At 37.8% G+C, this 58,973-nt stretch overlaps 2 protein-coding genes across 8 annotated transcripts; both read left to right on the top strand.

The window, feature by feature from the left end:
• The first annotated feature begins 2,092 nt into the window (after positions 1 to 2,092).
• On the top strand, positions 2,093 to 34,932 carry nr1h4 (nuclear receptor subfamily 1, group H, member 4). Of its 6 annotated transcripts, XM_042335620.1 has the most exons (12): positions 5,029 to 5,209; positions 5,439 to 5,547; positions 6,740 to 6,834; positions 8,679 to 8,755; positions 9,952 to 10,302; positions 17,718 to 17,858; positions 21,721 to 21,851; positions 23,234 to 23,332; positions 24,131 to 24,230; positions 25,514 to 25,675; positions 33,165 to 33,278; positions 34,112 to 34,932. In XM_042335620.1, the coding sequence occupies exons 5-12, from the start codon at positions 9,957 to 9,959 to the stop codon at positions 34,348 to 34,350; spliced, it is 1,332 nt and encodes a 443-aa protein (XP_042191554.1). In that variant the 5' UTR covers positions 5,029 to 5,209; positions 5,439 to 5,547; positions 6,740 to 6,834; positions 8,679 to 8,755; positions 9,952 to 9,956; the 3' UTR covers positions 34,351 to 34,932. The 6 variants fall into 6 exon arrangements, with proteins under 6 accessions (XP_042191552.1, XP_042191555.1, XP_042191553.1 ...); XM_042335618.1 differs by lacking the exons at positions 5,029 to 5,209; positions 8,679 to 8,755 and adding an exon at positions 2,093 to 2,276; XM_042335619.1 differs by lacking the exon at positions 8,679 to 8,755 and having other exon boundaries at positions 5,013 to 5,059.
• A 7,759-nt stretch (positions 34,933 to 42,691) lies between these two features.
• LOC103179885 (growth arrest-specific 2 like 3) lies at positions 42,692 to 56,263 on the top strand. Of its 2 annotated transcripts, none has more exons than XM_042335352.1 (8): positions 42,692 to 42,741; positions 43,221 to 43,395; positions 46,601 to 46,719; positions 48,593 to 48,734; positions 50,585 to 50,648; positions 51,024 to 51,165; positions 51,682 to 51,789; positions 53,867 to 56,263. In XM_042335352.1, exons 1-8 carry the CDS (start codon positions 42,715 to 42,717, stop codon positions 55,070 to 55,072), a joined length of 1,983 nt encoding a protein of 660 aa, XP_042191286.1. In that variant the 5' UTR covers positions 42,692 to 42,714; the 3' UTR covers positions 55,073 to 56,263. The 2 variants fall into 2 exon arrangements, with proteins under 2 accessions (XP_042191286.1, XP_042191287.1); XM_042335353.1 differs by lacking the exon at positions 53,867 to 56,263 and adding an exon at positions 52,269 to 52,417.
• Positions 56,264 to 58,973: the final 2,710 nt, after the last annotated feature.

Genomic DNA, 58,973 nt, shown 5'->3' with positions numbered 1-58,973 from the left:
GATTTTCAAATGAATTAATCGCTAACACAATGATTGGATTTGATTGGTCCAAACCATTGCAAAGTTCACATGAAATGTTTTGCTAAAACCTTCAATTGTTCTGCCGTTTGATGTGAGTTACTGTTATGAATGAGAGAATCACAAATGATCACTAAAAGTCACAACACTTAAATCCGATACTAAATTGAATTCAAAGATGTGCGTTTTTCAAGATGTTCTTGTTGCATTAAAAATTATATATTATTTGCATATCTTCTAGGCTTCTGTGAAGCACATGGATCAGGAATGCCCCAAGTTTAAGGAACCTGAACTGAATTTTGTTCATTCACATATCGTACAATTTGACATATTTACATAACATGGGAATATTTGTTCCCTGATGTTTTTTGCTGATATCAGTGATCCAGTGCACGCAACTTGAACTTTGTTTAGGTAGAATCTAATCCAAGTTAAAAATTCAGATTGACTTTCTATAATGTGATTGTACCAATTTAGGTCTATGCATACCTCGATTTGCTTAATATAATGTCATTATAACTCAATATTTTGGAGAAAATTTGAACTCCTTATGTACATTCATACCCCTCCCCCTGCCCTCTTTGCACTGTGACCAGTAATAATGTTCAGTCATATAAAGCTCTTCAATATATAGAGTAGATAGGTTTGGATTTAATATGGTAACACTGCGACATCTGGCATATTGTACTGTCTTTCTCGCTGGCTTCCTGCTTCCCTGGAATTGTGCACTTATGGATCTGATATGGCCGTTTATAGAGTGGTTTATATTTTGGTTCCCAACTAAGTTACAAAGAGGCTGCATTGTGCTGTCCAAATCTGAAATGTTACTTATATTTTGCATTAACCTCAAGATCTGCATATGTTACTTGAACCACATTCATTGGAATTGCCAGTTGGCATAGCAGAAAATGATCAGTCAAGTTGCAAATAATTGCGCGACTCTTTGAAACTCAGTTCCTGAAATTCAATGTTGACTCATTTGACCAAATTCATCAAACATTTACTACTTCAAATACAAAATTGGAAATTGAACAGTGAGAGTAATCCTTATACAAATAATCTTAAAAAAGGTGTAAATGGGATGCTTTATCCCAAATGAGATAACCATCAAATAAATCTGTTATGAGGTATTGCAGCTTTTGCCCTAATTGCAAATCAGAACTAAAGTTTATGGAAAAATTTATCTCCGAGCGACATTGATCTTGTATGGAAATATTTGTAGAGAAATGTTTTTGTCTCTTTCACTTTGCCACTTTTTCTCTGTCTTGGCCAACAATCCCGCAGATTAATCTCATCACTACACGTCAGCCAAATCACTTACTCAACTGGCTCCACCACTCCTTGTCTCAAGGTCAATCACTTGTAATCATAAGACCGATGGCAAAGCTACAAGGAAGACAAATAGAGAGAGACTACTGGTCTCCGCAGAATTGGTGGTGATATGCAAATAGGATTATATGGACGATTTATATTTTAAAAAAATACATTCGTACTCTGAGCAATGTTCGTACATGTGGAGTCCTGTAGCTCAGTGGTTGGATTCCCAGCAGGATGAAACTTTGGGTACGTTTCCTTGCTCCACACGTCTGATAATAATCCCTCAAAAAAACAATAATAAATTGGTCACTTCAATCCATGACTGTTTGTGGGACACTGATGTGCGCAATTGGCTGCCATTTTTTGCCCACAAAATATGCAGTCAATTCACCTTACAGTCTATTCTGTGAAGCGCTTTGAGACGTCTAGAAGATGTGAAAAGCGTTATATCAAATGCAAGGTCTTTTTATTATTACTTTTTATTATTTATTTTATTTCTTATTTATATGCTCAATCTCGAGTATCATATTGTAAATGGGTGAAAATAACTATATTCTATGTGTTTTTAAAACTTATTCCATTGTATTATCACAGACTATTTCATTTCCATTTGGTTGGTTTGGTAATAGGAGGATCCACTGCAGTGATTTGATGCAATCCCACCAGCTAGTAAAGGGACAGATATGGTCAGAGAGTTGGGAGAGAAAAACAAACTGTTTAATGAATAATCCTCAGAGCTGCCCTTTCCCCTTGACCTGTGTGGGCTGTGCAGAAGAACGTTTGATGAGACTGGAGTGCAGTAACTCTGTACAATGTCAATGCTAAACTGATTAATGTAGAAGGACTGCAGTAAGCTTCAGTTACTTGCTGTCACCCGGACCACCCAACATTTTACAAAAGCAGTGGAATTAAACTACAGTTAAAAACATCGAGTTAGACTTGTGAGTATTACTTAAAATGTATTAATTTGGATATTTAATTTGTTTTTTTTAGGAAGGCTCAAACTAGGCTCAAAGTATTGTCAGGTATAATTCCAGAATATCAATAAAGACCAAATTTTGCATGCTACAAGCTGTTTACTACCAACAGACCAATGATTACTTATCACTAGAACAAGCAGCAGAAAGTATAACCATACTGCTCAATAACTTGGCTTTGTGCATGTTCCATACATAGAGTCTATATATCGAGTGCATTGCACATACATTATTCAGTTTAGCGTTGACATTGTATATCTATTTTTAACAGATCTATGTTTGAGTACTATTCCCTGTTTATGTACGGTAATTTTAAGTCTGTCCAATATCTTTAGTCAAAATGTTAATGTCAGTATTTAAGTCTGCATATGGGATAGAAGTGAAGCCCGATTGAACACCAGTCAGTATAAGTCAGGAATTTGTTGATTTTTGTACAGTTTCAAACTGTTTTCTGTTACCCAAGGAAGAAATGCTATTTGGATTTTGCTTTAAGCTGGAGTTTTGCGAGCAACATATAAATATAACATATAAAACATTCAGAGTTTTTTTAAACTTGATTGCACTTTTGTTTGATTGGTAACTTGCCTTATTTGCTGTCCTTACCACACACTCTCTAACCACTACACTGTAACATTTAAATGCTGGCAGGTTTGCTGTATAGTGCTGTAGAAAGTAATATTGGTCTTACCAATATGTGCAGTTCCTCAGTACATTATTTAGTAGTTGGACTTCTGAAAACACTACGTTGCTATTAAAGAATGATCTAAGGTCAAACTACCTGCTTTGATATTTTTGAAATTCCGTGACTTTCCCGAAGAACCATGCAAAGGTTCCACAGCTGAGTCTGAAGAAAAGTACTTGCCTTTCCATGCAAATTCCCATCTCATTGATCAGCTGGACAATCTGAGCTGCTGTGCTATTCCTTGTGCCAGTGTTCACGATGCTTATCCTAGCAATACCATTGGGATACAATTTTATCTTCACTATTTGTACTACTTAAGAGTACAACACTGGAGTCTTTATAATACTTTCAGATGCACTGAGACAGCAGAACAAGAGGACACAGGTTTAGGGTTACAAAAAAACAATTTTGGGATACCAGGGAATAGTTATTTTCCTAAAGGGCAATTAATGATGGGAGCAGGTAAATAGGAAGCTAGCTTGAGGCCAGGACACTGGACTCAATTAAAAAAACAGCTTGATGCTGTGATGGGAACATGGTAGGGTGAGTATTCGTAAAGAATGAGATCAAATGGACTGAAGGGCCTTCCTCATTCAAACTGATTTTGTGAAGTATGTCTGAACCCACCCTCTTCATAGAGATCTACAAGTGTTGAACTGGGACTGAGGACATTATTAAAATGCAGCTTTTGGTCTGACTGCGCTAATAATGTATATTATACAATGTGGCATTAGTGCTCGTGCCCTTTATCAGTGATGCAGAATGGAAGCTAATCTTGTCCACCTGTGAACTATCTGTGATAACTATGAATGACTAGTATTACTTTGGCTTCTGACTGTGTTACACGTGGTATAGTAACTAAAGGTGTAATACAATCCAATTATTGATATGTGATACGTGGGAAAGGCACCTAGTATATTACTTATGATCATTAAAGCAATACTTCTAATCCTTGCATTTAATATTGCACCTTATCATGATGTTAAGACATCTCAAAGCACTTGAAAGATTCTACTGTGAAGTTTAGTGACTGTACTTTTTTGGAGGCAAATGCAGCAATCAATTTGCCCTCAGCAATCTCCCACAAACTGCCATAAAGTGAATATCCATCTTTTAAAAAATCTTTATACTTTAAGGGAATAAACCTGGTTAATAGAATCTCAAAATTCTAAATTAAAAACATTCTGACGTACTGTTTGTCTCCTTGTTTTAAAGCATTCAGTGTTTTAAACAAAAATATAATAGAATTTAACAAACATGGCCAGTATTGATCTTATGCCAAAGTCATTAAATCTAGTTAGTCAGTTTTATGCACCAGTGAGATAGGAGAAGTATTTATGTCTCGGGGGAATCACATGTTGCATCTTTACTGTGTCTTATTTTATAGTTCTCTAGTCTTGTAAATTAACTAAGAGAAAGGTTTCAGTTGCTGATGCCAGGTTGTCAGGCCATTAGTATAGATACTGTTCAGGTAGCTTTAGGGGGGGTTTGAGACATATATTCGAAAATTAATTGAAAAATCATGGAAACCACGAAAACGGGGGTGAGTGAGGGAGGGGCGGGGGGGGGGGGGGGGGTGCAGAGAGTTCAGGGGAGAAGCTATTACTCACTAAATATGATCTCAGTAAACCATCATTAATCGTTGGTGAGAAAGGCAGTGAGAATGTGGGGTGGTAATGCAGTTACCAAACACTTCAGTAAGAAATTCCATCTGGGTTTAGATTAATGTAACATTTTACAGCCTCCAGAATTTGTCAACTTGACTTGTTCTTAAACATAGCCTTTCATTTTGAAGTTGCTTTATTGTAAATTCTTTTAAGAGCTACAGAACACTGGCATCACAGTTAAAACTGAATTCAACAATTTGCTAAATTCTGCACACTCTGAAATGTTATGGTTATGAGACTGAATTTAGACCCAGGTGGAATTTTTCCCAAATGTGATGTAACCGAACTAACGTGGTGAAAGTAAATATAAAACATCAGATTCCAAATTGAATCAAAGTCCAGTTGCTATACCTGCACAGGAACTACAGACCCGAATTGGGTCCATTTATCTACACTGGGTACTCGTGGATTCCACTACGATTTGAATCATTTTCATGTCGCTGCACAGTTTATTATGAAACCAAGTTAATGAAATGTATGGAACTTGAGGCTTGTTGCTGGTTAAGTGATGGAATATTGCGAGGCACAGAGGGGGTTCGGGACAGACTGTGAGAGGTTACCCGCTTGAAAAAACTAGAGTTGCCATTTTTTTCCCCATTCCATTCTACTCCCTCTGAGCTGATGTAACTTCAGAATTAATTTGTATCTTGTCACATTGTGGAATTTTTCACCCTGTCTCTGTAGTAATTACTAGCTTTTTTAATGGCTTCTCAGGTTAAATAAAAAGAATAGATCTGGAAGCTTCATTGATATATTTTGCCTTTTCTGTGTTTTTAGATTTATATAAATCGAACAAAGTAGCAGATGGGGTCTGAGGTAAATATGCTCGGACACAGTCAGATGTCTCCATCAGAAGGATTCTGCCTTAATGAGGGTTCTTTCTTTGGTAAGTTCATATTAATAAACGTAATTTTTTTTCTTTTAATAGTCACTCTTCTGTTTTTTTTTCCCTTTTCTCAGTCTCTTGCTCCTGCATAAGGACACATGAGCATCTCACTCCACATGTAGCCACAGTGCGACACTGAACCATACTGAGATATAAGAGCAACATGAGAATGATCTTCAATTGTCCCCACTTTCTCTCTAAGCACTGCTTGGCTTCTTCCACAGGGACTTGAGTACATTTGGGACCTGGGTGGTATCACTGCAAATTAATGCAGTTTTTACTAAAGTAACACATAACTTTTTTCATGGGTTTCTATAAGTCTATCTTAACATGTAACATTTAAAACTGTAATCGTATAATTCTGATATTTACCTAAAAATTATACGATCAATTCACTTTACAGTATATTCTGTGAAGCGCTTTGAGACATTATTCATAGTCTATTCACCATTTATTTTTCAAAAATGTCAGGATATTTAAACGTACTTAGGTGGTACTAAACAGAATTGCTCTAACCTAATATTAAAGAATACTTTTTAATCTAAATAACTGAATCATTCTTCTCAAACATTGCTAACATCTGCTGAAGTTCCACTTCATGAACAGGACTTGACAACTGTTCCTTAATATTTCAGTTTGTAAATATGTGTTCAAATGAAAATTATCAACGAGCTTTATATCAAATAATTTTGAATTATGATGGAATTTTAAATAACATGATCAACTAAAAACAATGAAGGGACGGAAGGAACTTAAGTTTCAGAAGCTGATGTTGTAAATTTATGGGATTTGAATGAAAAGGTAGAGAAAGACAAACACAGATATGTAAAGATATTTAACTAAAGGTATTAAGATATGTAATTTTAGCACCCATAAAGTATAATTGATATGACCACACCGCAGGTCTATGTTATGTTATCTGTTTGTTCCACTCTGTCCTGTCTGAGCATATTTGAAACAGTATGAGACATTTTCAAGTCAGGTGCTTGCTTCTGCCTACCTTTACTATCAGCATTTCTGTAAGTGAAGTTAATCAGTAAGCTTTGTAACCTTTAGTCTCTGACCCAACTAAACAATTAACCTGAGAAAGTCATGTAATGTACTATGGTGAAAGAGCATGACTCTTTCACTATTCACACAGGTGGGAATTACTTCACTTGCTTTAATGAAATAAACTTTTTTTGTGGACAAGGATACCACTAAGGTCTGCTGAACCTGTGGTTGCTGAGGGAGGCTTACTCGTGTTTCCTTGTGGCATGGAACTGGTTAGAATGAAGACTGGTGAAGGTAGGTAGGAGGTGGTTACATTTCCAGGCTGTACGAGGCACAGGATGAAATGGGAACAAATGGTTTGTTTATCCTTCACCAACCTTTGGAAGTATTATTAGAATTGGGTATTGTACTGAAACAAAACAAAGAAACCACATTGATGGAAAACAAAACTGGACATAATTTATGAATGTACTGTGTGTGACATGATCTGGAAATTTACAATTGAGATAGTTAGCAAAAACTTTAAACAAGGTGAGAATGTTTGTTTCTTCTTCCTTATCCAGGCTGTTAACATGACTGTATTGTAGAATGGTCTCCGAAGCATAGGGTAATATAGGTTTGTACAATTAATTATCCATCTCATTTGCTGAAAGGTTTGTACAAAGTCCTGAAGCATAGGTCACTAATGACACGTATAATGGAATTATTATATTTCCATTGGGCATGTCTTTAGCGACCTGTGCTTTAGGGATTTTGAACAAACATTTTAGCAAACAGGGTGAATAATTAAACAGTTTACTTGGAATTCTGTGCTGTTCATGTAATCTGCGAGGAGTTTTTTTTTGCAATGATTGCCCTCAACACATTTTTTTAAAGAAGTTTTGAAATGATTTTTTTTTTAACCAGCTCTTAGATACCATGTTTAGCTTACACCAGAGAATTGTGCTGAATCTGAAAATAGGAGCAGGTGTCAATATATATCAATGAGACAATGCAGAACATACAAAATGTGACAAAAAGGTGGATACGCTGAGAAAAAGAAAATTACTATGTCAGTAATCAGTGATATCTTTAGAAATATCTTGACTGATAAAAGTGATATAATTACTGGAGCTGACTATGAATCTGCCTGTAGAAGGATGATACATGTAGGCAAGAGAACTTAAGAAATAAATAAAGAAGTTAAAATAGATGGAAAATTCAGCTCTTTCAATGTATGTGTATTTGCTAAAAAGCACCAACATTTGCTCAAAACCAGGTTAACTTAACCTTTTTTGAATAAGAGCTGGAATAAAGATGTCGAGAGAATACGTCCATTCTTACTCAAAGTGAATAAAAGGCAAAATACTGGAGATGCTGGAAATCTGAATTAAAAACAGAAGTCCCTCGGAACACTCAGCAGGCAGGGCAGCATCTATGGAGAGAGGAAAGTTGTTTTTCTTAAACAAAATAGATATTTATTTGTAGATAGAATATATATTTACATTTACCTCAAAAAAGAAACAAATCCTGTGACATGAAGAATCGCAACACGTTATTATCCTGTTACAGGATGCAACACCTTGTGGTGTGGGGAGATGGGGCGGGGGGTTTGCCTCTGCCCACTCCACTTTAGTGGAGGGACCAAGGCTTCCCATCTCGGGGTTCTTCTTCCCTTTGCAGGGCGCACTTACAAGGAAAGTGGGTTCACGTTTCAGGTCGACGACCTATCAGCAGAACTGGGGGATGTTGGAAGGGAGCTGTTTATAAGGATCCTGTCTACCACAACGGAAGGCGATCCTCGACTGAGGAAAAAAAGGAGGACATTTTAGAGCTTCTCTCATCTTAACCACAGCTCCCATTTTCTCTCAGCCTTGCCTCCCTCTCCCTCTCTTCTATAACCATGGGTCTCAAACATCCTCTGGGTCTCAAACACATCTTTTCTTTCTCTAATCTCCCACTATTGCCTTCTTTTGTCTCGCACCATCAACACCTCTGTGATCTGATCATTTCCTGTCCTCCACCCAATTTTTCCTTTGTCTTTTTTTTCCCGCCCCCTTCACTGCTTGTCCTTATAAACTATTCTCTTCCAACATTCCCCAGTTCTGACAAAAGGTCACTGACCTAAAAAACATTAACCCACTTTCCTCTCTCCATAGATACTACAATTGACCCGCTGAGTGTTCCCAGCGACTTCTGTTTTTATTTCTTACTCAAAGTGATCTAGCTTTGTCAGGTATACATAAATAACAATAATACTCTTTGCATTTGATATAATGTTGTATCATACGGTCAAAATGCCTTCAAGTGCTTCACGGATTTTGCTGTAAAGTGTGATGACTGCATATTCTTGTCATTTTTATGTGCATCTCTCAGGTGTGTTCTGAACACATTCTGTGGTAGAGTGCTGGTATGTGAAAAATTGTTCTGCGGATAAGAATTTGAAAGAAGTAATACACTATTGAAAAAGTATTTTGCAAAGTATTTCTAAGGGAAGAAAAGCTGCGACACAACAAGCTCATATAAATGACATCACGAGGCATTTCAATGTCATTTATGTCCACATGTTTTGTAAGGGAATTTTAAAAAAATCCCTTTAAAGATCCTTGGTTGTATATTGACACATCCAATCAGGCCAGTGGATATGTTAAGGTGGAGACACACAGTCACAGAGGCTCTGATAAAGCATTGGTTTTACTTAAGTTACAATTTAGAAGTTCGCATCGAAGGGCATCCCAATGGATTGGAAATGTAGAGGGTCAGGCACTAGCTTAAAAGTTGAAAAAGTCCCATTGTATGGTAGCTTGTCGGTTACGAATGAAATAGTTGTAGTGTTCATTATGTCAGAATGTCTAAAAGCACTTTACAGATAGTGTGAAGTGCCGTGACTGTTTTATAAATCACATTTCTGCCATCAAGATCCTGCAAGCAGCCTTCAGGCAAACGGTCAATTAATATGGAGGATTGTTGGCCACCTGCATGTGCAGTTTTTAAAGGATACATTTTTCAAGCAAGTTAAAGTAACATCATTTCTCATTTACTCACTAATCTGCCAGTGCATACTGATTCCCAAGTACACTCCGTCTATTGCAATTTTTAAAAAATATCTTCACTATTTCTGTCCATACTGCTTAGTCAGTCATGTGTTAAAGAGATTTCAAGCCCTTATCCTTGTTTGACTTTGTGTTACTGTACCTATATTTAGATATTTTAAAACCAAAAGCTAGTTGTTACAGAGGATGTTTTAGATTCACAGACAAAATAATAAACACAGATGAAAAGTTATAGCTTAAATATAATTTCTGTCAAGTTTCACTAAATTTTAAATTAGTGGAAAAAACTGAAATAATAAAATGTTGAGTAAATGTAACTGTTTAAAGAAACACATGTACAAGTAATAATCTTTGTATTTCTGTCTTTTCTTCAACTAAGATGTCATGGCAGACCATACGTTACAAGACACAGATGTTTCCACCTACACTCAGTATCCCAACCTGTCATTACCTTCAATGCAACCGTCCACTACAATGCCATCTTATTACTCAAACAGTTACTACACACAGTACTCTGAGGACTGGTACACTCCAGCAATGTACGAAGTGAAAAAGCTGTCCTGTGAGAAAATGTTTAGTAAAGAAACAGAAGAGTGTGACACACCCGTTGCCAAGAAGGCCAGAATGAACAGTCTCTCTGGGAAAATGAAAGGGGAAGAACTATGTGTTGTGTGTGGAGACAAAGCCTCAGGATATCACTATAATGCACTTACCTGTGAAGGATGTAAAGGTAAGAATTACCTACTAGATAGTATTAATTGCAATTAATCATTAGTGATGCAGGGGTGGTGTAACTGCTTTTTAGCATCACTGGATCAGAAGGTCATGACTTCAAGCTTCATATTTGGAGTTGAGCTCATAGACATCCTCCTGACGTGAGAGGCACTACATAAATCCAAACTGTATTGTATTGTCTCGGCTGACGACTGATTCTCTGGTCCAGAGCAGGGAGCTGCTTCATTGTCGGAGGTGCAGTGTTCCAGATGAAACATTAAATCTATGATGGTTCAATTTGCCAAATCGTCCTCCATCATAAATGGTCACACAATCCATGACTGTTAGTGGGACACTGCTGTGCGCAATTGGCTGCCACGTTTTACCCACAAAACATAACTAATTCACTTTACAGTATATTCTGTGAAGCACTTTGAGACATCTCGAAGAAGGGATAAGGCGATATATCAAAATGCAAGGATTATTATTATTATGATTCCAAAGCAAATTGCCAATTTGGCATCAACCCATTAGAAGTTCTATGGGATATAACCACAAGTGTATGAACTTATTTGAGGCAATTCAACTCATTTTGTGTGAGATCAGTTATAGTCCCCAGAGAAAAAGAGAGAGTATCCATATAGGTCATGGTCATGTCTTGATTCAAAACTCAGGACTCAAAATGATACAAGGATATGGATCTAACTCTACTGTTTTCCAATCTGCTGGAATTCTCTGGATTTTGGTGGCTGGGTTGCATTCATTATCAACTGACAATCAGTATTTTCTCTCAGCTTTAAAGTTTTCAAAGCAGTTCATGAAAGTTGACCTCTCTGTCCCATACGTAGAAATAGCTAGTACATAGAGATTTTGTATTTGCCTTGAAGATGTACATGAAGGAACCACAGAAGGAAAACTGTTGTCATTTATCATTGAGCAGTTGTGTGCAAGTGACCTTGGAACGTTCTATGTCCTTGTGGCAGATGTAAAGTATGATAATGTGTTGTGAAATGTGATGGAGAAATTAGGTGAGGTGACGTTCTTTTGCAGTACTTCAGGACAAACAGAGCAAGAAATACCTCATTCTGAGAACACTGAATTTGTCATCAATAAAAAAATATTAGCTAGAATTTTCTTCCAATCATAGTCAGAAAAAAAATGTGTACCTATTGCTTAACTGTGAAATGTTTACTTTACACGGCACAGTTCTTCACTGCCAGAACACAGATCTACAGTGTGATATGAGCACTGTTACAGAATTTAACTTAATTTCTCTGTTCTCAAGGTTTCATTTAATTTATTTGAACTGTTGAGGCATAAAGTGCTTATTGATACATAATGTACACATCACTTCAGTTATGCCTACATTTTACAATTCTCTGGCTTTGTGGAATTTAACACTTTAATTACAATCTTTTTTACTGGTTATGTATGACAATGCGCTATGGTTGCCAGCTCTTGAGTTGATGTTTAACTTTGTATGCTATTCTACCAAGAACGGAATATAATGATTCCCTTCAATACAGGAAGAGAAGTGTTTACTTCTTAATCAAATGCAACAAATTAGACAATATCTATGTTTCTACACAATCTAGTTTAATTGGAACAGGAACACAGTTCTTTAGTTGCAGTTTTTTGGGGGCAAATGCATTCTGTGAGTCTCCTCTATGAAGAACGGCAAAAACCTGATTCCAGATGTATCTTTGGGACATTATCTTAGTGTCCCTGCTTGTCTCCTCGTCCCCTCCATCCCACCATCGGAGGCTGCATTTTCAGCCACTACGTCCCGAAGCTTTGGAACTCTCTTTTATATCATGAATGAAGACCTTCCTCTTCAACCGCTCTTCTGGTCACCTTCTCCCTCCTTTAGCTCGGCACCAGGCTCCCTCACCGTTAAGCACTCCGAGACACTGCCACGCATGAAGGTGGTATATAAATGCAAGTTGTTGTAGTTAGTGGAAATTGAATCTTCATTGCCCTCACATCTCCATCAGCATCATAACAACAACAACAAGATTCCATTTATAGAGCGCCTTTCACGTTGGGAGGACGTCCCAAGGCGCTGTTCAGTTGGGTCAGAACCCGAGCATTGGGGGGAAATGGTCAGGGTGAGGGAAGGGAAGGGAGGGAGCGAGTAGGGGGAAGAGAGTCGAGAGGGGAGCTGAAGGCTGAAGGTCAAATAGAAAGGTCTTGAGACCGGCCTTGAAGGAGGAAAGGGAGGAGGCGGCGAAGGCACTGGGGGATAGAGTTCCAGAGCCTCGGGGCTGAGAGGCTGAAGGCCCAACCACCGATGGTAGGGCGGTTGGGGCGGGGGATGTGGAGCAGACCGGAGCCAGAGGAACGGAGGGTACGGACAGGTAGGTAGGGGGCTAGTAGGTCGGAGAGGTGCACAATTCTTTGGAATAGCCTTCAGTCTAAATTTAATGAATGTAGCTTGTGGTTTGATTTATTCCTCAGTTAATGGAAGAGCTGAAATATGTCACTGCATGGATCATTTACACAATAGAAGAAGCAGATAACTTACACAATTGGAATTTGACAAAATAATTACTGGACTATCATTGTAATGCACTTATATATGCACGTGATTTCTGCATAATTTTCCTTTAATAATTCTAATTTTAATTCACAAGTGTAGAACAATGTGCAGTTTGAGCTGATATGAATCTTGACTCATTAATATAAATGATAATAACTCTGTAACAAAGCTTGTGGATGGATCTGGTAAGCATTAGAAAATGAATTGCACTCTTACCAGTTTTGGCGGAGTTAGCAATTTTGGCATTAGAATATTTTTCTGGAGTTTTGAAAGATTTTATTATCAAATATGAATGCAGATGTGATGAGTTTACCTCATTATCAATCAAACAGATGCTGGCACATCGCCCTTTCTCACATCATAGGAAAACTGAGGCAGACTTTGTCTGTTTCTATTCTATCTATGCTGCCCATAAACATAGTATAGAAGCTTTAATTTAGACCAGAAATCTTGTCTTGCTCAAATTGTGATTTCTTTAGAATCAAACCAAAAAATGTTGCTAAATTTAGATATTGATTAGATCGAGATTATGCCTTTGTTACAGCAAACTGCAGATTAGAATTTGAACTAAATTTCTATGTTGCCAGTGAATTCAAAGAGAGAAAGATTTTGTATTTGTCCTGACTATTCCCCAAACTCCACTATCCAGTTAGTTTGACCATCCAGATAGCATTTACACAGAAGAGAGGAGAGTTTAGCTTGGTGCTGTGATGGGAAGAAAGCAGGGTGGGAATTCTGGAAAAGTAAGATTAGATGGGTCAAAGGGCCTACTTTTATTTGAACTGACCTTATATGATCTGTCATCAAAATGCTGTGATAGATTTAGAATTTTGCATTAAAACATTGAGCCCCCACCCCCAAAATATTATTCCGGTGGGGTAATCATCCCTCCTATTTAAAAAAACGTATTCACTCAATCCATGACTGTTTGCGGGACACTGCTGTGCGCACTTGTCTACTTCGTTTTGCCCACAAAATACACAGTCACTCCACTTAACAATATATTCTATGAAGTGTTTTGAGACGTCTCAATGACATGATAAGGCCCTATATCAAACGCAAGGATTTTTATTATTATTTGTAGCATTCTGAAGGAGTTATTGCAGAAAGATGAATAAAAACTAACACATTTTATTTAAATAGAGTTCAGCCTTTTCCTCCAAGTACTGATAATTTAGCGTCAAGAAGGCACATTGGACATTCGGTTATAAAGCTGCAGTAAAGGGCAAACATGATCACATCACCATTAACTCCTCCTTCACTGTATTCAAGCTGTATTTATTGATAATGAGTTCATTCAGTTTACTGCCTGCTGCACATCTCTTCAATGGATTTGGTCATGTGTACGGTTCAAATCAAATCTAAAGCTAGTCACAAATCTAATTTATGTTACTTGGAATTAAATTTGTGGGAGTGAGTGGTAAGAAAATTGGATTCTTTTGAACTGTTCAAAGCTTCTGGTCTTTGGAGAGCAATCTGATACGTGAAAAATAGAAAGCACAGAGAGATGACTCATGTGGAACCCATTTTAGTTGTTAGCACATTGTTTCCTTCAAGTCACAATCCACAGTGCACACATCATTTCTTCCTCTCTCCCAGTGCAGTGACTGATTTATTGAACCTTAATTTCCTTAACACCCTATGACCCACCCCACATATTTGATAAAATATCTGATGAATCATTGTAAGAACAGTTTAGTTTGCGAATGGGATGGATTTTTACAGGAAGACGTCTGTTTTTACTGTTTAAACAAAGTAAATCGATGTGAATCAGACTCTGGGAATCAATGCAAGACAGCTCTACCTTTTGTGCTGGCGTTTGCAGACTCCAGCTTAAGCTCAACCTTTGCCCCATGCAGTTTTACTCACCTAACATCTCCAGCATCTCTGTCATTCACCCATACGATACTCAGCCCTCTCTTCTCTGCCCCCACCCCCCTTTGCTCTTTCCCCTCTTCATCCCCCCAGCTTCTGCCCCTGCTGAATTCTGAGCCAAGTTTAAATTAATTTTACAGGATTTACTGTAAAGTGTAGTGATTTTGTATTTGAAGTCGAACGGGCAGGCAATTTACACACAACAATGTCAAATGACAAGCAGCCATGAAGTGAATGACAAATGTTATTGGGAGATTGTTAGCCAGGATACCAAGCCACCCTGACACCAGGTGAAACTGTTAGAAACACTGGGACAGTTATTTATGGTGTGGTCTAACAACCTGGTCAGAAGGAGCAGGTGAATCAATGACTATTTACAGGGTGTGTACAGTGTTCGATCAGGAATTTCTATTGTCATATTTATTTCCATTTTAAATCAACCTTGTGATCCCAAAGTTAGTGTCACATAATTACCAGTTGAATGCCCATGTGATTTTGTAACCTGTTGGACTGAATGACCCGTTTCAGTTCTGTGCGGTCTACATAATTCAATATAATTTAGTATCATCTTAAAATAATATTGATGCCCAATTTATATCGTGTTTGGATTGGGATGATCAGGTGTATCTCAGCACCCATTCCTGTTTGTATAATTTGTAATAATTTTCCAAGCCACAAGTTTGAACACTCGCTCAGAATAGACTGATAGATATACATTGGTACCACATTGTGAATAGGATGACCAGAATATCAGAGTGACTTGATACATCATGGTGCTGTGTAACTGATGCTAAAGATGTCCTTAAATTGATGCTCATAATGATAACAATAATAATAATCCTTGCTTTTGATATAGCGCCTTATCACGTCATTGAGAAGTCTCAAAGCGCTTCGCAGAATATGTTGTAAAGTGGATTGTCTGTATAATTCCTATTTCCATACGTACTTCAATCCGTGATAAGTTCAGGTCTTCAGCATTGATTGAATGCAGCTCATTGACAACTTTAGTGGATAGAGGCAAAATACTGCAGTCGTAAACTTTTCATAGAATTACATTGACTGTAAAGCACTGAAACAGGGCATTTGGCTCACACCCTTCTGTGCTGGTGTTTGTATAGCACTTGAGCCTCTGACTATTCTAATTCCTTCTCACTATCCCCCTCCCATATCTCTCTATTACCTTCTCTCTGATGTAGTCAAATTAGTGACATTTGACATGGCCATCGTTTCCCAATGAGCAATATGACCATTGTCAATATTTTTAAGGTTGGGATATATTTATGTAATGCTGAGTTTCAGGCTGCCTTGCTCGGATTCCCAAATCTCCCACAAATCTTTTATCCACATGGTTGTACTGTACTGGGTGCTTTGGGCTGCAATTTTTTTTGATATTTTTAACTCAATAAAGCACAGATGCTTTGCCTGGGGTCTGAAAAGCACAGCCGTCATAGAGACTGATCATTGCAGTCAGCTTCACTGGCAACGCTGGTTTTGTACTTTCTCAGAACTTAAAATTCCCCAAATGCTATCCTGATTCCTCAAGCAGGTTCTACAGCAATTTCTTACTAACGTCAAATCTCCAAGAGCATTGCATGTCACGTCAGTACATTAAGAAGATGCAACATCTGTACATCCTGAGGGTTAGCTCTTCCTCTCAATGCAACCATCAAAAGCCATCTGCTACTGTCAAATTAGTGGACTAACTTGTGAACGCCAGCCACTTAAAATCTCTGCTCTATTTGTACCACTTCAGACTTATATAAACAAGGTGAAGCAGCCACTTTGGAACACCACACCTACAGAGGCTCATTCCTATATTTGTTAGTCTAGGTTCCACTGCATATGTACTGCATATTGCAAACTGCAGTGAAAAAAATAATACACTGTAGAATGCAGTTTGCCGAGAGATTAGAATTTATGTGTCCCAATGCTATAAGGACTGAATGTGAACGGAGAACTTCGTAACATAATGATCTGTTCCATCATAAGTATTGTTTAAAGAAAAGGGGCAATTATTACTTTGAAATATACCTTGTTTAAATGATGGTAAACATTCAATTGGGCTGGAAAATATCTGTTCCCTGTACTCCAGAGAATTTTAGCCATTGCTGCTATTATTTCTTCCCAGTCCTCATTTTGAAATGGCAGCTTCAGTAATGTAAACTTAATTACTGTCTATTTTGCATGTTCCTTTCATATTGCTCTGCGGGAAGTATTATTAAATCTACTGATGCTATCTTACCACGTTATTAAACTTAGCAATGAAATCAGTGAAAATATGGTCATTGGGCTTTCATAAACAAGGTTGGTTTGTTCTTAGATAAAAGCTTCAGAAGCGTTTACTGCGTATATTCAAGACTTGCATATAGTCTGGAAAAATATTTTTCTATCCCTTTGGATCTTATGAATCCCAATGAAGTTATTAAGAGCTACCTTTAACGTTGGACCTTCTCTTGACAGTTATAATCAGTGATTTCTAAGCTTCATAATATCATAGAATCCTTTTTTTAAAGGATATCATATTGCTCCATTTTCTTCCCATTCCTTGAGCTGTTCCTGGGCTGTGCACCACTTGATAATAATAATAATATCCTCATATTTCATATAGCTGCTTTCACAATAGGGATGACCTAAAGTCCTTCACAAGATCTCCTGTGAAATGGAGTGACTATGTATTTGTAGGTGAACACAGCAGCCAATTTGCGCACAGCAACATCCCACAAAAAGCCATGAAATGAATGACCAATTTAGATTGTGGGGGTTTGTTGACCAGGACACTGGGAGAAACTCCCTTCTCTTTTCAAATAATATTAACACAATGTCTGCCTCCATATAAAACAGCGGAAAAATTAAGATGATGGAAAAATCCGAACGTTCTAATAATAATCCTTACGTTTGCTTTTCAATTTATTAAATATTACCTTGCTATAGCCATTTTTATTTTGAGTTGTGTCCTACATTAATAAACTGGTGCAATTACAATTTTCTCATACATTTACGTTACTTTTATTTTCCAGGTTTCTTCCGACGCAGCATCACTAAGAATGCCTCGTATAAATGCAAAACTGGAGGCAACTGTGAGATGGACATGTACATGAGACGCAAATGTCAAGAATGTCGACTGAGGAAATGCAAAGAAGTGGGGATGCTGGCAGAGTGTGAGTGTGTCAGTATATCTTTAGGAACATCTAATAGAGCCAATATCATTTGAGGGATGTGGCCTCAGTTTAGGTTTTCAGGTCACTGTACTGGACTTAACACACTTGAGCTCCAGTGCTAGCTCACCTTTAAATCTCTAAAATTGCAGAATCCAGTTCCAATGAAAGCCCAAGCTCCACAAACTTGTCGTTAGATGTATATTCCCACAAAGACTCTTGAAGTGAATTGTATCTGTGGGATTGTTGACCTAGGACAACAGGAGAAAGTGTGATGGCAGGAGCAACCAGACTGGACCTTGGTTTCAAGACTCATCTGAAGGATTTAGAAAAGTTCTTGTTCTTCATTTTTCTCCAACGAGAATAAATCTAACTTTGAAACCTCTTTTTATAGCTCAATGATCTAAAACCTGGAATGATCTGTTTTGCCCTCTAATCATTAGTTGCTTGTGTATATATTTTAGGTACATTCGGATACAACCTCTATGTGTAGCCTAATCATATTTTAAAGTGTTTCAATATCACTTCTACACCCACGTCCTAGCAACCAGCTTATTATATTTGCCTTTGCAGCTGGTGCTGTATACCACCACAGCCCTTTAATGGTTGACCATGCAGAAAGAAATTCCACCTCTCTAGACTTAAAAATAAATTGTAGCTTTTCAGAGCTAGCACATTTTGGACACCTTTCAAATTCAGTCTTAATTTTGAAGCTGGCCTTCTGTATGTTTTTTAAGACTAAATTTAGACCGGGTTTAAAAATTTTCCTAAATTGAACACACTGAACTGCTACGAAAAGTTGTCTAAGTCCAGGTGGAATTTCTGTTCCAGAAATTCAGACTCATCTTACTTAACAATATGACCTAAAATATCCAATTAAATCTTCTATGTACATCACTGGTGTAAAATGTTTTAATTTCTCGGTATCAAATTTCATTACAGTTAATTTGGCAAATGGAAATCTTGGTAGATTTATTTCCATTTTATCCATCTTATCTGAAATTGTTCTCTTCTACACAGTTACCAATCGTGGGTAATCTATCGCTAATATTTTAATTTAGATCATTACATTTTGGCAGCCAAGCTTGATTCTGTTGTGTATTACGTTTCTACCTACACTGCAAGCTAGGTCAATTTTAGTTTAAATGTTGCAAAGGCCTAGTTTAAGGGTTGTCAGCAGTCTTATCTGACAGAAGCAGTCCTTGAAAGTGCTGTGTAAATATACATCTTCTTAACTTGAGATATGTCCTAATCCATTGTCAGCATTGCTGTGCAATCGCTATTTCCAGGTGTCCAACAGTTGTAAAATATTGCTGGGAGAAGTCCACGTTAGATATTTTTGTTCCTTCTTTTGGGCAAAGCAGTAAAAAACAATTATGCTGATACCAGTATCCCTGATGATCTAGTTAATGGTAAATACAGCACTGCGCTACACAAACCATACATTTGCAGGTGGAATCCCATTCAGTGCCAAGTTAGCTATTAGCTGCCAAGATAGCCATTGGAATGCTATTATTGCCTTAATGCCTTAATACTTTGGGGTTAGGGGTGAAAAAAAACAGTCAGGGTTCCTGTTCTTTATCGTTACCCCAAAACTGTTAGTGAAATGTGTGCATGTGTGAGGTTGTGTTATCAGCAGTGATATCTCCTGTTGCTGAGCAACTTCCCAATGCTCACTGTCATCGCTCACATATAACTAAAGGCCACATGGGTGAGGTATAGAAGGATGAAAAACCTCTATCAAACCTTATCCAGGAGAAGTAGAAACTAGTCGAACTCCTTCTGAAGAGGAATAAGAGAGCGAACGGGTAGAAAAAAATAGGTTGGTGTTAGAATTATGCAAACAAAATAAATGCAGGTACCGATAACATAAAGTGCTGTTTCAAATCTCTGAGCATCAAATAATAAGATGAAAAATGCAATATGTCGCAAGATCACAAGATTGGTTCAGATTAAGAAGGCTCTTTGGCCCATCCAATCTCACTTACAAAACACCCATCCTACCATCAGGGTATCCAACTGCTTTTTAAATGGGTCTTGTGACCACCTTTCCTGGCAACCTGCTCTAGTCATTGATTATCCTCTGAGTAAAGAAACTTCCTGAAATTGAAGTGCTGATTTTCACCTAGTCAAAAATTCCAGCCCGTTGATGGTTTCATTTGTTTTCTGCATCTATGTGGGGGTGGGGATGGGGGAGAGAGAACATCAATAAGCTTTTATCAAAAGGCCACTGCCTTTCAAACATATAAGTGTGAACTACACATCCAGAAAGATCACCTTGTTAGGTTCTTATGGCTGTCAGCAGTCTGAAGAAATCCACTGAGGTCTATTCACAAAGGGTTTGGTCAGCATTTGCCCATGACTGCTGTCAACATCTTAAAAGAAACTTATGAAGCTCAGCACTGACCTCTAATTACTCAATGTACAGCGTTGTGCTTTCAGTTACTTATTGTCATTTTACAAAGATAAAGCTTATTCTATCACGTGCTTGCTGCAAACACAGATACCGTCGACTGTCAGTAATAAAAGAGATAAAGTTATATTAAACTTGAAGCTGCATTTTCAAGAAGCTTGAAGAGTACCAAATGCAATAACAGATAATCTGGTGACAGGCCAAAGGGAAACAAAACTATCACTCATCGCGATAAGGGTCTGATTTATCATTAAATATCACTTGGGCTGAAAGCGTTGGGAAAGGGGTTCTCTCCACCATTGTTCTAAACAGAAACACAGATTTCCTTTCTAGTGGAGCACAGTGGTTTAAAGGTCAGAATTTAGCAGGAGCCTGATGCAGACCTTTTAGAAGGATGGTCAATTTTATCATTGAGACATGTCAGATCAAACTGACACAATGAGAGGTGCTATTCTCGGTAGCCAGCAGCGGAAACATTGACTTCCTTGACTGAGCAGCTCATGTTGCTCATAAATTGAACATTAGTATTTTCATAAATATTGCAGCTGCTATATTTCAAATCCTTGACAGGTTTTAACAAAAGAGTTTGTGGAGGTTTTTTAGGGACAAGGCTGGCAATTTAACTCAACTCGTAATAACATTTCACATAGGTTTGAAATTCAACATGAAATTTCTTAATATTTTCTTTAAAAAAATTTGATTTATATGTCCATGTTTGTATATCAATATGTCAGGACATCTTTATAGCTTTTGCCTAGAGTGTATCATCTCGAAACATAGAAGTACAATGGAATATTGTATGAAGCTGTTTTTAACATAAGCTTTTTCAAACTAACCAAGAGTAATTTCCCTGTCAGAAAATCTTTTCATTCTGTGTCTATTTGTAAAAGATGATTAAATGCATTATCTGAAGAGTGCAATTCCTTCAAAACAACTGAGGTCATATTTTTAATACGCCTCATCCAATTCGGCTACATTAATATAATATGAACATAAAACTGCTAAAAATAAATAAGTGCACAAGCTGGTTTAACATCTGGAGAGGATGTGCACAATCATTGCATTTACAAAGTGAATTGTGATAGATTCTGGTTTGAAAATGGTTGCATTGGGTGATGCACACTTATGGTAGCCAACTATGGTGAGGATTTATGTTGCAATCCATTTTACAAACTGAGATGTTGTTAATTAATTGAAGAATCCATTCTAGAATATTTTTGGGGAGGCAGAGTGGGTTAGCACATTGTTTGTCTGTAGTATTTTTTTTCTTCCAAACATTTTGTATTGTTTTGCTCCATTGTAATATCAAATTTCCAACTAATGATGATAATAATTCTTAGTGTCTTTTGTGTAAGGAGAAAGTCTGAAAATGCTTCACAGGATATACTGTAAAGTGGAGTGACTGCGCTATGTGGGCAAACATTCTTGTGACTCCATATTCTGTTCCTCCAGGTCTTTTAACAGAAATTCAATGCAAGTCAAAGCGACTGAGGAAAATCCCACTGAATTCAGACCAGCCAAGCAATGATGCTGTTGACAGTATTGATTACAAACAGGTGACCTCCACAACAAAATACAGCAAGGTAAAGAAAAAACTTTGGCAATATTAATTTTTTTGTCTAATATATCCAGAATCTGTTCAGCAAAGCTGTATTTATTACTGTCACGTCTAGTTAATGTATATGTTGGCAAATACGTTGGCCAAGACAATAGGGTATCACAAACAGGATGAGGTGAATGATCAATTCGGATGATTGTTGCCCAGGATATTGAAAGAAACTCCTTGAACAAGCAGACAGGATCTCAGGTTAAAATCTTATATGGAAAACGACTCCATGGACAATGCAACACTCCTCAGTACTGCATTGCAGTGTCAGCCTGTAATACGAACACACATCCTAATGTGGAGCTTGATTCTGAGGCAGAATGTGACTGGCCTTGTCAAGCTGGCAAACTAGTAAATCACCGAATATCGATAGCTCCACGTTTGTACCACATTTGTTGCCTATGTAGCTGCGTGCGCTCTGAGACTCCGTCCGGCGTGGAGGGCACTATATAAATCCAAGTTGTTGTTGTTGTTGTTGAATGTGGTATAATCTTGCCTGAGGTAACAGACAGGCTGACTTATTACCTTCTGTCATGAATCCCATTGTTTCAGATAAGGCATTGTCTTCAGTTACAGATACTCTCATTTCACATATCTTATCTGTTGACAGTTAATATCGCCCTTTACAAAAGGCTAAAGCAGTTTATAGACCATTCAGTTTACGCTATAAAACAGGTTCCCACAGCCATCCTAATACACTAAGACCTGGAGGAACAGAATATAGAGTCACAAGAATGTTTGCCCACATAACGCAGTCACTCCACTTTACAGTATATCCTGTGAAGCATTTTCAGACTTTCTCCTTACATGAAAGGCACTAAGAATTATTATCATCATTAGATATTTGATATTACAATGGAGCAAAACAATACAAAATACAAAAATAACCTCATACGTTTATTTAATTATTAGTTACTCTATTACAGTAGCCAGGCTGAGAGTGAGATGGGTTCTGGAGTTGAGAGCATGTCTAGGTTCATAAAATGATCATTTTCTTTGCTCCAATGCCTTGATTTATATCTAAGAAATGTTGTTAAATAAAAATGCAGAAATGAAAAGTGCTTTGAAAACAAAACATCTTGGGTCATTGAGTACAGAACTATGTAAACAGTTAAAGATTAAATAAAATATCTTTTTGTGTTCACGAGACTTTTGACACTCGGGAATTTATTGCTTAAAGTGTATATACTACAATACAGTACATGTAAGGTAAACACTGTATTTTGGTCATGTGACAATGTTGCACTTTGACAGGATATCTAATCATCAAAATAAAACAAATTACTCAATAAGATTATTAATGATACTGTGTTTAACGTGTGACTTGTTATGCTTCTCACTGTATTTCTGTTAAACCAGGAGAAAATAGAACTTACCCAAGAGCAACAGGATCTCCTGAGGTATATCCTTGATTCTTTTATCAAATATCGCATCCCTCAAGAGGTGACTAAGAAACTGGTAAGTGTTTGCAGGTGGAACTATCAACCACAAAAGTGGAGAATTAGTAATAATAATAACAATCCTTGCATTTGATATAGCGCCTTATCACATCTTCAAGATGTCTCAAAGCGTTTCACAAAATATATTGTAAAGTGAATTGACTGTATGTTTTGTGGGCGGATGTGGCTGCCAATTGCGCACAGCAGTGTCCCACAAACAGTTGTGGATTGAGCGACCAAATTATTTTTAAAAAATTATTTTGGTGGAATTATTACCCCCGGAAAAGCGATTCACCAATCGACTAACAACCGGGAGCTTACTTACTGCTTGGTAAACAGAGATGTGTGGAGTAACGAAACTGGCACGTTTCACCTTACCAGGAATCGAACCTAGATCCTCTCGCTTGCGAGGCGAGTGCTCTAAACGCTAAGATACAGGACTCCACAGAAATAAATAAGTGACCTGAAATCGTTAATGTCTATCTAAACAACCAGAAAGGAACTTGGTTTTAATGACATTTGTACCAATGTAGTATTCCACCAATACTACACTGGATTCCAGTAATGCATCCCCAAATGTGGGATTTGAACCCAGAACCTTTGACTCAGTTAGCGCAGACTGACAGCCTTATACTTTATATTAAATTAGTTTAAAACTGGTACTAATCTTGTAATTTGAATGACAAATATTGGTTCATTTTAAAGCTTATTCAGAAAATGTGCTCACATACCACTCTCGTTCAATTTTTTGGTTGATCTCATTTCAAAGTAATTGTACAACAAGGAATAACTAGGTTGAATTGCTTTTCATAACCAGCTGCAAGAGCGATGCAATGCTGAGGAAAATTTCCTGCTCCTCACAGAAACAGCGACAAGTCATGTTCAGGTGCTTGTGGAATTCACCAAAAAATTACCAGGTAAGGAGGCCGGGATGGTTTGTGCTAACCAGCTTATTCTAGGTCTTGGGATTCAACAGAAACTTTCAAAATCAAAACACGCAACCAGATACAGTATTAGGAAAAATAGTTTTGGGTAGAACATGTTTGGACAACAAAAATGAACCCCTTGCTCTTTTGTGTTAATCAAGAAATGTTTCAGCAAAACACTCTTTTATTTCAGACTTTTGGCCTCTCCAGTATTTTGCCTTTTGTTTAATCTTTTGTAAGTGTTCAGTGGATAGCATTAAGCAAAATGTTGGTCCTTTGAAAGAACTTTAGTTTTGAATATTTAGTCTTAAAGGGTAGGACTTTTGTAGAGACTTGTACATTACTGCATGTCAGAGCTGCTTTGTTGGAGGTGTTGCCCTTATGTTATTCAATAAAAGAGAAGGGAATTTTCCCAGTGTTCTGACCAACAATCACTCAGATAAAATTGGTCCTTCACTGCATGACTGTTTGTGGGACATTGCTGCATGCAAATTGACTCCGATGTTTGACTACAAAATACGTAATCTCTACACTTTAGTGAAGTGCTTTGCAACATCCTCCTGGTGTTTTAATTTCTTAATATCCTAATCTCCTGCTTTAAACGTTCAGGTTCTAGTACTGTAGAAATAACTTGTTTGATTTATTGTTAATAATGAAAATGAATAACAAGTGTTTGTGGATTGATAATCATTGTAAAAGTGTATAATGCCTCTTCAGTTCAAAACTGTTCAAAAGGAAATGCAACATAGTTTTTTTTCCAGATCTGCCAACTTGTGATGAGTGTGTGGGTGGGCACAGCATTGAAGTATCCATAACACAAGTAGATACTGACCATAACACAAGTAGATTTTAGACAGATACAATGGTGACTCATCCATATCTCATTACACAGTAATTCACATCATCATAACATTCATCAAGGAATAGTGGTAGATTTTGCCCTCCTCCCTATCCAGGGAACAGAGACCCATATGAATCTAACTCAGCACATAACCTTTAATAAAATAAAATAATTTAGATTGAACCTGGGATCTTGACAATCTGGGTGGTTCAGTTGCTCGCTGAAGTTGAGTATCAGAGGAGACACCAAAATATAGATCTGTAATTGTCTCCATCTCAACACATGACAGATCTCATCAGAATAAGCCTGTTAACACAGATGGTGATATTATTGAATAAGCCTGTTAAAATAGATGCTGCTGTTATTGAACAGCATTCCCTTTTCATGTAATCAAATTTTCAGGGAGACACATTGATTAGTTTGTTTTCTGCAGGATTTCAGGCTCTGGATCACGAGGATCAGATTGCATTGCTCAAGGGCTCTGCAGTGGAGGCTATGTTTCTTCGCTCTGCCCAGATTTTCAGTAAGAAAATTCCACATGAGCAAAGTGAACAGAAGCAAAGTGAACTGCTGGAAGACCGAATTCGCCATAGCGGTAGGTATAAAGAGAATCTTTTTATTATAGCAAAGCACTATCGGCTTAATATTGCAATTGATATTTCCTCAAAAGTCCTCGAATTCAAAAATATATCACAGATTATTAGACACAAAAATAATGGATGGGGTGGGGAAGTGAGTGAGAGGCTGTGTCATTAGACCATTTGTGAAGTAATCAGAACTTACTTATACCTGTAATGCTGAAGAGTTTTGTGCTCAGTTCAGTACAACAACTTGCATTGCTATAGCACCCATCACATAAGGGTAACATCGTGGAGCATTGGACACAGAGCGGGGTGGATGCTGAGCAAGGGGGAGGGAGGGAGCAGGTTTTAAAATGGGACTTACAAACAAAAAGAGAGAGCGCAAGATGGATGGCAGAGGGAAGATGTTTGAGAGGTGAGGGGGGAAAGGATCTGAAGGCTCAGCCACCGATGGTATCCCAGAGAGAGCAAAGGGTGAACAGCAAACCTGAAGTTACCAAACTAAATAGCTATAACCTTTTGTATTAATCTCTTTTAAATTGGATTACCTGTAGTACCCAACAATCTAACTGGAGTTTGAGCAGGCATGAATAATGCAATTTGCATCCTGAAACTAGGTCCAAGTAAAGATAAATATTTTAGGTGGTTCTTTTTATTCTTACAGTGCTAATGGGAACTCAGTGTCACTTGTGCTGAAAAGGAGCATATCAGGTGCAGGTTCTGGATAGAATTTCTTGTTTTTGAGGGGGAGGTTAGATTGCAGTAGATTCTGCTGAATACTTGGAAATAGTAATAAAAGAATGATGAAGCAATCCTACACACATGCTTGGTGATGCAGATTGGTTCGGGTGATTTATTGACTGAATATTCCATGTACAATGACGCAGCCTATCTTTAAGGATCTGACTAGTTCCTTGAGTGCAAAACCATGCATTGATTATTATAGGAAACTCACAATCTAAATTTCATCCAATTTTATTCCCTTGGTTGTATCAATAATCATTGTTATATTTTGAAGCCCTTTGAGATGTCTCAATGACATGATATCAAATGTAAGAATTATTATTATCAGTACAATGATTTTTCATAAATAAAATTAAATCCTGGACTTGCCTGTTTGCTTCCTGTGACAAAAGCTGAAACATGTGACTGACAATGGACTATGCCATTATCCCTGATTTATCTATGAAACAACTTGATGTTGTAATGGAAAGATAGAGGGTGAATATTGTGAAAGATTACATCAAATGGTCGCAAGAGCCTTCTTCATCTGAAACTGACACTATCACCTCTATGGAAAATAGCATCAACGATCAAATAATTCCAGATGAAATTTTCTGTCAGCATTAATTATCTTCTCAAAATTACTATTTGTTTGTAATGCATCCAGGACAAAAACTCCCTCATCTAATGTGTTGGTAACTACCACTATCACCCAAATTATTTGCAACTTTTGTAATTATCTGAAATGATGCAATGGTTTAACTTGAGGTCTTTTCTGAGAAGCAGATTAAACAAAATACTTGTCAAAAAATTTAGATTCGGAATTTTTGGGTGAAGGCAAATCAGAAAGCCACGCACAGGTTTAAGTTATCATCTGTGTTGAACTGATCAATCTCAGCTCTGCAAGTGCCCTCAGCATCCTTGGATAAAATGGGGTTAAAATCAGCCAGCAATCCCACTTCTAATTAATATCCAGTGAAGCCCTACTGGAGGTGCAGAGGTGTAGACAAGAGAATTGGATCATGCGACACTTTAGTTGACCTCCTCAGTTGATTAACCAACCAACTTAGGGCTGCTGAGAGAAATTGAGAATTCAGTGTGAATTGGTTCTGCTGGTTTTTGTACTGTGGACACAGTTACTGGAATCTAGGTTGACCTTCCAAAGTTATTCAAAAAAGGCTTGCAGCCAGCAGAGTAGGAAACTTTTATCTCATTAATTCTATCCATATCCAAACCGAACTTCTGATGAATATTATTCTGCTGTACCGTGAAAGGTTAGAAACTCCGAAATGTTGTTCAAATGCGTTCACAAACCCATATTTGCCATCTAAATTACATCCAGCAGGTTTGAAAACAAGAGTGATCAAACAGTCACAAGCCTGAAAAATCATTTCAAAAGTAGAGAAAGTTGAAAAATGTTTGATAGTAACGTCATAGACCATTAGTGAGATTCATCCAACATGAAGTTCCTAGGTGTTTCCAAAGCAGAATTTATTGAAGTCTCCTGCAAAAATATACATCTGGCTTTCCATTCATCAGCTTCCAATCTCTTCTGCAATATCAGAAGAATCATGAATATATTTACAAACTACTAGCAATTTAGGAGCCTATGTAGTGTGAACTCCCTATAGATATTATTTCACATATTGTGGATAATCTCAGTGTTCATGCAGCTGTTGTCATTTCGTCAATGCAGAAAGTGGACCAACTTCTACATTCTGAACAGCTGCATAAACCCAGTGAACTACTGTTACCAGAATACCAATGAACTTGCACATCTCCTTTGAGTTTGTCAAAATACTGTTATTCCATGTGGAAATTTCCATGTGCATAACATTACTCAGTGAGCTTCAATAAGTTATTAACCTGATGCAAGGGTACAGAAGCATTCAACCAAACCTGTATTGAACCAGATAGTCAGTGCTGCACATAGAATCTCATCTCTTTATGTAACATGGTAAATAATACTGGTTTCTGTTTCTTCACTTTATTTTAATAAAGTAATAGATATAGATCAATGGCTAAGTGCTAAAGGGTAGATATAAATCTATGTTCTGCCATTGGTGGAAGAGCCTTCAGACATTCTTTCTCATCTCTATGGAGCTCTGAAGAACATAAGAATTTGCTCACCATCCTGGCAGTCGCATGACAAGTTGTGTCTCAAACTATATATTGTATCCTGAGGTATTATTTCCTAACAGAAATCTATCTATCCTGGAGTCCCTATGCCTTGCTTGCCCGCCCCACCCCTCCCACCCCTTTCACCTTCAATACCCACCTTAAGACCTATGTCTCTGACCACATTTTTGGCCACATTTTCCCTCCCTGCCTGAGCTCCCTCCCCAGCTCAGTTTTCAGTCAGTTGTGTGAAGCATTTTGAGACATCCTTCTCCTATGAAAGATGTTACATAAATAGAGATATAAATGGAGAAACTCCCGTCATTGACAAACTGAATTTTCATGATTTGTGATGTGGCTCATGTAGATTTTATCAAACTCTGAATCCAGAGGTTTGTCAATATACTCAACTAGATTATTATATCAGTTATTAAACTGACATAACACTGACGAGGCAGTTTGAGAGTTAGGTATTATCCTGTTAAGTCCAGCCAACAGGTTTTAACTTACCTTGCTACCTGGTGTAATATGTCAGAGTAATGATGAAAGAGTATATCCTGTAAGAGCTCAAATGTCTGAAATGAAGCTCACGGGATGGGTCGTTTCATTTGTATAGAACACAACATTTGAAAGAATTGGTTTTGCCTCTTGTAGGCACATTGTTCAATCTACACACATGACACAAACCTTCTGAATCACACAAGCCACTTGGAAGTCCAGTGTTTAGTTTTCTGCCAGAACAAATGTTGTACTTCCGACCTCATAGTTGTTCAATGTGGTCATTGGCTCATCACAAGCTAGAATTTGCTCTGATTCTTTTTGCAGCAACCCCTCAACTTGCGAGAGTCTAAAAAGTTGATTCTTTCACTCGTGGTCTTTGGAGTATTTTCACGTTTGCTTTAATATTTAGGAGCACTTGTTATAAAATGCCATAGTTGACTAAATGGTGCCTCCAGGTGTGGTGGGAAGATAATATTTATTTTAATGTGGACATCAAGGGTCTAACATATCATCTGGCCCCCTTTGTTAAAACGTGACATTCTCAGTGTGATAAGTGTGAGGTTTTTGACTGAACTGTTCAGCCTGGTCTTTGCGTTGTCATTCGTCAACCTTTTTTTTACCTAAGGACAGTCTTGTGCATAATTCATTTATGTCTCTCAGAATACACAACAGTCTATAATGACTTTGAAATATTCTAAGAACTGAATGCATTGTGTCTGATGTTGCCCTTTCTATCTAAGAACTTATTCATGTGCAGTTGGAGGGTGAAAAAGAAGCTGTTTTTGGTCAGCATCTCTTTACAGGAAGGTGTATACTGTGAATAGTTGAGTCACTTACTAAATTCTATGTTGTGCCCATGTAGTTCTCTACTTAATAAAGTTGACATCTGGATATTTGAGACTTCTTCAAACATGAATATTTCTTATATTTGTCAGTAAGGAGAAATAAGACATACCTGAGAACTAGCTCCTCTCTAGGAATTGATTTGTGGACTGTGAACTTGTTGAATGTATCCATCATTTTATTTGGCGATACATTGAAAACATAAGCGCTCCGGGATGCTACCCTGTGTGAAGGACACTATATAAATGCAAGTTATTGTTGCTGTTATTGAAAATAGACCTAAGCAGTCATTATACATGATTTAGTAATTGATGGACATCCAATAGTTTCACAGCATGTTTAGTGATAAACACTCCTAACGCTATTGGTGTTAGCTAATTTTGAGTACAGTTTTAATGGATAAAGTGTAGTGTGTTAGCACTGCTAGCTCTGATTCAGATTATATTAGCACCATTACTGTTTGCAATGGGCCTCGTAAATGTAAGACAACAACAGCAACAAGATTCCATTTATAGAGCGCCTTTCACGTTGGTTAACCTAAAAATGTTGACAATTATTTTAGCTGATGTGAACTAAATTATTGGAACCCAATTTTGTTCTGTAATTCACTCTCATTATGTAAGTGAGGAGCAAGTTCTATTCCATCATTACCAGATTATGATCCTTTGATATTCACATAATGTAGACTATAAAACTGAAGACTGTACTGAATAAACCCAATGTTTTGGTTGATTATAGAATAGAACTGATGTTCATAAAGGGGTCTGTAGATCAGACCATGTCAATCTATCTGGTATCTATATAGTTTGGCAATATCTCCTGTTCAGAAAATAATTTTCTTAGGTGTATTATTTAAACATGCAAAATATTCCTTCCTTTGGAAACCCATGATGAAAATTGGTCCAGAAATCGTCCTTTTTTTTTCTCCCTCACACAACAAGAAGTGGTTCTCTAAGTGTTTTATGATAGATAGGACTAACCCTTTAGATTCTTGGTGACATCTTTTCAACACGTTCCTCAATACGTGATACCAATAAGAATGTCTTCATAATGATTTTGCTTATATAATGCAAAACATCCACTGTTAAGAGTAATAGCAATCCTTGCATTTGATATAGCGCCTTATCACGTCTTCGAGACGTCTCAAAGAGTTTCACAGAATACACTGTAGAGCGAATTGACTGTATATTTTGGTGGGCGAATAAGATGTTAATTGCAGTTCAGTATTTTCCTGGGGAAAAGAAAAATACCCGGAATCAGCTCCACCTGGTGGTGATAACAAACTGTGAGTTATGTGTGCTGGTTTGAACATGTCCCTGTCATACTCACAGCTGGTGTTGTATCGGTCCCTGCTGTTGAAATAGATTTACTGCCGTCACACATACGCTCACTGAAATGCTCAGCGCAGTTGCTCATCTCCCAATGCTGCCATGGTTTCGTCGGGGGTTTGGTTGATAGAAATTTGCCAAGGGTTTTGCCTCTACTTTGACAGATATCTGATAGCTGCGAAAAACCAAACACAATATGAAAAAAATTAAATTCATTAGTTTTGTGTCAGTTTTAGTTACACACTGCAACGACACACAGAACCGGCATCTTAATCATATTTGCAATTTATATAGCTTCTTGTCATATTAAATATCTCATTGGTTCACATGGCAGCATTCTTTGCTCTGAGTTGTGGGTTCAAGCCCCGTATTAGAACTTTTAACCCTTGGTCTAGGCTGATACTCCAATACAAATGCTGCATTGTTAGAGGGATCAAATAATGCCATAAGAATCTTTAAAATCTACCTGTTCAGATGGATGTTAAAGATCCCATAGCATTATTTGAAAAGAGAAGGGAGTTTCTTCCTGTGTCCTGGCCAACCATTCCCACCAGGTAAAATTGGTCATTCACGTTATGGATTTTTGTGGGACGTTTCTGTGTGCAAAATGGGTTTTACATCACTTTTTACCCTTTACAATAAATTCTATGAAGTGCCTTGGGATATCCTCCCAACGTGAAAATAGCTATAACAAATGGATTGTTATTTAGTGTTGCAGAGACTGATACTGAACCAGAAGGGATTGTTATTTTGTCCAGAGGCAAATGTGCAATGAGCTGAACCACACTGAGACAGCTTTCCTCCAGTAATTTAGTGAAATGTGGAACTTTAGATTTTATATTGGGCCTTTAGTCTCTCTGTCCCCACCCTTCAGCTCCTTTGATAACAACCTCCATGTTCACAGAATCTGCACTATAGCATTATTGTGACAGTGTATATAATTTGGGTAAAAATGTAATTGCATAATACTCCAAACATTTTATTAACACAATCATTCGGGCAGGGCGAAACCTTAGGCAAGTTTCACACGCCCCTGTTTACCTAGCAGTAAGTAGGAACCTCATTATTAGTCGATTGGCGGATCGCTTTCTGGGGGGAATAAAAAATAATAATAGTAAGATTTGGTCATTCAACCCACAACTGTTTGTGGAACACTGCTGTTGTGCAATTAACGGTCATGGTTTGCACCCAAAATACACAGTTACTACGTTTTACCTTATATTCTGTGAAGCGCTTTGAGACGTTCAATCACATAAGGGGCTATATCAAATGCAAGGATTATTATTGTTATGATTGAATTGTCTACTCTGATTTTTTTATTTTTTTAAATTTATTTTTTAATAAGGTTTTTATTTATTTATTTATTTATTTTTTAAAAAGGTTTTTTATTTTATTTTATTTTTTTTTAAAAGGTTTTTGCACAATATTTGTGCTTCAATATGTGCATTCTTAGTGCAGCTGTGTAGATAATAATATACTTTTCCCCTTGAATGGTATTATTCGTAAAAGAAGAAGTGATGAAATTAACAGTTGTGGAATATATTTTGGCAGATGGGATTGCACATCTTCAGGTATGTCCCTTGCATGTTTCTGAACTTGTCAGTTTGACTTAGTTGGCGGAACTATTGCCTTACAGTCAAATGGTGGGACTTGATCTCATAATCTAGACTGATACTCCAGTGCAGCAGTGGGGTTGATCTGCTTTGTCGGGGTTGAGATTGAGATTAGTCATTAAACCAAGGTCACATCGATCTGGTGCAATTGGCTACTGTGCCTAGAAAAAACATTCACTACATTTGATAACAATTCAGTATAGTTGATAGCAATTACTTTTAATTACAATTAAATATTTTTTATCTTTTGTTGTAGATTGCTGCACAACAATTTGCAATTCATTCTGTCACAATTTCTTGTATATTTCTAGTAAGAGTTTTAGTGATTAATTGATGCTGTGGAGAATTATAATTGGAAATTATTTCTGCACTTATAGGGATTGCAGAAGAATACATCACCCCAATGTTCAATTTCTACAGAAGCATTGGAGAGTTGAAGATGGCACAAGAAGAATATGCCCTTTTAACAGCCATTACAATTCTTTCACCAGGTAGGTTCTGGACAAAATTCAATGTTAGATCACAAGATTGGTTTGGTTGAAGAAGAGCCTTTGGACGCACCAATCTCATCCTTCCTGAAAACCCATCCTATCCATCACAGCATTAAGCTGCTTTTTAAATGAGTCCAGTGTCCTGGCATCAACCACCTTTCCTGGCAACCTGTTCCAGTTGATCATTACCCTCTGAGTAAAGAGAAACTTCCTGGATGAAAACACAAAATATTGCAAATGCTGGAATCTGAAACACAAACAGAGAGAGCTGGGAAAACTCAGCAGGTCAGGCAGCATCTATAAGGAAAGGAAAACGAGTCAATGTTTCGGGTCCACAACCCTTCATCAGAACTGCATGATGAACTTTCTGGTGTCTGTCCTGAAATGACCCTTTACTGCTGGGTTTATTCTTTCAATCACATTTAAAATGTTATATACCTCTATGAGGTTCCCTTTGAATCATGTTCTCTCAAGAGTAAAGAGCCCTAGCTTGTCTAATCATTGCTCACAGCTCAATTCTCTAAAACTGGGGATCATCCTTGTACTCCCTCTTGGATTCTCCATTCTCCCTTTGGATTTGTTCTCTCTGTGTTTCTCACTCAATTTATGCTTTCGCTGTGCCTATTAAGCTGACTGTCAGTCTCTGCCTCATTCTCTGTCTTGAAACAGTCTCATACTCACCTGTTGCTGTTTTAACATTCAGACTGATTTCTGGTTTACCTGTGATGCAGTACTCAAAGGTTTAAGGGAATCCTGTCTCTGTTGGTCAATTAATTCTATACATGTTCAGCTCTCAATACAAAGCAATCACATAAGGATTTTTTTTATTGTAGATCGTTCATATGTGAAGCACCGTGAGGCTGTGGAGAGACTTCAGGAGCCTTTGCTGGACATACTACAGAAGTACTGCAAACTGAACCATCCTGATGATCCTCAGCACTTTGCTCGCCTGCTGGGCAGACTTACTGAACTTAGAACATTTAACCACCATCATGCAGATATGCTAATGTCGTGGAGAATCAATGACCATAAATTCACACCTCTTCTCTGCGAGATCTGGGATGTACAATGAAGAATCCATGTGCAGTTAGTTACATGACCCAATAGTAATTAGACAAATGCACACACCAATCTGAGAATAGACAAATGCATCTTTTGTTGTTTTGTAGCTACATTGACCCATTGATTCAGAGAAGCCAATGTATCTACAAAAAAACAAAGATCTAATAGTTTCTTAATAAAAGATATTTGGCACTTTTTAACTACTTCATTCATACCAATGTATAAAATGTCTTGTCATATATATATATATAAACATATATCAGATTATTGGGAGTTTCTGTGAATTTGTGCCACATGTTGTGGAGTTTGGCTGTATAGATGTTAATCAAGAATGGATTTTAAAGAGGCAACTGGATAGCATCTTAATTTACAATTGCATATAATTGTGATTGTTGTGGCAATCAGCTTTCTCACTGGAAGAGTTTCGTAAGAAACACATTGACACCTCTATAATGGACATGGGTCAGTTATTGAAAACCGTTTTCTACTGCGCAGTAGTCTAAAATCATCTCCAAAACGTTTTTGGGTAGAAAGTTGATTATGTAGATGAGCAAAATGTTATTGTATTAAACTGATTCTAAAAAAGACAAAATTTATGTTTGGACAGATTTCTTGATATAGAGACAAGCAGAGATCTGGGCTAAAACCCGACTGTATCCAAGGTTGAGTAATGAAGGAAATCTGAACCAAACTCTAGCATTGTTTGTGGATTTGGAGTGTTCCTGTGAATGGAGAGTTGGATATGAATTGTGTTCTCACTCCTGGATTGATCTAACCAATGGCACAGTGATTTTAGAGGTTTCGTTTTGACCTGAATTTGGATTGTGTTTGGTTTTCTTTTCTGCTCTCTTTTTTTTCTCTCTCGCATAGCTGCCACCCTCTAATACCTCACAATGTGTGTGAACTTTCACAATTGTCGTTGGCAGTTGGTAGTCTTTTGATTGTGGTTGGCACCAAAGCCAAGATTAATTCTTGTTGTCGCCCAAACGCTAAGCAACTTGTCACATACACATGCACCTTCCATCAAAAGTATCAGGTAAGTAATCAAAAGTAGTCTGATTTCCCCCTCCCGAACACAAGGAATATTCAACTCGAATATAAATCCCGGCTGTCCAGGTGGAGATCAGATAACACAGCATAGACCAGGATTCTAACTGATATTTTCCTGCTCCTTATAGCTTAATGCTACAGTGCCTTTATCTATTAAGATGTCAGGGAACATTGCATTGAATTTAATAATAATATTCTTTGCATTTCATATAGCACCTTATCACATCATCGAGACGTCTCGAAGCACTTCACAGAATAAAGTGAATTGACTATATTTTGTGGGCAAAATACCACAGCCAATTACACACAGCAGTGTGATGGAAAGACTATCTGTTGCCTATTTACAATTGCACAAGTTTTTGAAAACAAATTCTAGTGCTCTTCAAACTAATTTTGAGATTTGATTCTAATTGGAGGTTCACCATTTCAATTAAGATTTGGAAATATAAGACAATATACATTTTGCTATTACATTTTTAAATTTTCGATCGCTTTTAATAACAAATGATTTGTTGGAGGGTTCTGATGGTATATCTTCATTTGACTTCAAATGTTGTAAACTCTATTGTATCAGACACACCACTGTAATCCCACACTCGCAGATTTCACTCTCAGTGGCTAATTAGCAATAAGTCACACTAAGAATATAGGTCAGAAAAACATGTTATGTGAGGCTGTAACTGATCAAACAGATTTTGTAAGTGTTTATATTCTGTGCTCTACTGTACTGATATTTTTTTCGTCACTTTCAGTACATTCAGCCATTCATTCTGTGTAGTTCTACATGTTAAAGACATGTTAACACATGTTTTGCTCTGTTTCTAGTAAGAATTGTTTTCCACAGATGTGGAAATGTTTATACAATTATAAATCCACTAATTTAAGTAAAGGCTACTGTGGGAGATTTGCTTATCTTATGATTACAGGTTACAAAAGCCATTTGACCAAGGCAATGGTTGTTTTTTATTAGAAAGAATTGCAGTTTAATGTCAGATCAAATACTGTATCAATTTAATTTATTTTAAAAAAGTGTTATCAGTAAAAACAATTGTATTTATTGTTGCTGTAGTAGAATTTAGTTGTAACCGGATTATTTATGGGCTTCTATGGGTTATTTATTTATTTATTCAGGTACTCACTGTGTGTCTGGGGGCTGTGTGTGTATGTCTGTGTGTGTGGGGTGTGGTGTGTGTGTTGGTGTGGGGTGTGTGTGTGTGAGGTGTGTGTGTGTGTATGAGGTGTGTGTGTGGTGGGGTGTGTGTGTGGTGGGGTGTGTATGGGGTGTGTGTGTGTGTGTATGTGGGGGTGTGTGTGTGTGTGTGTATGTGGGGGTGGGGAGTGTGTGTGTGGGGTGTGTGTGGTGGGGTGTGTATGGGGAGTGTGTGTGTGTGGGGGTGTGTGTGTGTATGTGGGGGGGGGGGTGTATGGGGTGTGTGTGTGTGGGGGGGGGGGAGTGGTGTGTGTGTGTGGGGGGGGGGGTGTATGGGGTGTGTGTGTGTGTGAGGGAGTGTGTGTGGGAGTGTGTGTGTATGTGGGGGTGGGGAGTGTGTGGTGTGTGTGTATGGAGTGTGTGTGTGTGTATGGGGTGTGTGTGGGGGGGGAGTGTGTGTGTGTATGGGGTGTGTGTGTGGGGGAGTGTGTGTGTGGGGGGGGGGGAGTGTGTGTGGGTGTGTGTGTGTGTGGGGGTGTGTGGGGGGAGTGTGTGTGTGTGTATGGGGTGTGTGTGGAGGAGTGTGTGTGTGTGTATGGGGTGTGTGTGGGGGGGAGTGTGTGTGTGTGTGTATGGAGTGTGTGTGGGGGGGAGTGTGTGTGTATGGGGTGTGTGTGGGGGGGAGTGTGTGTGTTTGTGTATGGGGTGTGTGTGGGGGAGTGTGTGTGTGTGTATGGGGTGTGTGGGGGGGAGTGTGTGTGGGGTGTGTGTGGGGGGGAGTGTGTATGGGGTGTGTGTGGGGGGGAGTGTGGTGTGTGTGTGTATGGAGTGTGTGTGGGGGGGAGTGTGTGTGTATGGAGTGTGTGTGGGGGGGGTGTGTGTGGTGTGGGGGGGCGGGGCTCTGAGCTGTGGCCCCGCCCCTGTCCAGCCACTCACTCTGATTGGTTGTTTCGAATGGCGGCGGCGGTTTGACAACTGTTGTGGTCTCTGAGCGCCGGAGCCCCCGAGTGAAGAGCAGCTCAACCCCCCCCCCACCCCAACCCCCCCTCAACACAGCCCCGCCAACCCCCCCTATCAACCCCCCCCCCCGCCAACCCCCCCTCAACACAGCCCCCCCCCGCCAACCCCCCCCCCCCCTCAACACAGCCCAGCCCTCCCCCCTCAGCTCAGCCCTCACAGCCCCACACCAGAGAGAGAGAGAACTGGGTGTTCGTGCTGCGGTGAGTAAGGGGCGGCCTCTGCTACACTGTGTCTGGGCTGTTACTGTGTGTATGTGTGTGTGTCTCTGGGCTGTTACTCTGTGTGTGTGTGTGTGTGTGTGTCTCTGGGCTGTTACTGTGTGTGTGTGTCTCTGGGCTGTTACTCTGTGTGTGTGTGTGTGTGTGTGTCTCTGGGCTGTTACTCTGTGTGTGTGTGTGTGTGTCTCTGGGCTGTTACTCTGTGTGTGTGTGTGTGTCTCTGGGCTGTTACTCTGTGTGTGTGTGTGTGTGTCTCTGGGCTGTTACTCTGTGTGTGTGTGTGTGTGTGTGTCTGGGCTGTTACTCTGTGTGTGTGTGTGTGTCTCTGGGCTGTTACTCTGTGTGTGTGTGTGTCTCTGGGCTGTTACTCTGTGTGTGTGTGTGTCTCTGGGCTGTTACTCTGTGTGTGTGTGTGTGTCTCTGGGCTGTTACTCTGTGTGTGTGTGTGTCTCTGGGCTGTTACTCTGTGTGTGTGTGTGTCTCTGGGCTGTTACTCTGTGTGTGTGTGTCTCTGGGCTGTTACTCTGTGTGTGTGTGTGTCTCTGGGCTGTTACTCTGTGTGTGTGTGTGTGTGTCTCTGGGCTGTTACTCTGTGTGTGTGTGTGTCTCTGGGCTGTTACTCTGTGTGTGTGTGTGTCTCTGGGCTGTTACTCTGTGTGTGTGTGTGTGTCTCTGGGCTGTTACTCTGTGTGTGTGTCTCTGGGCTGTTACTCGGTGTGTGTATGTGTCTCTGGGCTGTTACTCTGTGTGTGTGTGTGTGTGTGTGTGTGTCTCTGGGCTGTTACTCTGTGTGTGTGTGTGTGTCTCTGGGCTGTTACTCTGTGTATGTGCCTCTGGTGTTTCCACAGTTACAATGGCTGCAGAAACTCTCCCTAACAGACGTCTCTCTGTACAGGGTGTGGTGGCACCTGTCCCTATCTGCCTGGTTTATAAACCAGCACCTTTAGCAGATCGGTGGCCCAGGGAAAGTTTGTTCACTGACTGCCTTGTTCAGCACTAGATTCTGTTCACTTAACACCCGCCACCTCCGACCGGGCACCGTTGGCGCATTGAACCTACCGTCGGGTCGAGGGGCAGTTGCTGTTGGTTAAACATCTTGTCGCTCAACAAGTGGAAGAATTTAGTTACTTGGGTTGCTGACGGCCACGTGATTTTGGCTGAGGTTTATTTTCACAACCTGTTTTGTTAACACTTTAACTTTACACTGTGTCAAACCGAACCGCATGATGGCATTTGTCTTTTTTTGTTTAGTATTGTGCAGTTGGCAGTGTTCTTGTACAGGTATATGCAGGCGTGCAATATATGGCGAGTTTCCCCTGATCACCTGCCTAAACAATTCCTCAGCCCCCCCAAAAAATGTTCATTTACTTCAGAGCACTTTGTGGGATGTTGCTGTGCATGAATTGACTGCGGTGTTGACCTACAACATGCATGGTCACTGCACTTTATAATAAATCATGCGAAGTGTTTTGGGATGTCCTCGTGATATGACTTATGCTGTATGAAATTGTAGGATCATTATGGTGCATATTAATATAAAATATTTTAGATGATTTGTCAAACCAAGATTCTAATTTATGACCTCATGACATAAATACTGCAGATCTTTGCATCAAATAATTGCAATCTTAACACATTTTATTTGGTCTTTTCAATTTCAACCATCCTGATTGATTCTGCCTTCTAGGATAGTGTACTTCACATGTTGAAGTGTGAATTGGAGTCACGGTTGACTTTCTTTGTCAAACATTGTCTATCCAGTATTTTAAGGGTCCCATGCGTCATAATCCTTGCCTTTAATGTTGTGCGCTTTATCATACGAAGAACATGTTAAAGTGCTTTACAAAAGTTTCTGTGAAGTGTAATTGGAGATGAACCTGGCGGCCAATTTGTGCTCAGCAATCACCCAAAATGAGTCATGGAATAAATGAAGATTTTTTTTAAAATCTGGAGAATTGTTGGCCAAGACATTAGGAAACTCCCTTCTTTTTGAAGTGTGCCATGGGGTTGTGCCTGAACAGGTAGATGAAACCTCTGATTTTTTTATAATTTCAAGAGGACTACGCCTCCACCAACACAATGCTGTGTTACAGTGTCATCTTGGATGATGAGCTCAAAGTCACGATGCCTTGAACCTATAGTCTTCTGACTCAGAGATCAGAGTCCTATCAGCTGAACTGCACTTACAACTAAATGCTACACATTTAAACAAGGTTTTTTTTTGGGTGTGGCAAATACAAACTGCCCTTAAATTAGTAGTTTAAGAAGTGTTTCTAAACACGGTGTGTTTTTTCTTTAAAAAAAACACAGCTGTTATTTTCACTAACTTAACTGAAGTGGAGGCTATGAAAATAACAACCTTAGAAATAATTCAGACTTCATGTGTGTTAAGTATATGCTATCTTCATTTTTAACTGATTGAACCCTTTCACATCTCCCTTCCAGCTCAGCCTCGCATTCAGTCTTTGTAAAGTACTTTGAGACATTATCTCTCTGTTTAAGGTGTTATATAATTCCAAATTGTTATTGTAAAAGGGAGATATGAAAATAACCAGCTCAGAAAATATTGAAATAGTTTGTGTGTCCTGCACTTTTAATTTACTGTGTTTTTAATGACATAATGGGAATAAAGGGAACTAAGAAATGCAACTAGTTGCTAGCACTATAAATAGACATATTTTGCAGCAGAAACTGTTTCATTTTATAGTGAATGGAACAACTAATATGATTATATCCTAGTAATAATATAATAATAATAATAATCCTTGCATTTGATATAGCGCTTTTCACATCGGGAGGACGTCCCAAAGCGCTTCACAGAACACACTGTAAAGTGAATTGACTGTATATTTGTGGGCGAACGCGGCAGCCAATTGCGAACAGCAATGTCCCACAAACAGTCGTAGATTGAAAATGACCAATTTTTTTTTATTATTGTTTTTTGGTTTTTTTGGAGGGATTATTATTATCTTGTTGATACTCGTCAACAAGGTATTACAAGGTATTGTCCAGACCTTCTATATTTGGGTCACAGAAGTTTAAAGAACTAGTTTATTGCGAAAATCAAGGTATACAGCAATAAAGTAATGAGTGCAGTCATTAATGTGGAACAAAATTCTGGGTAGTTGTGGATCAAAGTGGAAAATGATAAAGGTCTTTATTAAATGAAATGTTTGTAAATAACCCCCCAAAAATTTGTGCGGTTCCACAAGTGTATTTGGAAGGAATATAATATTTACTATTAACTCGAGTGAGTAAAGTGATATATTGTAATTTTGGCCTGTTTGGTTTCTCACAATAGGATATGTATGAAAAATCAGTTGAACTATTTGGAGATTTCAGAATAAATGATAATGGAATCAATACGATTTATTTTTATATCTGTTGCAACTTTTTTAAACTTGGTGAAAGTGCTAAAGTAGAAAATGTTTGAAATGTGTTTCTGTTTGACACACTTCTAGCGGATCAGTGTGGCTTTTGTTCCAATCTTGCCCATTGGGTTTCACTCTTTGCTATTTTTCTAAAAACAGATGGTCAAATGAGAGCGGTGTCTGCTGCTTGTCCTAGTTCTGTTGAATGGTTCACTAAACTTACGTTTTGCGGGTTTGTTCCACTTTTGTCGGAAACAAAGAGTTTATTGTGCTGGTTCTGCCAGCTTTTTCTGGGGCCAGAAAAAAATTAATCCATCGTAAGTGCTCATTTAGAAAAGCCCACTCATGGGCATAAATCATGACGTTCTTCTACATTGCCATTCGTGGTATTTTGATATTTCATGAAAGGGCAGCTCTCACCACCTCTGGGCTAGGAAAAGACTAGTGTCTTTATTCTAGCTTTTATCTATTCAAATATGTGTGGCCTTTATAGACCAGAGTTTGGTTTAAATTTGGATCCACTGTTTCTTGGCAGTGTGTTCTCTACTTGCAGAGAAGGTCTTTAGTCGTTTTCTGGTGCAATCTAGAACTTTACTGGTAAGTTCAAATCTATCTGTTTTATGATACCAAATGAATGTAAAGTCACGGGCAAAAGAACTGATTGAAAGAGCAGACAAGTTCAGATGTTGGAAAATCAAAGATCAAATGGAGGTGTAATGAATCGCATTTTGCAATGCAGCAAAATGCTGAAAATTATAATTGTTTCTTAAAGTTGTTTAATGACCTTATCCTCGTGAATGTTGTATATTTGAATGTGGAATCGTGCCAAGTGTCTTTACAGAATCAAATATTCAATTCATTATCTTTTTATATACATATACCAGTTAACTTAAGTTAAATGTATTTAATTTGGGAAGATATTAATATGTATGTGTATAGGTGTGTGTGTGTATAGTAATGTATGTAGTATATTCAAAAATACCCATTACATACTTGCATAAAAATTGATCGCCCCGAGAAAAGCTTGAAATGCACAACGGAAATGGGCATGGCCTAATGAGGAGGTAGAGTGGTCCGAGCTGGACATGAAGCTTGCCAGGCACCGCTCTCAAAAGCAAACTAAGCGGTTTAAACTGGCTGAAAGTCAATAGTATCTCAACTCACAAGTTGGGATCTCCAAGGTTTGGCCCTTGCCAACCTGTACCAAATATTTTCTGGTATTGGATAAGTTGGGTGTGAATCTCCATCTGTGTTCCATTCCCAAAAACTGAAATTTTCATGCTGAAGTGGCGTATCCATCTGTGGAACTCTATCTGGTTTGGATATTCTTAAATATGGTGATACGTTTGCCATTTGTCAGGCAGATTAAATCTTAACTTCAGGTTTTCATTGCTGTATTAACTTACTGAGTTTTATATAAAAAATACATTCCTAATACTGTATCTGTTTTCTGATGCTCCTATTCTCCCCCTTCGCCCCCATATTATGCCGAACACTGTATATTACTTAGTCATGTTGATTATTTGTTTTATTTCAGAAAGAGACACTGGGATCTCTGGAGGAACATGATGGCTTTACAAAATGTTGTACAGGTTAGGATCTATAAATTTACTAACTACTGAATAATTTTCTGAGATTGAAAGTTGTGTGTTTGGGGAGAGAGACAGAGCAAGAAACAGAATGTGGTAAATGTGGCCTGGTACTCATGACAAAGTTGGTCATTAAGTGAGGTTTGAGTAACTTGTTTTACTTTCAATATGACGTCCCTTCAAACTATGGTAAGAAGGAAAAGCAGGGTGATAAATTGCAAAATATAGAATTAAGGAAGCTAGTCACCTGACTGGACTGTTGAGGTTTAGATTTATTTATAATCTGGTGTAAGAAACCAACATTTGTCAATGAATGGTTGCAAACTTGCTGCAAACTTCTCACTGTTAAGAAGGAAATGTGGTTAGATGCTGTAGAATAGTTAGTTTTCTGTTGCAGTACAAGTTATTTTAATAGAGCTTTGAATTATTTAACTGTTTCACTTGATTCCCTAAACATTGGTGTTTCTATGTTTTTGTTCAAGATGTGTTTTGGTGAAAACGTTGATGTGCCTTCATGTCCGAGAAGCCCTTTAACTCCCAGACATGGTCCAGGACTTACAGATGTGTTTGAGTATGACCAATGGCTGGCGGTCCGGCATGAAGCCAGCTTAGTGCCTATGCAGGAGGATCTGTCTATCTGGCTCAGTGGCATGCTTGGTAAGCTTGTAGAGATGTTTTGACCTCTGATGATGCTTATCTTATACTAGCTGTACCCAACGCTCCCGACTAAAGGATCCAATATGGAATGTAGATTGACACACAGACAGACTCCATCTATATCTATACTCATCTGGGAGGACTCCTGTGGGAGGACTCATTTTGGCTGTTCTTTCCGTGGGCAACTCGTGCTTTTGCAGTCCTTTCAGCATTGAAGTGCAGCCAAGCTGTTCTTTGTTCTTCAGTTTCATTTAATGCGCCTTCTCTCCATTTTTTTTACATATCCTTGAAAGGCTTGATTTTCGCTTGGGCATCTTTATAATAATATAATGTATGATTTATAATCACCAGGACATCCGCCCAGCGTGAAAGGTGGTTTAAAAATGTAATGTTGTTGCTGCGGCTTAGTGTCATCTGTGTTCTTTATTTTGTTCCCGCCGCCACTTGGCTATGTGCGTGCTCCGTGACGCACATGCCATAGCGCCACGGTCAGCTGGTGTGGCCACCAAGTGTAACTGCATGATGCCACAGCGCCACGTTGACTTGGTGGCCACCAGGTATAACTGCAGCAAAAAAATGCAAAACCGAAATACATTTTAGGTCATAACTCATGAACGATGGGAGATACCCCCAAAACAAATATGCCCATGTCACTCCAATGTACAAGACCTTTCTGATGAGGTATAAATCATGTCTCTATGTCAATTGGTTATTGAGATCCTTCTCGAAGCACAGACGGACATTGTCGTTTTATTAGTATCGGTAAAGGATGATCTATACTACATTGGACATGGCAAACTGAGAAGGACTCTTTTCTCACATGTCTATGTTCATCTGTCATAGACTTGTTTAGTAAAGGCGCGGATGAAATACTGAAAGCAAAATGCAACTGCTAAAAGATGGTGAATCCTAAATTGTTTACTCAGTAACATGATTCTTCAGAGCTATTTTATATATTTGCAAATGGGAATTCCACCTACAGGTTTGGTTGATACTGTAATATTTTGATTAAGATTACTATTAACGGCCATACACAATATTGCTTCGACTGCCTTAATGAGGGATTTTAATGTAATATTTTGAATTTATGTTTTTTGTTAAATATTTCTCTAGCATTTAAATGCATTTTGTTTTCACTCCGTATTTTGTGATGTTGTAGCACTCGCCTCGCAAGCGAGAGACCTGGGTTCTATTCCTGGCAGGGTGAAACATTGGGCAAATTTCCTTACTCCACACGCCTGATAATAAGCCTCAAAAAACAATAAAATTGGTCACTTCAATCCACGACTGTTTGTGGGACACTGCTGTGCGCAATTGGTTGCTGCGTTTCGCCAATATACAGTCAATTCACTTTACAGTATATTCTGTGAAGCGCTTTGAAATGTCTAGAAGACGTGAAAAGTGCAATACCAAATGCAAGGATTATTATTATGCATTATAAATACTTTGGGTGAACGGAAAAATCTGCACTAGTTTGTAAACCAACTGTAACTGACAATGTTGCTTTGCTGTGTTTTGGAGCAAATGGCCCAAAAGACAATTTCATACGTTATCCTAGAATGATTGTATTGCCACTATACCATTCTTATCGTATGTGACTTCAGCCACTCTCTTAGTGTTGCCTTTACACAAGGCACCATTGTTGAAATTGAATTCAATTGCATGGCTGTGCTGTAAGTCTTGATGTAAAGTCTTACAATGCTGTCCAAACTATTTGACCTTAATACATATCACTCTGTGTGCTCATTTTCGAGAACCTTAACCTTCAGAAATATCATCAATGGTTCTTTCAACTTTACTAAATGGTCACCCCCTCACCCTTATTTAATAGTTACTGCAATTTATTTTAATTACTATATCTGCTTAAATTTGTCTCTTGTTTTTACTTACAGCTATTTGAGCAGAGCATTAACTTTCTGACTTGCGTTTTCAAATTTGCTGGTTCATTAAAGTTTGCTGTTAACTGTGTTGGAAACTGAACGTTTAATGCTCAGGTGGCTGTCTGTCAAGGTATATTGCTGAGTCATCTGTTGGATATAGTTGGAAAGTTGCTGTAGCTTCAACAAAAATGATTTGGAGATAAGAATGACGGCTAACTGATGTGTTGATAAAACATTTGACTATTGCAGCACATTTGCATCAAAGGGTGAAAATGTAGAGCATTAGGTTATTTAAGGCATTATTTAAGCCTTTAATAATAATAATAATAATCGTTGCATTTGATATAGCGCTTTTCACATCAGGAGGACGTCCCAAAGCGCTTTACAGAACACACTGTAAAGTGAATTGACTGTATATTTGTGGGCGAACGCGGCAGCCAATTGCGCACAGCAATGTCCCACAAACAGTCGTAGATTGAAAATGACCAATTTATTATTGTTTTTGGTTTTGGAGGGATTATTATTAGGCTCTGTGTGGAGTAAGGAAACTTGCCCAAGGTTTTGCCCTCTGCCTGGATTGAACTCAGGTCTCTCGCTTGCAAAGCGAGTGCTCTAACCACTGAGCTACAGGACTCCACAATAACCAATAAAGCGGCTAATTGGCCTTTTTCGTTGCAAAATTGACTATTTTTCTTAAGTTCCTAGAATTATTCTTGCTCTTGTGGCAAATATTAGTTTCATCACAAAATAACTTGATTCTAGGATTAAGTATCTCACAATTGCCCATACAATGCAACTGGTAAACGCAGAATAGTACATTAAACAAAAGATGAAAACATTGTTTCGGACGTTTATTACTCCTTCAGAAGGGGAGGATAGAGAAATAAATTGAGGGTTTAACTCAGTTGCTAATATATACTTGTTTCTTGACATTCTTATATTATCATGGTGGCATCTGTATGTTTAAGTTACTACAATAATGCATTTCGCCCATGAAATATACAGTCAATTCACTTTACAGTATATTCTGTGATGCGCTTTGAGACGTCTCGTAGATGTGATAAGGCATCATATCAAATGCAAGGATTATTATTATTTCCTACCATGCACAAAAATGTAAAAGAAATGGGCAGCATGGAACACTCTTATCCTTTTTTTTCATTTTAAGCCAGAATTTATATATAGTCCTGAACCTAGCGTGCTTAATAATCACTGTTTGTCCGTTCTGTTTTGTTTTTGTCACTTTTAAAGTACTTGTTTGATAGAATAATAACTTTCCAGAATAGCATGTGTCACACAAAAGTGATCGTTTAAATTTGTTTTAGGAAAGGAAATCAAAGTTGAGAGGTTCATGGAAGAGCTTGATAATGGAGTGGTGCTGTGCAAGCTGATAGGTATTCTTCAACAGAAGATAAAGGAATGTAGAAACCAAGAGTATAAAAAGGTAAGAATGTTTTTTTTAAGTGTTGACCAGTTATATTGGTATTTGCAAGATACTTTGTTCTAGAATCCAGTGACATTAGTTATTTTGTGACAAAACTAATGTTTGTTACAAGAGGAATTCTAGGAACCTAAGAAAAATAGTCAATTTGTGCAACTCAAAAAGTTAATGTAGCTCCACGCATATGCTTTTCACATCAGGGGGACATCCAAAGCACTTCACAGGACTAACTATGAAGTGGAGTGACTATTTTGTAGGTGATTTATGATCAATCTCCTCCAGTACACTTTTTCATGTATCCAACTATTTCCCCCTTCTGTAGAATCTCATTTAGAATGGAGTTGCTCCTGTTTTCCTTGCGAGCAAAGCTTATTGTAGGTGTCTTAACCCTATAAGCTATTGTTATGGTGTTTCACCAGCACACGAGCATCCTCTGTTGCCAATGTATGAGAACTACAGCACAAAAATTGGACAGAATGCGTAAATTTCAGGATATTGGTTTACACAGAGGTGAGTTTGAGAGGGCATTGATGTAAAGAGGATTTTTTTTTGAAAGAAAATAAGGAACTGGTGGATCTCTGAATGAAATTCTCTGCATTTTTATCACGTTATATATAGTGACTTCCTAAATTCAATTTTTAATACCAACAAAGCTACCACCCCTTACATTGCACATCAGTGAATAAACTGATGTTATTTTTCCACAGAGCTCTTATTGGTTATAAGCATAGTTGTATAAGCTTTGATTAATTAGCAGATGAGCTAGAGCATTAAGCACCCTTGTATAAGGAGCTCATTAATTTGAACACAGCTGTCAGCAGTGAAGGTTCAACAACGTTTGCTGGAAAGATGGAAGTAATTAGAAAGATGTCGGTTGTCAAAAGTGATCATAATGAATGTTGCTATATGAACATGGTTGATGTTGCCCTGACTAATGAAGCTGCATAACCGATGGGAAGGAGCTTTCAAACATGATTTGGTGCGAGTTCATATTTGCAAAGGCTGATTAATTAAAGGCAGGAGATTAATTTTGAAGCACAAAAGGATTGAACCAAACACTGCCCATGCATGGGTTGGAGGGGAGAGGGTACTATTCTGCCCCATTCTAATTAAATGAGAGCAGAATTACCTACTGTGATATACAGCGATTGCTGGAATTGTAGGTGTTCCCGTGACGGCTTAGAACTGATGCATTGTTTTGTATGAACTTTAACAATACATCATAATAATTGCATTTAATAACGTCTTTCACATCAGGAGGATGTTGTGACTGCTTCACAGGATTTACTGTTAAGTGTAGTGACTGTATTTTGAGGGCAGCCACTTGCATACACAGCACCGTCCCACAAACGGCCAAATGTATTCTGCGAGTTAGTTATTCCAAAACATTTATATAAAGTTATGTTCAAAGTCCCCCCCCTCCACCAAAATCTTTATTGATCAAAATTAAATTATTTTGGTACCCGTTTTAAGAGTCAGATTGATAAAAACAAATGTGATTACATTTTTGATTTGGTTTCAATAGAGAACATACTAAGCAACAAGAGATTGAAATTTAGGTCTTCAGTGTTTAACAAGATTTTCGGTATGCAATTATTTTACCAAAATGTTCTACAGTGCTTGACATTTCTTTGTGTTATCAAAAACTGCACAGCTAACAAGGCTCAATATTGCAAGGTTGTTGTTTGATCAGATAATTAATTTCTACATAGGATTAATGTTACAGTAAATACTTTCTTTCTGACTTTTCATGTACATTGCTTACTGTTGACCAAAAGGTACTGGTTGCTTTTTTTATACTTTCCATTAAGTATTCAGATTTACAAAAAACATCATGCTTCCATGTTAGTGACTTTACATATGCATCCATTTTCAGCATTTTACAATGAGAAGTGTTCCCTGTAAGAAAGATGCTCCATCGGGGTCTTTTTTTGCACGTGACAATACCGCCAATTTCCTTTCCTGGTGCAGAGCAATTCGTGTGGATGAAACCTATCTCTTTGAATCTGAGGGATTGGGTATGTTACTTATCATATACCGTTTCAGCCTATTCTTTGTTTATCAAACAGTTTTTTAATCAACAGAAATGATAATATTCAAACTAACGTTGTATTAATATTTTTTAATCCTGAATTATTTAATGGCAGTTTGTATATTTGAAACTCCACTAAGATTGGGTGTTAATCTCACATTATTGCATAGTTTTGGGTTGTCGAACACCCTTAGAGAAATAGATACTTTAGATGTAAGAAAGTTGCTTACCTCGAAATGTGAATGGACTTCTTGATACCTTAAGCATGTCAGGAGTACGTCTCACAGGATGGCAAAGCTTGAGGGTTCAAAGAATTTCACTCCCTCCCATCCATTCATCATTTAGATTAGTGGATATATGGAATAAACTCCAAATAGAGCAGTAATGTTGTGTCAATTAAAACTCACAGTATCTGGCAGGTTGTATGGTTAAGTGGTGGGTGTGGGGTTGGGCTGAGCAACTTGGACCTTGAAACTTCTTGTTGGTAACTGGTTAATATTGAATAACCTATGTTAAATTAGCTAGATGGTCTGGAATTTTTCTTTTGTGCTTTTCAGAGGGCCGGGGAAGTGCATGTAAACATTCTCTGGTGAGATTAAATGGATCAGGCACATAACCTATATTTGGGGAGACTGTGTACGGCCTGTGAAAGAAAGTCTTTATGCTCCAAAGGGCTTTCCTTGTTCTAAACTTTAGAGCCGTCTTGTTAATTGGAAAAATATTCCAATTAATTTTGAGTTGAAGATAGGTCAGAATTAACTGAAAAGAAATTTAATTTTGAAATGGGAATACAATTATATATTTATAAATCTTCCTAAGAGCTTAACAAATGTGTGATTTCATTGGAATCCATCTGAATAATTTAAATGGCTTGTACAGTTCGGGAAAATAAAATATTCTGACAAACATTGTAATCTACATTCCAAATTGAATTCCTTTTGGGTCAGTCCTTCTGGGTTGCTTATTCTTTTTATGATGTTTTGCAGTAGGAGTTAAAGGCTTTAGTTAGATGACTGAACAATTTAGTTCAGTTATAACAATGCTTCATTTATTGTGGGACATTGCAATGGAATTGTGATTTCTCTTTTAGTGTTTCAAAATAAGATGTATGAGAATTTCACCCTATCTTAAGGGCAAAATTCTTTTTGAAGGCTTATTTTATATAACAGCAAACTGTACACTTGAACCATTATAAACTGTACAAAGTGTGCCATTCAATTACTTTGCACAATGTTTCCCACTGTTTTTATATTACAGGAAAAATATTACTAATCAGGGGGTAACAAAATAAATGCGATTTTTTTTTCCCTTTTTTGTTTTTCTGAGTTGCTGCTACATTGCTTTCCTATTTATGTTAAGGAAGCTACCAAACTTTTAATTTATTCTCAGCAAGCTTGTTCAATGAAGAGTGAAATGGGGACAATCTGCTGTTTTATGCCTCAAGTCTCGGTCTTGTGCAAACAGCTGGCAACACCATCTTTTTCCATAGGAAAGCAATGTTATGAGGAGACCTCATTAGACATAGAATTCATAGCCATTACATGTAAATTAAATCATTTGCATTGTTTGTTTACCAAATATAATGATAATAATGTAAGGCCTGTAAACCCACAATCTTAGCTTAAGACCATTTTTGGCCTGTTTAATAATGTTTTTAATGTTTTAATTAATAATAATAATCCTAAATACTTGCATTTTGATATTGTATCTTGTAAACGTCTCAATTATGGGCACTTGGCTATTTAAATACTTTGGCAGCTTTAGGTACTTTGTCGGATATAGTTCTTTTGGTTTTAATTCATGCTTATCTTTCCAGTATCTTTCTTTTCTTTCCAGTTTTGCACAAGCAACCGAGACAAGTGTGTCTATGCCTGCTTGAGATTGGTCGGATAGTGTCTTGGTAAGCTTTATGAAACTGTTTACATTATTAAACAATGCTGTTTCTTTTTATGTGTTTTGAATTGGCTTACTTTTATAATCTTTTTTGATTTGTTCTTTAGCCTCTGAGCATTTGACGCTATGAATACAATTACGAAAGGGCTGGTTTCCACAGTGGCAGAATTATTAGTTTTGGAATTCTATCACTATCTTAAATAGTAAACCTCCAATAAAGATGTTTCAGTGTTAAAGCTTTGCCAGGCCAGGTATTGTGAAATTCTGACTTGGGATTTTGTTGGTCTGATTACCAATGGTCTTGTTGCATTATCAATGGTGTTCTGTTTCATGATTCTTGAGAGTATCACTTTCCTATTTTATTTTCTCCTGTAAATTTCAGCTATGGTGTGGATCCCCCGGTGCTGGTGAAGCTGGAGAAGGAGATTGAGCTTGAAGAAACTCTTCTGATTGCCTCTGAGCCAGTCATTTCTTCTGTCGAAACCAAAAAACCTTGTTGCCATAACAAAGAGCTTCATGAAGCAGTGAGTTGGATAATGTATCATTTTGATAAGAGACAACTTAATTTGAAATGGGGATCAATTTGAATGAGGAAGAAAAATAAGCCAATATAATCAGAAAGAAAATCTCCAGGTTTCTTTGAAAAACGTTTTTTGTGTGGTGGAGGATATGAGATGGATATAAAAGCAGACACAAGTCCCTTTATGTCTGCTTTTATATCCATTTTGTAGTTTTTTTTTTAGCTTATCAGGATTTCGTGCTACAACACAATTAAACAAATTAAAACAGAAAAGAAACCGTATAAATATACATTTAAAGTATTGGTGGAACATGCAAAGTGAGAATCTAATTACCACAGGTTATAATAGTGTACAACTCTTTAGAACAGCTGTTATGATGTGATTACAATATATTAATTAAAGGAATTGAAAACTACCTTGACATTAAAAACATTTCTGTAGCATTTTGAGATGCATTCATCAGAATGTTATGAATTTCTAGTATAATGGACTAATTCTACATTGTTTCCCTACTTCAAGGTTAAGACCATTGCAGCAGATCCTCCCTGTAACTGCTCTCACCGGTTTTCAATTGAGTTTCTATCTGAAGGACGTTACCGGCTGGGAGAAAAGATTCTTTTTATTAGGGTAAGCAAACTAGTGAAATATCATGCAATGCATCTGTATTTTACAGCAGAATCCCAAGCCCTTTCGAGGAGCCAGTCTGCAGTTGGAAAGACCATTCTCCAGGAGTGTGGTTTATTGATCAGTCATGGAACCATTTCTGAACAGAGATCAATTCACACCATTAATACTAAAAGCATTTTATTTCTAAATTTCTTAGCAGGCCAACTGGGTTATGTTTAGAACAATCTTAATGCACAAATCTACATTTAACAAAACTTTAAGTATTTATTTGGTTTTGCTCTGACAGAAATTTAACAATTTTCTGCACTAAAATGAGTAAGCAAAATGTGGTAGACTGGCAATTTGCAGCAATTCACCATTGGGTCAAAATAACTGATGATCTGGACAAATATACTGTGCATATTCGGAGAGAGTCGGTGTGGTATAGTGGAAGATAGATCAATCATGTCTCACCATTCTAATACTGACTTGTTTGACAGACCCACTGACACAATAGGTAAAGGAGGATTCTTAGATGTCATTTACATGGATTTTCAAATGGAAATTGATAAGGTGCCATATAAGAGATTACTACCTAAAGCGCAAAGAGTTGAAGGTAATATTATGACACAAATAAGGTTGGTTAGAAGGCACTGAGTTAAGTTTTTTATATATATATATATATATATAAAAAATATTCTGATTGATGAGCAGGCAACCCCCAGGATATGTGTTGTGACCCCAAGAGTTAACCCTGTGTATATAAATGACCTAGATATTGAACTAGCGGGCAGCATGTTCATGCTTGCTGATACTACAGTGTAAGGGTCATAAATGTGAGGACAGCAGAAAATTGGAAAGGGACATAAACGGATGAAACAAGACATGGGATATATTCTTTAGAAGATTATGGGATTATCTGATTGATGTGTTTAAAATAATGATGGGAACTGAAAAAGCTAGATAGAAGATGGTTGTGCCCTGTGGAAGGCTCAAAAATGAGACCTAATCTTAACATTGGAGCTAAACACATTAGGTATGAAATCGGGGAACATTTTTCACACAGAGTTGTGGAAGTATGGATTGTCCCATGAGACCACACAGGAAGAATCGATTAGGATGGTTAATGGGTGAGTGGATACTTGGGGGAATAAGCCTATTAAAGGTAGTGAGAAAAGGCTGGGGAATGGAACCAACACATCTGCCATGACCTAATAAATTGCTGGGTCACTGGGGTGTATCTTCTTATGATTTATCTGAAACTATTATCCAGGTTGCTCACAGAGCTAACACTCAAACTACTATGAAATATAACTACATTGTAAAACTGTTTGGGTGTCATTTTGAAATCAAGTCATCTTTATCAAAATGTATATTTAAAAAACACAATCCCACATGTTCCCAGAAACTAAAAGCAATTGGTTCAAGACGTTCCTTCCTTCTCAAAGGTGAGAGAAAGTTAACTGAAGAAAAGTGGAGTTATTCAAGACATTCCTGAAATTGGCTTGGTTATTGACAGCGCAAGGTTTTGTGTGAAATTTAAAGCTGTCAGCATAATGAGTAATCTTTTTAGGTAAACTGGATCGCATGTGCTCTATGACTAGTTTGTTGACAGGTGGTAATGTTGACTGCTGGCACAAAATGTTACTGACGATGTGCCCAAAGAATCCTAAATAATGCAAAATAATGGGTTTATTTTGATCTACATGCTGAAATTGGACTTACCTAGGGGTCATTGAGTTTGGCTTTTTTGAAAGTGCAGAATTTTCTTGGAAGCAAAACCAAACTTAAAGTGCAGTTTAATTGCATATGCAAGGGATATGCTGCAAAAATCCATTGATGTTATCTATTTACCCTTCCTTGTGGTATTGGTATTATACATTTGTATTATGTTGCCTTCAAAGAACAGTTTTTGTAAAGTTAGAATTTATAGTCTTATGTACTGCAGCAAACATATTTTTATTTTGTTTATGAATAATGAGGTACATTTATTGTTATATATAAAATATTGTATGTAAAAGTAATTCTGTTCCTGAAACGTTTTTTTTATAAAGTGTGTCATATTGCCTCTAGTTAACTTTTTTTAAAACTGTTTCAGATGTTGCATGGAAAACATGTCATGGTACGTGTTGGTGGAGGATGGGACACTTTGCAGGGCTTTCTGCTGAAGTATGATCCCTGCCGTGTCCTACAGTTTACAAAGCTCGAGGAGAAAATCTTATCTTTTCAGAAAGGCCTCATCAATGGTGCTGACAACATTCCCAAGAGTGCAGGAAAGTCTCCCAAGCCATCTGCCATGAACTCGCCATCAGTTGTTAAAATGGCACAATCCCTTTCTAAATGCCCAGGTTCTCCTACCTCAGCACGGTTTGTTTCTAAGGCTGTACGTTCTCAACATAAATGTCCCTCAGCTTCACCTTTGACACCAAAGGTTGGTACAAAATCTCATCCGCAACTTGCTAATCACTTACACCATGTGACGCCACAATTGTCCTCTAAACTGCCACAGTCTCCCCTTAACCTCTTCCGTTCTCCTGTTGTGAAATCACAATTGCCCTCCAAGCGTGCTGAATCTCCAGCAAAATATTCAAATTTACCTACTTCTAAAGCTGTACAGTCTCCTAAATGCCACCAGACAGCTTCAAAGACACAATCTAAGTTTCAACATCTTCCGGTTAAATGTTCTTCTGGTTTGGCATCAGATTTTGCTTCTAAGTCTCCACTATCTGCTAAGCCACAGCGGCCTGCCTCTAGACTGGTGCAATCTTCAGATAAATATTCACGTTCTCCTGGTCCACCATCACATGTAGCCTCCAAAAGGCCACCTTCACCAGCTAAAAGCACTCAGTCTGGATCAATCACTCGTGTACAGATGTCTACAAGAATTATGCAATCACCAGGCAAGAATTCGCCCTCAGCTGAGAAAATCTCGAAGATGTCCACTAAGGCTCAGTCGACTAGCATCAAGAAGCAATCTGGTGCCCCACCATCAACTCCAAGGATGCCGTTGGCGGCTGTCAAACTTCCACAGACTAAGGTGAAAACTCCCCAAACTTCAGTAAAATCCGCTTCAGCTTCCCCCAAAATACAGTTAACAAAATCAGCTCTGTCTTCCCCCAGGATACAATCAGCAGTCAAATCCGCACCAAATACAGAGAAAGATGCAAAGTACATGCCTCCAAACAAAATGGCTACATCTTCATCTCGTAGTGTTTTGGCTGTACCTTTGAGCAGGTACGCTCTGAAATCCAGCAGTGAAGATAGCTATTTTGTTATGAGTGGAAGTAAGAAACGATGCAAGTAAAAGAAGTACATGCACATAGATGGAGGAGAGGAGTGTATTATGTTCTGTAAATATGAATGTAATTTCTGGCCAGGATGAATGTAAAATGAGTTGTGAATTTCTAGAGGAAAAGAGCTACGTTTATCTAGCCTGTAGAGAATTCTTGCTTTGTTTTCATTCTTTCTACCCCTTACAAGGTTATAAATGTTCTGAAAATGTATTTTATTTTTGTCGTGTGGAGATTATTTAAAACTATCTTTAACATTTTTGGGGGGCAATTTTATTTTATTTTCTTCGCCTCAGGTAAGCATTGGGGCATATGATACTTGCATACGTGCTTGAATAGCTTTATTAAGTGGCTTATTTCATGTGTGATAACAGGCTCTTTGACCGTGGCCACATTACAGCCAAGTTCTGTTTTTTTTCTTCTCCCAAAATCTACACACACACTTTTCCAGGAGGGTCACCATCTAGAATATCAGGAGTAGGTATCCTGGTAGATCATGTCTGACTGAGGGGTGAGAGGGTTGTAGAGAGATAGAGAGAGGGAGAATTAATTGTAAAACTCTTGAGTGTTGCTCTGGCTAAATTCAGGAAAGAGCATGGACCCAAACAGCAATCTTCTGACCTCTGGAAGTTGATGCAGAATCTATATCTCAGAATCATAGAGTATTGCAGCACAGAAGGAGGCCATTCGGCCCAACTTCTAATTTTTAACTGAAAGCGAACTTTTCTTGATCTGTCGCTTCTTTAAAAGTGAGGAAACCTAAATGACACAGATGTAGTTACAAGCAGTCATGTTAAAAAAAACTGTAACACGGGGAAAAAGAAGTCCAATTGGTCCTTCAAGCCCATTCTTACCTTACTTTAAGCGGTCTGGGACATTACATCATGTGAAGGGTGCTACCTAAATGCAAGTTGTTGTTGTTACTCTACACCACCCACTCTTTTGCTTCCTGAGCAAATCTAAGACCAGAAGTTGGAGAGGAGAAAAGAATTTAAAGCAAATTATGGCTCTTTCCTCTGGTCCATCAAATTTCTACATAAACATGCTCTGATCACCAAAGGTATTTTAGTATATTCACTCAACCCCTATCATCTCCATCGTCACAACCTCAACTGTGTCTCGATGCCTGCACCCTCACATTTAACAGCACAAGGAGCTTTATGCCCTAATTCTCAGAATTTGATCACCTCAGTTTATATCCTGATCATCTACAATGACATTTATTTTGAAGGAATTAGAAGTGTATACCACATTTTTTTTTGGACATGCAATGAAATACTGAGATGAAACTGAGATTTTGATTTGTTAGAAGGTTCCCGTTAACTCAAAACTTTAAGTAAACGATTCAACCCAAATCCTTCTCCGCTCCTGCCAAATGCAATTTGCCTTGCACGCACTTATTGACTTCATATCTAATGGGTGGGATCCTACGTTTCTCTACATTAAAATCTGTCTGCATTCCTTACTCAGTTACTCTGTTCTTCTGCACTGATAGTTTTCCTTCTGATAAATCTATTGCATTGTTTGGTATCTCACAAGACGTCCTCTGTCCTTCAGCTTTCCCAGAGTTCTTTATGTATACAACAGTGTGACTAGCAGGGGAACCATAACTTTGTTGGTCACTTTCCTGCAGCTTTATTTATGTAAAATACATTCAAATTTTCCCATGAAGGCACGCAAATTGCATAAGAGTCTCTTTGTCAAAGTCAAATTAATGACAAAGTGTGGTTACACATGTTTTTTACATGAACTTGTAGTCACCTGCGTGTGTTGCTTTTAAAACAAACTCGGTTATCGCTTCTGATCGCTATCCAGTTGCTTCCCTGCTGGAATGTCTGTGTGTCCATGTATATTTAGGGGAAAGGTTTCTACTGGCCAGTAAATTTTACCAAATTTGTTAGAGTGCACTTTTGGCAATTTTTTTTGTAGAGGATAGGATATTGCTCATGTCCTCAATGAGCAAACCTAGCTGATATTTGATGTTCATCTTACACATTAAGGGTGACTGCTTGAGTAAGGCACAAGAAGGTTGCCAGATCTATAACACAAATCATTAATTCTAGGAAAAGAGAGAAGAAAATTGGAGATTATTTTTCATCGACTGGTATCAACTTAATTTGTCGATTTCGCACTAAAATTTCCTTTAGTTACTCTACGGACATTTGAATTTTGTTTCGCTTTAGCTAGCATCTGTTTTAGGAAAAAATTATGATTAATGTTTGAGTAACTTTTCATGTTAAACCAACTTTTATTTTTATTCTGTAGGTGTCTGTTTTTTATATAAAAACTATACATTGGTCACCTTAAATTTAACAGTAATAGCAGGATGGGTTTGATATGGAATTGCCTTATTAAAAGTTGTATGGTTTTTAAAATTGCAATGTTACAGATATTTAGGTTGTGTTATTGTATTTTAATCAAATTATGTTGGGTTACAAACCGACATCATTTAATTAAAATACGATATACATTATAAACCCAACAAGAAGATAGATTTAACACTTTCTATTGAATGTTACAAATAAAAGTATTTAATATGACTCCACAGCACAGTGGCAAGAATGTCAGTCAAGAGACCAAAGGTTGGATTCTAAATTGCCTTATGCTGTCATCTACGCACCTTGTTTGCAATGAATTGTTTGTCCTTGAATAAGCTGTTTGGTAGCAATGTGATAATACATGGGTGGTGGTGGGGGGGTAGAATTGAATGGCCCCACCTTGCTTTTTGACTAATATGTACTGTTAAACATCATCGATAGATTCTGTGGAAAAGTCCACAGCTCAAATAGTTCTTCCTTCTTACTAAGAATTGCTGTATCAAAATAGTCACCATGTGTGAGAGAAAATAAGTAATTGGGAGGGATAAAATATAAGAGAGATTTAAAATTCCTTCTATGCTGAAACACAACTTGATTAATATTAATACTCCTACTCTTAGCATTATGATTATAATAATACTCATTCCTACACATTCGGCATACAATAAACAAATAAACTTTGACGAATTGTATTTTTTTTAATGGCTAAATGCTGTTTAATGTAATTATTTCTTGACCAGATATGATTTCAAATTGTTTGAAGGTCATTTGATATTTATCATAGGTTTTGGATGTCAATATGTTAGAATATTAAAGTTGTGACTATCCTACTGAAAACTAGCTGCTAAACTTATTTTTTTGTCCTCGTGTTTGATACTAGAACAAGCTTCCATCTTATTTTTTAATTGAATTGAGTTGAGCAACTTATATTTCTTAGGCTTCTTTTGGTTCATGCACTGTCTAAAAAGGTTACAAAGTGCAGGGATGATAGGGAGTGCTGCTTGACTATATGTTATAAATAACTCAGAATTCAGTAGAAGATGAAACATGCATAAGTAATTGATGTGCTGCAAATTTTCTACATTTATTTATCAGTATATATTTACTAAAAAAAAGTTTTTAACACAGTTATAGATCTTTAACCACAGTAAATTGTGAATGTAACATTTATGTTTGACTTTCAATTGAACCATTAGTGCATCGGATTTGATGAGCATAAATCTATCTTTTCAAGTTATTTGATTTTTTACTTCTCTAACATGTCAGATCTTGTAGTGCCTTTACTGTAAGTACAGCCGAGGGGGCACTGATTTGATCCCAAGACATTACTTTTCCCTCTATCGCTTTTTTCAGAATTAATGCTAAAGACACTTTCTTGAGTTTCTCCTTCAGGGCCAGAATGTAATCTTGAATATGGAATAGACTGCCTCAAAAGGTCATAGACTCAGAGGTGACTGAGGTATTAAAGAAGATATCTAGAATAGATACTGTACTTGATGGTTAAGAAAGTATTTAAGAGATGTTGAGAAATTGGGGGGAAATTCAAGGTTGCCAAAGATTAAATCGCAGTGCAGGTTTGACAAGGCTCTTCTTGCTT

The sequence above is a fragment of the Callorhinchus milii genome, unplaced genomic scaffold (assembly GCF_018977255.1).
Source record: "Callorhinchus milii isolate IMCB2004 unplaced genomic scaffold, IMCB_Cmil_1.0 Scaffold5, whole genome shotgun sequence".
Lineage (NCBI taxonomy): Eukaryota > Metazoa > Chordata > Chondrichthyes > Chimaeriformes > Callorhinchidae > Callorhinchus > Callorhinchus milii.
This window is presented reverse-complemented; position numbering and strand designations above follow the sequence as displayed.

Bases quoted from the DNA above. Each gene is read 5' to 3' on its own strand.
- nr1h4 (XM_042335621.1), top strand. From the start codon at position 5,466: ATGGGGTCTGAGGTAAATATGCTCGGACACAGTCAGATGTCTCCATCA. The intron at 10,303-17,717 runs GTAAGAATTACC...TTTATTTTCCAG, and splicing joins TACCTGTGAAGGATGTAAAG to GTTTCTTCCGACGCAGCATC. The intron at 23,333-24,130 runs GTAAGTGTTTGC...TTTCATAACCAG, and splicing joins AAGAGGTGACTAAGAAACTG to CTGCAAGAGCGATGCAATGC.
- LOC103179885 (XM_042335352.1), top strand. From the start codon at position 42,715: ATGATGGCTTTACAAAATGTTGTACAG. The intron at 43,396-46,600 runs GTAAGCTTGTAG...AATTTGTTTTAG, and splicing joins CTGGCTCAGTGGCATGCTTG to GAAAGGAAATCAAAGTTGAG. The intron at 51,790-53,866 runs GTAAGCAAACTA...AAACTGTTTCAG, and splicing joins AAAAGATTCTTTTTATTAGG to ATGTTGCATGGAAAACATGT.